Source organism: Heteronotia binoei, chromosome 1 (assembly GCF_032191835.1).
Source record: "Heteronotia binoei isolate CCM8104 ecotype False Entrance Well chromosome 1, APGP_CSIRO_Hbin_v1, whole genome shotgun sequence".
In the NCBI taxonomy this organism is placed as follows: domain Eukaryota; kingdom Metazoa; phylum Chordata; class Lepidosauria; order Squamata; family Gekkonidae; genus Heteronotia; species Heteronotia binoei.
The window spans coordinates 87,571,906-87,643,994 of NC_083223.1; the positions used below are offsets into that span (position 1 = coordinate 87,571,906).

Sequence of the window (72,089 nt, forward strand, 5' to 3'; positions counted from 1 at the left end):
CAATATTTGATTAAAATATATTTTAAAAATTACAAATACTGTATTTCTTTCCAAGCAGCATATACTGAGGCCTAATATGTTCTCAAATTCTGCTCTGTGTTGTTTGCATGGTATGCATATAGAAGTTAAACATATAGTTATTGTTATTTTAGTTTTCTATCCTGCCCTCTCCGCAAGCAGACTCAGGGCAGCTGAGTTGCTTGTTTAAATAAATATGGGACCTACCTTGAGAAGCAATGCCATTCAGTGCATGTGACTTCATTTGAAACTCATATTGTGTTACATTTTGCCATACATTGTGGCTGCATTTAACTAGGGTTGCACCAAATGTTTGTAATGTTTGATTTTTGATGAGAAAGTTCTCCTTTGAGGAAATTTATGCAGAAAATTGGATTATGTGACAATTAGCATGGGCTTCTAGTCAGCATATGTGGTAAATTTACATGGCACACTGCTGGTTCCCATAATGTTGCTGAATTGTCTAGTTTAGTCTGTACAATTCTGTTGGAATTCCACAATATTATGTCTTGCATGACAGCTGTCTGTGAATATACACCTTATTTTAAATTATGCAAACAAGGGTATCTTTTCATATGGGTACATGAAATGTGCCAGTGAGTTTTGTTTTCAGAGAAAATGAGACGAACTTGAACTGATGTATTGCATGTGTTGCTTGGAAAGCAACTGTGCTCAATGGATTATGAAATCTATGTCTTTATTTTTATGGAGCATTCCATAATGTAGTTTTAGATGTCCATGGAAATTCTGCAGAATATTTTTGCATATCCTTGCTGAAAGAAATGGATGGAAGTGAGGTAATGCGTGAACTGTAAAAAAGTTGACATATCTTTATTCTTCCGGGGGGAGGGAGGTTGTTGTTGTTGCTGTTGTTTTTTTTAAAAATACATCCTCCTACCTTTATACACCCAAATGAAAGGCTGGTCGTGGTGTTGCAGAGACTTTGTAACAAGGGAACAGGACAACATAAAGAAAACCACCAAACTGGGCATATGACCTCATCTCTTGGTGATGTAGTAGAGATCATGAATCTCTGCCTGTCCACTGTAGTTAAATGGCTAAGAATGAACGAAATGAAGCTAAATCCTCCTGACATAATGCTCATTGGGAAGGCAGACATCTTGAAGAACATTTATAGTGCAAATGCCTGCAAGACTCTCAAGAAGGTCCAGGAATGGTGTTGTCAAGTGGTGTTGTTCTGGCTCACTAATGCCTTGGGTTGATTAAGCCTACCACATACAGATGTAAGCAGGACTATCTTTCATTATTCTCAGTCTCATACAGTTTCATTGTATCTGAGGAAATGTGCATGCACACAAAACCTCATACCTTGTATAAAAATTATTTGGTCTTAAAGGTGCCACTGGATTCAAACTTTGTTCTACTGCTTCAGATCAACATGGCTGCCCCCACGATGTATGTCTACAAGTAAGTATACAGTAAGCAGAACTGAATGCAAATAATTCTTTTTTATGAAAACTGAAAAATTGCCAGTCTCTGGTTTAACAAAGTGCTGAATCATTTAAAAAAAATAGTTGCCCACCAAGGTCGGAATAAAGAGTCGGACACAATGCATTGGAATAAAATTGGGCCACTTTATTAACTCACAACATGAACAGCAAGGGCACCCCACCAGCGGCCTGGCCAGGCTGCAAGATCAAGAATGTGCTGGAAGTTCAAACTCAGATCATACAGAATTCATCTGTGCATTCCTTTTCTCACCCATGAAGAAAGCTTATTCATACACCTGGATGATCCTTGCTTAACTGAGGTAAATAAGGGTATGATCACATGAGAAACTTGATGTGGCAGTATCCCAGCTCTGAAAAAGCCAGTTCTCTTTGATCCATGCTGCAGCATTCACACAGCCCTCCACCCTGCTGCTGGGAGAGACATGAGCCACACATGTAAAAGAAGAGCATTTAGACTGCTCATGCACATGTGGAGTGGGTGCATCACACACCCTGGCTGTTCAGACAGCTGGGAAATGCACCCTACATGTGAGATTTGCTACTGCGAAGTTCCTGGTAGCTATTCAATCTGGTCCCAGCCCATCCTAAAATGAGGTAGGTGTGGGTGGGACCTAGGAGGCAGATGTGCATGTGTGATCACTCACATTAAATCCAAATGAGAGGTATAGTTCAGTTGGGCCAAATCTCTTGTGTGATTGTACCTTAGGTTAGGTCTCTGATTAAAATCTATGCCTTTGATAAGGACTGATGATTTTTCTTTATTTTAGGCATATCTATAGTATAGCATATTTAATACTATTTAAATCAATAAATATAAAGATTCCATTGACTATTTAGGCTTCATTCACAATTGCAAGTTGGCTTTATTCAGATGAATAGAATTATAAAATTTGGCTGAAAATCTCATCAATAACCATGGATTTAAGCATGCCAAGGTTTCTCTGGGTGGACTGATCAAGAAATATGTTTCAGCTGAGGAAATAACACTAGCCTTAAAGAACAAACTGCTCTGAACATTTCATCTTTCATTTCAGTAGTTTATTTTTTTAAACCAGCTAGGCTGAATTTTGTAAAAAGAGTCAAAATTAAAGGTTGAAGCCAAAAGAGTTTTCACCTACCCTAACAGAAACAAAAATTTAAAGCAGAACTATATTATGGATTGCTTTATTGTATCTATAAAATATAAATTAAAAACAAAATGCTTCCTTTTGTATATGAATACCCATTTGATAAAATTATTTTGATTCTTACCAACTCTGGTATGCTAAACTGTGGCTGTTTCTTTAAATAAACGCAGTTACATTGTGTGTGTTGCTTAAACTGGAAAGTAAGCAAGCTTTTATTAATGAAAAGAGTGGAATTTCATACATAAATTACATTTGGTTGAATTCAGGTTACTATCCTCACCAGTTGCAGATATATGAGACAAGTGTTGTCATGAAAAGTGGATATGAAGTTGATCTTGAATGGAGGAATGTGCAAGCGTATCTTTCCTAGCTTCCCGTTTCACAGCAGCTCAACTAACAAAATGAGAAGTGCTCCCGCTTTTTCCTCTTTTGGATTTTCTTGCTCCAGCTGGACCCTTCTGTGATGGACAGCAAGCAGAGACATGCTTAAAGGCAGGGCTTTTTTTGAGCAGGAATGCACAGGAACACAGTTCCGGCTGGCTTGGTGTCAGGGGATGTGGCCTAATATGCAAATTAGTCCCTGCAGGGCTTTTTCTACAATAAAAGCCCTGCTTAAAGGCAGTGCTGCTTGGAAGAGATTGGGTTAGCTGACCTGATTGACAGTCCATGGAACTCGCTCTAATTGGGGAACTGCAGCTAACTGCTGAGAAGAGTGTGACAGGCAGTTAGAGGCTCATGGGAGAAGTTTGTGTTGGCTTTTGAGAGACTGTCTAGTGTGAGAAGAGTCTAAAATGCAGTCTGTTTCAGATTCAGTGTGGTGTGGCTTTGAAAAAAGAATAGACTCTGGAGGAACTTGTTCCAATAGTATAAACAGTCTCTGTGTGTGAAACAAAGAAACACAACTTGAGATGGAAATTAGTTTTCCAGTTTGAAGCTTACCATCCAGTGGGAAAAGATTGTCAGTCTGGAAGATAAGAATTTGAAGTTGCATTGAGAGGCCCTAAACATGGCAAAAGCCTATGTTATGGACCTTAAAGAAAAGATGACAACAATCTTGCCAGAAAAAAGGTCTAGTTGGAAAAGTGTAGTCTTAGACAAAAAGGAATGAAGTTGAGTACATTTTCAAGTCTGTGTGACCATCAAATATTAGATTCAAAGGGAAAAATGAGGAAACCAAGAACCAGTAAAATTTAAGAAAAAGCATTGTAACATGTTATACCTTCAGTGAAAGCAAAACAGCCCTCAATCTAAAAATATCTCGTGTTTAGTCAGCAACATAAGATGCAGGTCTGGGATTATATGTAACTTTCTGTCCACCAATTACAAATCCCAAACACTGTGTAAATATTAATTCCCTTCCCTGCCAGTGTGTTCAAATAAACTAACAACTGTTTAAATCTTTAAGAGTGCTTAACATGCCATTTCTGAAGGGGAATTTTGATAAATTGTTGCAACATCAGGGTGATCATTTTATAGAGTACTAATAAGGTGGTCCCTTTGTCACACCCTCCTTTGGTGTTGTACTCTCCACTGGACCATATTATTGCTTTCTCTATTCTTTGTTTTTCTCTTCACCTTCTCCCCCACCTTATCTTCTTCCCTGAGTGGTATAATTCGCAGATACCCATACCATACCAAACCTTTAATGGCATAATAGATACCCTTTGTATGCAACATCAGTTTCACAGCCAATGAGCAAAATCTTCCTGATTTCTAAGTGCTGCAGAATTCTTTCATTAATAAATGTTAGTTTAGATTTTGACCTCTAAACTGATACCTGGAGGCACTAAAAGGCTTGATGTGGGCAAACAAATTAAGGCTTAATCTTGATATGATGGAAATAATCATCAAGGATAAAATAAAACCATTTGTAAATATACAGCTTCTTGTGGGTTCTCCTTAAAGCAGATTCACAATTTGGGGTGCTTATGAAACCTGCTCTGATGAATGATAAAAAGAAAATTGAGGTAATATGTCTCAGTTTCTGTAGATCTGATGCCAGCTAGCAGATTTGCTGTCTTACAGTAGAGACTGTTTTCTTCCAGTAATGTTCAAGTTGCACATTTGTAAATAAAGCAAATACTTGTTTTTTTGTTGAACAGTTCTTCAGTGTTCTCATCAAAAGCATGCTAAATTCAGTAGTGCCAATTACTGAACTTCTCATCACTTGAGGAAGGGGGGGGGAGCAGGAGAGAACAGACACATACCAAAGAACTCTGAGTGAACTCTGAAGTTCTGAGTCCGCTCTATTTAGCTGGAACATATCAAATGATTTGGTGAATGACTCAGCAAAAAAGAAAGAGAAAGAGAGAACCTTTCCTGCCAGGATGTGCAGCTTCAAGAAAGAACTCCCTTAGAAGCATAGTCCCACCTTATTAATTTGCTGTAACTGGATGAAAGCTTGTGCTCTGCAGGGGCATTAAACTTGATTATATCTCTGATGCTTTTTTAACCTTGAAAGATCTATGAAAGTTGTTAGAGTGGGAAACAAAACGTTTTATTGGCTATCATATTTGCTAGGTTTTATGATTCACAGGTTTTGGATTGGAGATGAGGGCAAAAAAAATTACAATTACTAGAGGAGCAAGCTATTATTTCATATAAGCAGATCTTTATTCATTGTTATATTATTTCATATAAGCAGATCTTTATTCATTGTTATACTGAGTTAATTTTAATCTTTGAACTCCGGTAATAGAGCTACATGACTTTGTTGTTACATGGTACATTTAGTCTTCCTTTATTTTATAGCTCAGAAAATAAAATTTGGGTTCTCTGAATCAATGCCTATTTAAATATACACTTACTGATAAAAATATTGTCTGCAATTAATTTTAAATGTATGTTTGCTCACATCCAAACACTTGCATATATTCATTGTGTCTTATGTGTACACAGCTCTCTGTGTAAAGTGAGAAAGTTTTATTCACTTTGGTATTGTGAAAGATATGTGTTTGTGTGGTATTGGGTGCATGTAACAACACACAGCACTAAAGAGGAAAGTTCCTGCTTGTATAGATCACTGAGTATGGGTAAAAGAGTTTTGACCTGAGTTGCACTCTTTTCATTACAGCTTGTGAAGATAACTGAGGGAATGCTTGTGTAACACAGGGATTACAGAATGCTCACAGTCAGGCTCTGTTCTTAGCATTCTATTATGGGAGTTTGTTTTCAGAGGTGTATATATACTTAGGGTCAGGCCTCGGATTCAGCAGGAACTCACAGGAGCATAGCTCCTGAACCTTTCTAAGGGTTCCCCCTCCTCCTTCCCACCTTGCCCATTGAATAGTAGGTGCAGCTGCATAACAATTCCTGGATGAGCTCCACTACCTATTTTACTACAAAATGGTTACTAACAGGCCTGTAGAAAAATATCCTGCCTGTTTAATAGAGGCTTAATATGTGGAAATGGGCAGATGAAGTTTTGCATAGAATTGACATAAGTAACATCACATGGTGAATAACAGCATCCCATTGAACTATCAAAGGGACTTTTTTTTTTTAATCTCCAGGCAGTTGGTAGCCTAGAAACACATATGGATCAGGACAAAAATACATTTAACATTAGCTGCAGACATTTAACTATTTATATCATCCAGATATCCGTGATGAAGAAGATTTTATAGCATGCATAACTAGCAGTACAATCCACAAATGCTCCAGATCTAGATTTCTTCTATAATGCAAGAATAACCCAAATCCACTTTTAAAGGCTTCCTATAAAACCCTGTGAACTAAAATATTATATAACAGAATATAGCAACACACATATTAGAAACATCCAAAAAACAAAACAAAAAACACGCAACCCTCTGAATTCTTCATCAACTTTATATGCCAGGTTATATGTCAGAATTTATTTGTCTCAAAGAATAATTTTTTAGCAGCAATTACTTCAGATAAAAGATTGAGCATGTGCAATCACTCTATAGTGTTCCCTCTTTTTATGGGATTTAAAAGGGCTCTTCACACATTTCTTCTGATAGCTGTTTGGAGTTATATCCAGGTGGGCAGCCATGTTGATCTGAAGCAACAGAATAAAGTTGGAGTCCAGTAGCACACAAAAGCTTACATTGTCAATAAAACATTGTTGGTATTAAAAGTGCTGCAGGACTCCAACTTTGTTCTACCACTGTTTGGAGTGCTACACTTGTACCTAATTTTCAAATGCTAGGGGTTTGCTACCCCATTGATAGTAAAATGCAATACTTCTGTACTGTCACCACACTGCTTTAAAGGGAAGCTAATGACTTTTCTTTCTCCAACTCAGATTCCTGTTTTCAAACAATATGTAAAGCCACCTCATATCCCTTTGCTTTGCTTTTGAAAGATAATTGTCCAGCACTGCTTATGAGGATATAACTGATTGCACACCACTCAGAAATTAGTTGTAAAACTATCACTTCTGGAGAGCTCAGAGAAAACCAAACTGAGTAATAGGATATCAAATTAATGTTGCTCAAATGCAAATCCTGCTTGAAGTAATAAGTGGTAAAATACAACTGCAAATATACCCATAAATCTGCAACATCTCCCCTCCCTGTTGTGCTCTGAATTGTGTGTGCACTTTCCTCTCTCTGAATGGAAAAAAAATGAAGTCTGAGGGAACTGCCAACAACCTAATATTTGAATGTAGTGCAAGCTTTATTTAATCACTGGTTAGGCTAGAGTCACACCTCTTGTTTGAAGGGCTTGACTCATGGGGCCCACTCACATGTGTATTAGGCTGGCTGCTTTAGTACCTTCCTACTTTATTTTTTTGAATGTGTGTTCCTCACCTGCCGGGAGAAAGCTTCTTGACCTTTGGTGGGCAAGTGCTTGCCTGTTCTGCAAAATCCATTCAGTCTGAGCTAATTGCTGAATGAGCCATATTACAAAAGGGTATATGAGTGAATTCAGTTCGAACTATCAATACATCTAATTCTCAACATGACCAAATCTATGGCTACTTAAATGCAGAGACTGAAGACATGAACAAACAGGACAGATATTTCTACAAATCTGGAAAATGTGCAAGTTTGCATAACAAAAACAAAACTGAAGTAAAAAAATTGGAGATTAGCCCCTTCAAAAAACTGATAAAAGGAGCACCCGTAGCTTTAAAAAATGAATGTTCTCAGTGGCCATTGCTATGCAACCAGAGCAGTATTGCCAAGCCTTTCAATCTTGATTTCTTTCAGTAAATGCCAGGGGGAGGGGCTAAGGCACTTTCCCGGACTATTTTGATGTTAGAGGGAGGATTCATGAGGCCAGGCAAGGCAGCAACCACTGGCAACTTACTACCACCCACTTTAGGGTTGCCAGACTCCAGGTGGGGCTTTGAGATCTCCCAGAATTATAACTGCTCTCCAGATGACAGAGACTGGGTACAATCATATTAGCAGTTTGGCCCAACATAGCCACCCCTCCTCCAGATCAAATGGGTGTGATCAAATGCACACATCTGGCTCCCATGCCCCATTTGTTCCCACCACTTGCTAAAATGACTCCCATGTGGATTAAATAAAGGTAAAGGTAATCCCGATTAAATAGCCACCTGCAAATTCTGGTGGCTACTGCAGCAAAGTGCTTCAATGGCAGGTTTCTGGGAGTTTGATTGTCTGGGTGTGCCATAGAAATGCATGAGTGATGCAATTGTTCCACTCCGCTTTCAGTGTGTTCCTTCCCAACTCCACTCCAATGTGGATTTAAGCATCCCCCCCCCCCCCCTCGAACATGACCAGGAGTGTGTGTGCTTGTCTGCTTCTGCACACACACAGTGAGATGTAGGGGAAAAATAAACCAACCCAGCTCTGGGTCCACAGTTGTGGTACAATAGTGATGCAAATGACCAACCATGGGCCCACAGCACTATGATGCTGGTTTAGGAGGCACTGTCTGATTGACAGAAACCACTCCAAACTCAATTGGCTTATTTAAAGTTGAGATGCCATGCTGTGTTTCCTCTCCAAACTCAAACCTTCTCAGGCTTCAAGCCTTAAATCTCCAGGAATTTCCCAACCTGGTGTTGGACTTGCATGACTTAACCCAGGAGTGGCTGCCTGATACTGTTCAACAGGAAAGCAGTATGTCATAGTGATTAGAGAGGGATGTCAAACTCATTTGTTATGAAAGCCAGATCTGACATAAAAGAGACCTTGTTGGGCCAGGCCATGTCTGGTTGAGCCAAACCATGTGTGTAGGCTCGCTGGTGGCTGACAAGACCAATGTGGGACAGGCAGATCCGGCCACATATATATATAATTTAAAACATGCTTAAAATGTTAACATTCATTGGTCTTAAAAATGCTTTTTTTTGTATTTCTTCCATGAGAACCAGGGCAAAGGAAGTTCTGGCTCTTTCCTTCCTTCCCCTGGGGACTGGAGGGAGGGGGGAGGAGCCTCAGCCAATAGAAGGAAGAGAGGCTTGGCTCAGTAGCTCTGCTGTGCGATTGAGAGAGCTGGCAAAGCAAGCTTTGCCTATCCCCCTTCCTCCCCAAAGGAGGAACCTCAGCCAAAGGAGAAGATAGAGGTTTTGCTCTGTAGCTCCTATGCAATTGAGCAAGCCTTGCAAAGCAAGCTGTTATGCAGAAGGAAGCAAGACAGGGGGAAAAGGAAGCAGATGACACCAAGTTGCTTGGGGGCCTGATAGGAGACCTCTGGGGGCCTGATTCAGCCCCAAAACTGCATGTTTGACACCCCTGCATTACAGCTTCAAACTAGACCTAGGTTTGAATCACTATTCTGCCATGGAAGCTCACTGGGTGATCTTGGGTCAGGTACACATTCTCTGCCTAACTTACTTGCAGGGTTGTTGTCAGGCCTCTGATTCACTGGGAACTCACAGCTCCTGAACCTTCTGAGAGTTCCACCTCCTCCTTCTGAGAGTTCCACCTATTTGTCCATTGAATATTGTGTGCAGCTGCATAACAATCCCTGGATGAGCTCCACCACCTATTTTTTTGTACAAAATGACCACTGGTTGTTGTGAGGACAAATAGAAGAGAGGAGAATGATGTAAGCTATTAGTTGCCATTGTAGTGGATGACAAGGTATGAATGAAGTAAATAAATAAAAGGTAGATTAGTTTGTGGGTGGGAAAGAAAGAAGTGAGCAGGGAAAGTTGAATATACAGAGACTGCCATGAGTAAATAATCTGGAGAGGAAGATATAGGACAGGGGTGGCCAAACTATAGCTTGGGAGCCATGTGTGGCTCTTTCATACATATTGTGTGGCTCTCAAAGCCTCCACTGCCCTGCCATAAGTATTTGTCTCTTTAAATCACTTCTCCAAGCCAGCCGGTGGCTTAGAGTATGCATTTGAAGTTGCTTTCTTTCCATCCCTCCTTCCTTCCTTCCAACATCTGATCTACATGTCTTGCAGCTCTCAAACATATGACAATTATTCTAAGTAGCTCTTACATTAAGCAAGTTTTGGCCAACCCTGATATAAGATAATATGAAATGTCCCCCCTCTCCTTCCTTCCTTCCTACATCTGGCATTCATGTCTTGCAGCTCTCAAACATATAACAATTATTCTATGTGGCTCTTACATTAAGCAAGTTTGGCCACCCCTGATATAGGAGCATATGAAGTGTCCCACCCCCTCCCCCCCCAAAGGTGGGACACTTCATATGCTCCTATGTAATGCAGGGGTGTCAAACATGCCGTTTTGGGGCTGAATCAGGCCCCCAGAGGTCTCCTATCAGGCCCCCAAGCAACTTGGTGTCATCTGCTTCCTTTTCCCCCTGGGAAGTGTCCCACCCCCTCCCCCCAAGTTGTGGGTTTTCCACCATGCAACTTCATGTGGCCTGGGGACTGCTACTGCACAACTCAGCCAGAGTTTTCCCAAGAAAGGCTTCCAGGGAGGAGGGGAGAAAAGGAAAACTAAATAAGTAGCAGATTATGGAGCACCGTGACACCGTGACACAGTAGATTGAGGAGCACCGTGATACAGAATGGTAAAGCTGCAGTACTGCAGTCTGAGCTCTCTGCTCATGACCTGAGTTCAGTGGAAGCTGGGTTCATGTAGCCGGCTCAAGGTTGACTCAGCCTTCCATCCTTCTGAGGTCGGTAAAATTAGTACCCAGCTTGCTGGGGGGAAGATGACTGGGGAAGGCAATGGCAAACCACCCCCTTTAAAGTCTGTCATGAAACGTCATGATGCGACGTCACCCCAGAGTTGGAAATGACTGGTGCTTGCACAGGGGACTACCTTTACCTTTTTAAATGGTAGATTGGTGGGTGTCCCACAGTTATTAAACAGTGTACCTTTATCTGTGTACCTTTATGAAAGCCTGTTGATATTAGTGATTCCATTAGCTAAGTATTAGATCCAGAGGTCATTTTGTAGAAAAATAGGTGGTGGAGCTCATTAGCATAACTCATTAGCATATTCCATGCCCCCATCAGCCAAAAGCAACCCTGGTCGAGCGAGGCCTGCTTGGGCTGACTAGAGATCCAGCCAGCCCAAGCAGGTATCACTCACCTGGGGCTCTCCTTAGCCACACCTCCCCACAGTCAAAAGGCCAGCAAGCCACCTGGCACCCAAAATCACGTAAGAAGTGGAGAAAGGGTGGCGTGGACTTCTCCAGGGGTTAATAAGGGCTGCTGGGGGTGTAGCAAAGCTCTTGGTGGCTGGCTGGCTGCCTGCTCTCCTAATCCAGTGATTGTTATGCAGCTGCAGCTACTATTCAATGGACAAGGTAGGTGGGGAGGAGGAGGGGGAACTCTCAGAAAGGTTCAGGAGCTGCACTCTTGTGAGCTCCCGATGAATTCAAGGCCTGATTAGATCCATGCACATATAAAGGAATACTTCTTGCTTTTTCTTGACACAAAACTGTGCTTTGTGAGCTTCTCACGGATCTTACTCCCTGTTAGCTTGATTATATGTGCCCCCCCCACTTGTGGCCCAGACACTTGGAAACCTATCTCTCACTTGCCATGTTTTTCCCTCTCTTTCTCAGGCCTCTTTCCTCCCCTCCTCAGCAGATCCTTTTGCTGAGAATTAGACTGATTTCTCACCAGCAGTTGCTCTGCCCCAGGGCTTTTGCTCAAGGTGGCTCAAGCGATCAATTCCCCACCAGTTGCTGCGTAGGCTCCTTTTGATCCACAGATACCTCCCATTCCCCTTGCGGCAACCAAAAAAACCAGATCCAGTCACTGCAAGGGGAATGGGAGGTAGCCACAGATCAAAAGGCACCATTGCAGCAACTGGTGGGGAATCGATCACTTGAGCCGGCTCAAGCAGAAGCCCAAGGGTGGAGCAACTACCAGCGAGGAATAAGTTTTACAGTTTGTTCTTTAAAAGTACATTGCATTGAGTATTGGAAACTTGATATTATTTGACTGTTTTAGACTTGCTACTTCAAATATTTCTGCTATTTCCCTTAGTAACGTTTATAGCTTCCATAGCTGTCAGGGACAATTCACACAACATGAAGTCCTTGTTGCTGCAATGAGAATTTGGATCACATGTGCATTGACAGTTTCATGTTTCCCAAGTACGTGGGGACCCAACTGAGATCAGGACTGTGAAACATATTGAAACATGAAATGACCCTCAGAAACTTCTGGGAATCTTATGTGTAGCAAATGCTAATGCATGTGTGATTCAGAGTCCTGCAGCAGTCACATGGATTTTGTATCACTGAGTGTTCCTTCTAGCACTGAGTGTTCCTTCAAAGCAAGATCCACTATTACCTGAGTATGGGTAATTGCTAGGAGTGTGCATCGAGAAAAAGAATGCATTATATTCTCATATCTGGGGATTCAGGTTGGTGGGTCTGTTATTGTTTGTACTCATATAAGGCACTGGAATTCAAATTCATGTTGTTTTTTGGGGTTACAGTGTTTCAGGACAATTACTTTCAATGGGAACATATTGGAAGGTCTGGGGAGGCTGTTTATAAAAAACAATGGCACCAAATTTGCCCCAATCATTGTATTCCCTTTAATTTAAAGAACTGGATCAAGAGGTTTAGTTTTATAGACCCCTGAAGTAGGTCCTTCTTGGAACATAGATCCCTGTCAAGAGAAAATGGTGTCAACCACTAGCATTTAACAACAACAACAACCTGTATTCACTTCATCTTTCTACTCTTCCAGTGACTGAGTGACAATAAAAAATTATCTTGCACCTTGCTTTTTAAATTCTGTGTTTGCCATCCTTCATTGTCTGTTCTTTGTTTCCTTTCACAAAGTGAGGAAGGAGAGACTTTTGGGGGAGTGGACTATCCATTTTTCAACCACATGACATCAAAATTGTAGCAGAGCTACTGCTGCCTGTTGCATGGTAATTTCTTTCCCAAATACCAACCCAATTCATTTAAAAGAAACAGCAAATCTATACATTCCTTTGTGCAGCCAAATCTCCCTTTCCATTGGAATTCATGGCTCAGATTTTGGCATAAGATCTCCATGCCCTTGTTTGTTGGGGCATATGTGGGGTGACAATACTTAAGATGGTTTCTATTATCGCTCTTAATGAGAAAACTGATATACCATGGGGAGAAAAAGAAATTGGTTGATTTATGTAGAGAGGGAGTTTGCCAATATTGTTTCGTACGGCTGCATGAAACAAGCCTATAAAGTATGTGAAAGCAGGTCTGCAATCCTCCATAGTATTGTAACTGCTCATCCATAATTTCTAATGATTTCTATTGGATTTTTCACAAGGGATCATAAATATGTTTAAAAATGAATTTTAGATCTTCAAGGGCTTTTTGATCTAAAGTAATTCATTATGCATAGCTGACCCTTCCCCTCTTTGTTCTCAATGCAAAAGGACATAAAGGCTGGGATATTTTGTGTGTGTGTGTCAAAATGAGTAAAACTGTCATTCTTCAGTTTAATGAGAGATTCAGCTATTGATTTGATCTTTGCCACATTGTCATCGATTTTTCTACTTTTCTGGTCATTCAGTTCCACATCTGCCAATATGCTATTGATTACAAAACTAAAGTCAATAATTTGTATTTTCCTCTTACAGTATGAAAATTCAATTTATTTTCACAGCCATTGGGTCCTTAAAATGAGGGTTTGGTGGTACTCATAAACTATTTTTTACTGATTCTAGGTTTGAAAAAGTACAGTTTAGAAAGGTAATTTTCACTACTCTTAATATATTGACAGGACATCCTTGAAAGATCAGAAATTTTATCTCCTAAATACTGATACATGGAATTAAATATTAGAATTTCAGAATTACTATTTTGTGATTTTGTATTTTACATCAGCTCACCAGTGACTAAATAATTACCATCCTTAATTTCTTGTCCTTGAGAGAACTGTTACCCAGCAAACACCACCTAAGAATATTGAAAACTTTTGGCAAAGGCTGAAACCTCCATAGAAATAAGGCCATGAAGGAAAGAAACCACACTACAGACGCCTTTGTTATTTATGACCTTTTAAAAAAATCATTGTTAGGTGCAATCCTTCACTGGGATCAGTAGTTGCACGGTCTTTTAAAACCTGCATTCTATGCTGGATGCTTTTAGATTTAGAGGTATTCCTATGTCATTAGTTTTTCAGTAGCAGTTTTCAGGTCACTAACTACTCAGTTTCTTCTTTATGACACAGTCTGCTTGTTACTTCTGTATGAACTGTTAATGGAATCTTCTAGGCAAAGAAACAAAAAAGAATAAATGCCAGGCCAGATAATCTAATCATACAGCATCAGAAAATGTTAAGTTTTTTTTTAAAAAATCAGATTAAAAGATACATAGAAACTTACTTTGGAAAAGATATTCCATGGAAAAGTCTCCTGTGAATAAGTTTGCTTTTTTCTCCTCTTCAACACTTTTGAATTGGGGTTATAAAATCAGGAAAAGGGTAAAAAAATACAACATTATGTGGCTCAAAAATGTTGAAGATATAGCAAAAGGGGGGCTTTTTAAAAGAAGGAATACAATAATAAGTGCACAGATAAACAACAATTTAATGGAACCAGGAATTTAGAACTGTCAAATGAAAAATAAATCATCATATATCCAATGTGAACTTGCCTATTACGATCTTCAGAGAGCCTTCTTTCTCTATTCCCACTTTTGAAATGAGATGAAAAAAATAATAGAGACAGGAATCTATGTTACAAGTTGGGTTGTCAACCACAGCTTGGGAAATTCCTGGAGATTTTGGAGTAAGGCCTGGAGTGGCCTGGGATGGGTAGGATAGGGACTTCAGTGAATGCCATAGAAGCTACCCTCCAAAGCAGCCATTTTTTCCAGGGAAAATGATTTCTGTAGTCCTGAGGGCTGTCCAGGTCCCACCTGGAGGCTTGCCATCCTAGTTGCAGACAGTACCTGATTTTTTGAACTCTTTCTTTATTCCCATATGTGTGATGCTTATTTTGAAGTTCTGGAGCAAACTGGATATGATGGCAGAAGCTATGTAAATGGATTCCCTGCTTTATTTTGAAATTTATATCACAGCTGAATGGAGACCATATTTGAATTAAGGATATTGTATTAAAAGTATTAACTTCTAGTCTTTGTATCATTTTCATGATCTGGGAAAGCATAGGTTCCTAGTTCTGGGTGATTTCCAACATTCATGCTGAGGTTCCATCAGATGCTGTGGTTCTCAGAAATATAGTCTCCCAGATGAAATTTGGGCTGTCTCATTTGCTATGTTGCTAATAAGTAATTTGTTCAGGATGATAGTTTGTAATGGTCAGGAAGAAAGTGATCTGAGGGTGGGAAACATGTTCCTTTGTTTTTAATCTGGGTAAAATGCAGCATCTGTTGGCTGGATCATTCAGATGATCTGAGAAGTAGGATGTAATTGATTCATTAGCTGGTCAGATAAAACATATTATCCTAAAAAATGTCTCTGTGTGGATTGGCTGCTTATCTATTTCTTGACCAATTCAAAGTGCTGTTGTTAACATCTAAATCAAGGGACCATCAAGGAGCAGATTCTCATAGAACATCTACCCAGCCTCTTGAAATCAACATGCCATGCATTCCTTTATCATACAAAGAGCAGTAATTTGGGACACGACAGATCTTTTTGTGTGATGGCACCACATATGTGAAATACCCTGATTGTATGATCATCAACATTGATTTAGACAAGTAGTAAAGAGCTTGCACTTCAGGAGTTTTGAATTCTCTCTTATGAATCTCTCAAATGTCTTTGCTAAACTGCTAGTTTTGTTTTAGCTTGGTTTGCTGCTTTAGATTTTTAAAATTATGTTTCTAGCTGCTTTGGGATTTCCCCCCCCCCACAACTGAAAAGTGGGATAAAATATTTTAATACATTGATAGAATTTAATAGGCCTCATTGAAGCCCTTTTTTCACGTCTCCCATCAAAGCTGGGCTTGGTTTAAGCATGAGCTCAAAGTAATATGCTTCATTTCTGCCTATTAGGAGTGAGCTATCCATACATATCATAGTAGATCTAGCCATGTTGCTTCTGAATGGGACAATATGCACAAGTTACTCATGTTCTAAGTATCAATGAATAATACAACAATGCATCACTGGAATATGCTGTATAATTGGCTCTTTGGCTCTGTTGTCCAGAATGAAGATTTATCTGAGAAGTCAACATGATCTAAATGATAGCTGGAATGACTTTCAATTTATGTCAACAGACCAACAATCATAATATTTTTCCACAGATCATTTATCTCATTTTGCTCTGCAGAGCAACAAAGATATCACATCAACAAAGACATAACTCCAAATAAATCTGGTAACTTCTAAGGTTAAATGATCCTTACTATTGGATGTAATAAGTGCTTCATCTGAAATCAACAAGAATTTCCAAGCACAGACTTGGCAGTAAGTTGTTTGCCTACCCAGTCGGAATAATAAGGCAGACACAGATTTTGGGAGTAAAGAGCCACTTTATTCAGCTTAACATAAATGGCAAGGTCAACAGGTGGACCAGGACAAGCAAGAGGACCTTCGAGTCCGCCTCCTTGACTGGATTTGGGTGAGCACCAAAGTCCCAGGTATGAGCCCGTCATAACAGCTCCCACCCGGCCGGCCAGGCCCATGATCCCCGCTTAACTGGAGCTCCGCCCTCCACCCAAACCGTACAGCCTGGGATGTGGAATACTTCCATTGTGAGGGGATCCCCTGGCAACCTGGATTCAGGCCCTGAGTCATAAAGTTCAATGGTTGATCCAGAGATGCCAATCACCACTAACAGTGTGGTGCCTAAGGTGCTCACCATACCCAACATAACTAACGCCCAACTAACAATGGCCAGTGACCAACCTATTTAAACGGCACTGCCCAGCCAATTGCCAGCACTCCACATGAACAGTGCAAGGTACGCGAAAATGCCCCCAACACAGCCAATTTGTTGGGGGTAAAAAATTCCTATCCAGCCCCTTCAATTGGGTGACCAGCCTGTGCCTGCACTGCTAAGAGGGTGGGTAGGCGGGCCGAGAGAGGCATTGTAACTGCGCCACAGGAGGTGAAGCTAGCCTATTTAAAATCGCGCCTCGCCCCCTGCTCCCCCGGATGGACCAGGAAAGGAAACACCTGCCTCCTCTCCTTCTGGGGAGACAAAGGACGGCCCCCAGCTTTAGCAGCCAATGGCTGTTTGCTGGGAGGGGGCCAGAATTATAGCTATTTGTATATTATAGGTTTAACCACTCAAAAAGTTTTAGTTATTATCAACTGTTGTAGGATATCCAAATATCTTTGCTTAAAATTGTGCATTTCTTATTGTGCTACTGTGGTTATTGCAGGGAAAGAGTAACAACTGGCTATGTTTAAAGAAATACTTCTGATTCTGTAAAACTGCATTTTCATAGCAGCTTTTCACACTTGCCAATCTAAACTGGCAGAGAATTGGTATTGTGCCATCCTGGAGTAATCCAGGACAGGGATGGGAGTTTCAAACTTGTGATTTTCTTTCTGGCAGAGTTCTGTGTCTGAAGCAGCAAGCATTGGTCTGTCAGCTGTTGCTAACCCTTGAACATATGAAGCTGCCTAATACTGAATCAGACCCTTGGTCCATCAAAGTCAGTATTGTCTACTCAGACTGGTAGCGGCTCTCCAGGGTCTCAAGCTGAGGTTTTTCACACCTTTTTGCCTGGACCCTTTTTTGGAGATGTCAGGGATTGAACCTGGGACCTTCTGCTTACCAAGCAGATGCTCTACCACTAAGCCACCGTCCCTCCCCATCCAACATGATATTTCTGCCCTGATCTCTTGCTTGAACTGTGTATCTAACGATGTACTTGTTACCAAGTGTCAACAGCAGTGATCTGAGGATTTTTAGTGGAGCCCAGGCATCCCAATGCTGGTGCTGTTTCACTGTTTTGATACCTCATTATAGTGCTATAGAACTCGTAGCCCAACATCCCCCCCCCCAAAAAAAAATGCAGAGATCAAGCACCAGTCAGCAAAACAGGGCACAAAAACAGTTGGCGCTCCTGGAAGCACTGCGGGACATTTCATACAGTCTGCCATAGCGATTTCAACTTGGAAGGAGCAGTTGAAAACTGGAGGAAGCTGCTGTTTGTCAGTAATGACTCAGGTAAACCTCAGTGCCGGGACAGCTGTGGGACTGTGAGAACAAGTAAAAGTATTCCAGTAGCAGCCAGTTACTGAAACGGGTCTGTCTGAAATGACAGCAGAAACCTGTTACTGTTCAGTAACTGGCCAACTGCTATACTGGAATACTTAGGCTGTGTAAAATTCTTCAGTTTTCTGTTCAGAAAATTAAATTCTCTTCCTAGCTCTTTCCATATACCATTTTCAACCATTATAATGAAAGCTGCATACACTGCTGTTCCACAACTCTCACAAGCATCTTTGATTTTTATCACATTGTTGTTCTGCTCCCATTGTATCCTGAAAATCACCCTGTGAAGTTTGTTAAGCTCAGAGTGACAGACTCAGGTTAGTGCGCAAATCCAGGGTACCCCAGTCCAAGTTCACCCCCTATATACTACACACTTTATCTGTATTTATATGATGTATATATCCTTATTTACACACTTTACCCATTTGATTATGCCCTTTAAGGTCCTTAAATTGCTCCAATTACAACTATTAAATCATCAGTTGGCGAAGCTACATACAACGTTTTCTTGCTGAGGAAAAGGATATTCTCCTCCCCTAGTGAAACTCACTTCCTTGTTTTTTTTCTTGAAATCTCTACTCAGGGACAAAAATACAGTATGAAACTGTTTATCTCTTGAATGTGTAATCCTAACTGAGGGAGGAAAAACACAATATCTGTAGGTGACATTTAATCAGCTTCATTGTTTAAACATTATGCATAGCTGTCAAAGGATAACCAGCAGAAGCTCATAGCTTTTATGATATGACAAAATGCTCTTTTGGGTTTCTGCTCTGCCTGATAGCATAAAGTTCTCTGTGAGTGATAGGTTTTATCTTTCAGGTGTTAATGTTTATATGACAATGAAGGAACCAAGATTTTAACTCACTGGTGCCCTGCTTCAAATCACATTCCAATGAAAGAGCTTTTAATTATTTCAGCTGAGTTTATTTTCAAGCCAATGTGTTTAGGATCAGGGAGAGAACAACTGTGTAGAAATGATGTCAATTTAATAATTGCTGCTTTGATTATGAAACATGATACTGCTTGCAGACTCTTCCCAGTACACATTAAATCCTGACAAATACAAATCTGTATTTGGGCTGCTTTCAAAATTATTCTAAGCAAATCCCATTTCCTAACAAATCGATTCCTGTATGTTGCTTTATATGTAGTTGTCCTATCATTTGTTAGAAGAGATGGAAAAGATCATATGTGAAGAATTAAATGTATATATCTTTATCCATGAATGCTAACAGTGTGAGAGAGACATTAAACATTGGCTTGCAACTATATGGAGGTAGATGGTTGTGTTTGCCCAACTGTGACTGCGTATTAATTGTAGGTCCTGGTTATCTTTACATATTGTTCTGCTCTGGTAGGACTGAAAAGGGATGTGGAATGATACAGTGTACCCTGATGTCATCAGACCTCAGATACTAAGCAGGGTCACTGGAGTCACCATAAGTCAATTGTGATTTGACAGTGCATAAATACATAGGATTGAAAAAAATGCAATACACAACACAGGCCATTCCTTAAGAAATTTCAAGGGGGCTGTAAAATGAATTACTCAAATATTTAATAATGCAGATGACCAGCAATCTTGGGTACTGGACAATGCCTGCCACCCAGGGTTTTGGAGGGGGCTATCACTCTGTGATTATGAGTTTGATGTTTGCCCCAAAGAAGAATGCTTGTTGCTTTTAATTGCTCTCGTGTCCCTCAGACATAGGAATGGGATTGTCATGGGCCAGCCAGCTGTCACCATGACCAGAGAAAGAATTGGAGGAGTTAGGCCCTGCACCAGAGGAATTCCCACCTGAGCAGCTGGGTTTAGAAACAGACTCAGTGAGGGAAGCATCAGAAAGTGAGACCGCTTCCAAGCCACAGCCAGGCTGCCCATTCTGGCGGGAGATAACAGAAAGGATGCATAGGCCAGAGAGTCTCCACTGGGTTCTCTTGAACAAATGGGGCATAGAAAAAGGAAGAAGTGTTTGACAGCTTTGGAGAAAAGATGGAGTGCTCACCTAATGGCTCAGTGTTGGTTTCTGGAGCAGAGTCTTTACAGGATAAGGATTGAGATGCAGATAGAAAGCAGAAAGGTCGTATACCTGGAGAATGTGGAATCCACCGGGAAGAAGAGACACCTGGACTTTGGGGATGAGTCAGCAAAAAGAGGCAGTTAAAAGAAACACTTGGTGAGCAAGACTTGGTGTGGAAGCAGTTTTGCTTGCTACCCTTGTGTAAGTTAATGCACTCAGTGAATGGAGTGCTACCTTGTCCTGTTTGACCTGTGCTTGCTTATTGAGCCATAGCTTTCAAGTCTTGGACCCTGAACTCCAGATTCTCCTTTTCCCCTGACCTTTGGACTGGACCTTCAGCTCCCTGACTCTGGACTGGTTAGATGTACTCTTGCATTCTGTCTTACTTGTTAATGTTGTATTTGTGCATCTCAGAAATCCTGAGTAAAAGTGTCAGGCTCTGCCCTTAATGCAACAGGAATTTGGATTTGGGCAACCTGACTTTTCTCCCCAAAGGGTAGTTTGTCGAAATTCCCCTGATAAAATCCCCTTTGATCCCTGGACTCTCAGTCCTTAGCTGGGAAAGGAATATTCTGTGTGTAAAACAGTTTTCAGGACAAAGGAATGCTATATTTAGCTAATGGCATCTAGTAGCAAGTTGATAGAGTTAAATTAACCTGTGCATGCATATGGTATCAACAGAAGACTTTTTTTTCACTGGTTGCCTTATTTGTAGCTCCAACCTTATGATTCCATGTACCCAATGAGATCAGGATCTACTGTCAGCTCCTTCCCCCTGCTGTTGAGCACATTTATGGAGAAAGAAAAAGAAGAATTGGTTTTTACATCCCTCTTTTCTCTACCCAAAGTGGCTTATGATTCCCTTCCCTTCCTCTCCCCATAACAGGTACCTTGTGAGGTAGGTGGGGCTAAGAGAGTTCTATGACTGGCCCAGGGTCACCCAGCTGGCTTAATGTGGAGGATTGGGGAATCAAATCCAGTTCTCCAGATTAGAGTCCACTGCCTTCAACCGCTATACCATGCTGACACCCTTAAGATAGGCTGGTCTTTGACATTTGAGGTATTTTATGATTTCCATCCATAAAATTGTGCCACTAGGTAGTGAGTCCCACCAGCACTCCCTATGCTATAGCAACTAGCAGGGCTCCTTTTTTTGAGCAGGAACACACAGGAATGCAGCTCCAGCTGGCTTGACACCAGGCGTGTGGCCTAATATGCAAATGAGTTCCTGCTGGGTTTCTTCTACCAAAAAAGCTGTGGTAGCTAGGGTTCAGTTGTATGCTGCCGGCACCAAGGAACTGCTCTCCTGGCCATACAGATAATACATGGCTTGCTTAGGTGAATGCTCTTCATCAGCAGATGCCTCAAGGTACTTGTCAAGTTTTCCTAACCATCTAATATTTTAAAAATTCTATTTATTTAAAACTTTTAAACCCCTAATGAAACAAAGGCACAAGTTTTTATTTATTAAAGTTAAAAACTCTAGCAAGAGTTGACACCAGCAAGGGGCTTACTAAAGGTTGGGGTTACTTACTCACTTTGTCTTGCCACAGTAGGAAAAACAGATTTAAAAACCTCAATACAGAAAAAATCTTGGCAGTATAATGCAATGTTAGTCCTCGTTAGCTGTTGTAGATTTCACAAAATAGCAATTATCAGCAATATATGCCAAGTTTCAGTTAGAAAACTGATGACATGTTGTGAAACCCTCAAGGAAACGAGAAGATTATACCCTTCAACCATCCCATATAACTCAGCCCCTTGTATTACAGTTCAGGTCTTATTGTCATTATGCTGCATTGTAGTTTTGTTCCCTCTTCTTGTGTTTTTTCTTGTAAACCTCTTCTTTTCTTGAAAGCTTCTTCCCGTCTATTTCTATTTCTCTTGCTCTACAACACTTACGGTAATCTTGTTTCCATCTGTAGGGCTGCCAGCTCCAGGTTGGGAAATTTCTGGAAATCTGGAAGGCTAAGCCTGGGGAAGGTGGGGTTTGGGAAGGGGAGGGACTTCAATGGGGTAAAATGTACAAAATCCACCTTCCAAAGCAGTCATTTTCTCCAAGGGAAGTTATCTTTGTCAGCTGAAGATCAGTTTTAATTCCAGAATATCTCCAGCCATCACCTTGAGGTTAGCAACACTACCCAGAAGCCCAATTTTGCTTGCTCACCATGTTTCTGGACCTGTTCAAATGACTTTGTGGAGCACATCTCAACAAGGTTTGCTCTGAATGTGTGCTGATGCATCCTACTCCAATTTAGAAACCTTTTATGTGTGTGTGAGAGAGATTGCCACTCTCCCTGCAGCATATATTATCAGAATGCTCAATTAGCTGCTGGAATGCAGAACAATGGCTTTTGTCTGACCAGCTGCTGTAGCATCCTGTTGCTGAGCATCCTTCATTCCTAATGTGCAGGAGGACACATGCCAATGGCATCATTGTTCGTCTGTTGCTGATGAGATGCTTTCAGTGGCCAGCTGCTGGACACAGAGCTAACAGCTTGCCAAAGCAAAGACTGCAGAAAAACCATGGGGCAGAATCTCATCTGGTGAATATCTGTGGAGCTGCTTGCAGTTAATTGTCATGCCACTCATTTAGGTCAGCTCTGTAGGGTTTTTTCCCCCTTTTTAAAAAAATGCTGAATGTAATGCAAATCTTCTGCAGCATCCTGATTCGGTCCTGGACCTTTCTTATTATTCCTATCTCATAATTAATATGCAGCATAAATGCAACTAGATGTATTTGTTTTATCTCCCCTGCCCAAATAGGGCTCAGTATTTGTGATGAAAATTGGTATTCCCCTCTTTTTGTCTCATTCTGACTCCGCCACTCTCTGTGATTATCAGCTCAAATGTCAGTTATGTCTGTGGAGGAGGTAGAAAATGATGTACTGAGGTTATATGCTCTGAAGTAAAATAGGACAATATGGATTAAGGAAACATCCTCCCCCCACCCCCACCCCATAGAACTGTTAGTAGACATTGCACCAGATGGTCACAGCTATAATTCAGTAAAGATGCATGTGACTGGTGAGGTACAATGTAGGTGGCTGGAGCTGTTTTGCAGCTTTCAGAGATTGGAAGTCTGGTTGATGGGTAAACAGTGCAGACTTGACACAGTAAAAGAAAAGCTTTGTATGTTTGCTGTTTCTGATTAGCTGCCTAGAATGACCTCTTTGCTAACACAGTTAGTCAGTCCGTACTCATGAGCTTTCAGTCCTTGACAGAACAACTGTGGATACTTATTTGTTTTTATTTTAATCCTGCTTGTCAGTGGTAAACTGTCTCCCAAAGGATATCACAAGTATCAGAATCAAACACAGATTAAACTGCAACATAAAATGTTCCTTTGGGAGAGAATTCTCAATTATGCTAGATCTAGGCATAATCAAAAGATGCCTCGCTAGTCCCCCCTCCTCATGGATTTAGCAACAGTACTTGGGTTGGCAGAAAGGGGAAACCTCATCTCCAGAATATGCTTTCAGATCTTGAGACATATACCTTGAGCTGCATCCCCCCAACACACACACACAACTGATAATGTAGTGATTACTAGTCTAGGTGGCAAAATAAACGAGGGGTCCATTAGCACCTTAATGAACAACACAGTTTATTCCAACATATGCTGTCCTGAATTACAACTCACATCAGATGCTGTCTGGGAGCAACTCCTCTTCCTCTGCACTGAGCATGTTACCCTGAAATGATTAAGAGGGAGGCACTGCATCCTGGTGAAGCTCCCAGCCCTTGACAGCTGCCTGATGCAGCTTTGGGCCTTCCCAGGATGCTAGAGATGAGGGCAGAACCACAAAGATGCCACCAGCCTAATAGCAGCTCTGTAAAGAACTAAAGTTCATCCTTCCATTCGAGGTGTGGTTATTCCCAGCTGTCACCATAGATGAGAAGGGGTGGGCAATGGGAGCCAATATGCCCCACCAAAGGTTCTCATGAGGAGTGGCTCTCCTTGCAAACATGTGTAAGCCAAAATGCCCTCAAAACGAGGTTGGGGAATTGTCAGGTGGGCACCTGGCTCACTTAGGATATTTTACCTGTGTATTCAGGATTCCACGTCCAGAAAAGTAATGCTTAAAATATTAGGGACTCTAATTAAATAAAACAATTAAAATTTATTAAGAAAAATATAGACTTCCATACAAGATACAATATTCATAAATCATTCATACAGTCCTAAGATGGACGGATGGATAGACAGACAGACAGACGGATGAACACATAGATAGACAAACAGGGTGATATTTACCGATTGTAGTCTTCAAGGAAGGCTCCAATGGCGACGAGCGAGGAAGTGGGCGAGGGGACCCGAAACTGATCAGGAATCGGGGATGGATCTATGCAGCAGAAATTGGGATACTGATAGAAGCACACCTGTGGGTAGCTAGTCCACAGATTATAAGGACTCTCTTGAGCCCTTAGGGAATGGGAGGTATGAGGGAGGAGGAAAGGGTTCAGCTGATGCATGACCTTCCAAAAAGGGGAGGTTTTGCAGTGACCATAAGGGCTGGACTACTGCGACAACCAATAGAAAGTTCATTGGTGGCACCTAATTGGGTGCTTGCTCTTGACCAATGGACTGTCCTGGATACCTGAGTGAACTTTCAGGTTGAAATGGACCAGGGGGAGGCTCCAAAATGACAGTTGGGAAGAAGAATAGAGAGATTACTGGGTGGGGAGATGCTTATTACTAATGGACTTATCTAAAAGGGTGACAATAGAGAGTCAAATCATGGCCTAGGTAACACCCAGTTTACACAAAGGAACTTGGCTCTGGCTGAAGATGGTCTTCCTCTTCTTCTGTCTTCTCCTTGGCACTAGTCTTTGTCTTGAGTTCTGTTAACAAAGAAAGTGGCGGTTGGACGATTAGACACTCCTGAGGTGGGTAGATTGCTTGCAGGCATAGATGACATCTGGTGTGTACGTGAGCCGTCCACTTCACTGGAATGGAGTCAAGCCTGGTAGAAAGATGGCTGCGTGTGGTGTTAGCCTTCCACGGTGGATTCCATGATCAGAACTTCAAAACCTTTCGCCTGGATAGCTCCTGGCGGTGCAGTCTCTTCGCTCCATGGCTGAGATGGACGTCATACGGAACAACGGGGAGTCTTCTGTTCTCCTGGTGGGCACTCTTGTACCGGTCTTGAGTGCCTTTGTAGCGTTATGGCTGCTTGTACTGCATAAGTCCCTTTTGCCCCTGGATAGGTTTGCTCACACTCTCTGGCCAGACATGTGCGAGTCACTTCTCCAGGTGCTCTGGCAACCGAGCTGGTGATTACGACGTTTTGTAAGGGGGGTTTTCCTCACACAGGGGAGTCATCCTGAATGGGCTTGTTCACACTTAGGAGACTCTGCCTGAGGATGGCATGATGCTGTCTGCATGGATGGCTGGTAGGCTGAGTTGGAGAGGTCTGGTGGATGAATACCAGCCAGTCTGACACAGAGATGGAGGGACTTTATCCACCATGGAAGTGAGTCCAGAAATGCTAAGACTGGGGAAGGAGGAAACCTGACCAAGCTGAATGAACTCAATGAACCCTTGCAATATCTCTGTGCTTTCCCCAGGGATCACCTGCCCACAGGTTGGGAACCACTAGTGTAATGAACATGGTGTTTCTGTAAATGTTCCACACAGAGCTCTTTTTCACTGTTTTCTGGTCAGAACAGCAAAGATTTTGTCTGAGATCACTCTACAATTAGGTAGGGAATGTGGAGTTGTGTCACTTTTAAATTGTACTTATAAAGTGCTGAAACACAGTCAACTGTTCCTGATTTTCCAGTATCCCATAGCTGCTGTTGCTCCACTCTAGTAGTCACTGACTAATTAAGTTGCTTAGTTCTACCTGTCCCTCCATGCACTGTATAGTACTATAACATTTCATCACTACTTTCTGCTTTTTTATTTATAGAAGTAGATGGTTGGGAGAGTAAAATATCCATAGCATAATTTAAATTGCTCTTTTGTGACCTATTCCTGCATTATTTACTCAAAGAGATATTGCTTTATATAATACCACTGTTGCAGTCATACAATATGGAAGATAAAAAAGAGTTCCACTCATATTCTGTTCTTCACCATGCAGAACAGAGCAACAGCTTTTGTACATTCACTTTCCCAAACAGCCTAACTGCATTCTCCCAACTCCCCCCATCCTTGCTGTATAACTACTTCAGTGTTTTAATAAAATCCTGTCCATGATGGTCATTTAAGTAGCCCCTCATGATGCAAATGACTGGTGGTAGGTTTGAATTGGTAGCATTTTTGTGCATAAACAGTGGCAAAAACCTGGTGCAAACCTGTTCTGTGGACATTCCATGCTGTTCCCCACCAACTGGACCACCTGGATGATCAGCTCATATCTGAACATCATAGAATCATAGAGTTGGAAGGTGCCTCCAGGGTCATCTAGTCCAATCCCCTGCACAATTCAGGAAACTCACAAATACCTCCTCCTAACCCCTCACTTTCAAACCTGGTGATTTCAACAGTTGAATACCTTTGTGGTGAAATTCACAGCATCCGTTGGGGCGGGGATCCAGAAAAAAAAATCATTTTAACACAAATCAAAATTATTGTCCTACCTACATACTCTTTACAAATGAATATGCTAACAAACATATTTTTAAGCACACCAGGATACTGTTTCTAGGTAAGAATGGGTCATTGAGGGTTTCCTAATTTTAACTTCTAAGCCAAACCATTGCTATCTATAGCATTGTAAATGATCCAAATTGAACTAAAACTGTTTATACTTGGTAGTTTGAAACCTTATGTCAGTTATTCTAGTGCTTTGTTGTGTAGTTTCAGTTTCTCAGGTAATAGGAGGTGGGAGGTGCAGAAAGGGGAGAGAGGGACTAACAGAGACGTGATTGACTAGGACATCATTCAACCAGAACAATTAGCCATTTGTTCCTCCAAACATAATAGGCCCAAATGGTATTTTTGTGCATAGCATTTCCACTTTCTGTCTATTGCACCTTTTCATCAGCATTGGAAACACTTTCTGATTTTATATGTGTGCATTTAGTTTCTCCATGATCTATTTTGTTGTTTTGTTCTAGCAGGGAACACCTGCTAGGCACAGGCAATGCTTTATTTGAATCATCTGTCAGGAGGACAGGACAAATGCTGTGGAAAGAAGCAGAGGACAGGGCTTCCACCCTAATACAACAGGCAACCATTTTACCTGTCTTGCAGGGGACCCAGACAAATGCTGTGTTTGTGTATGCTAGCACTTAGGGAAGGACCTAAGAGACAGAAAATACAGAATATTTTCCCTTCTCACCTAGTAACTGGACCTGAAGACTGGAAAGGAGGCAGAGGTCTAAACTGAGGGCCTATGCAGTAGTTAGATTAAACACACACACACAGAGATCACTTATTTTTAAAATTCAAATAATATCACTATGGAAGAGAAAACCATTGATTCTGACATCTCCTAGAAAGCATCACAATATTTAAAAGCACTGTGATCTTGGGCATATCAGTTTACATACAAAATGGGAGTGGTCTATTTAAACTGGAGTGCACAGGGGAACCAATTATGATTTACCCACTTTACCTTTCTGAGTCCACTTATCTCAAAGTTGATATTCAAAGTTCAGCTCAAGTGCCATGCCAGGTAGGTTTCTGCCAGCACTAGCCTGGTTTTCTGTGTGGCCAAAACTTGCTTTGCAATTGGAGTGAGAGTGGGAAGTTGCAGTGCAACTTGAGTTTCTTGTTCCCCCCTCATTGGTGCAGGCAGGAAGGTATGGCATAACTTAGATTGATGTGTTCATAGCACATGACAGCAGCCAATTAGTGCCAAGGATGAGCATGAAACAGAAAAATGCATTTTGGTTCATGGAACGTCCTGTTTATGAGCTATGAACCGTCATGAACTTTTAGGTGACAAAAGTACAGGTTCATTTCATGAGGTTTATGATGCAGTATAACACACACACACCAGCATGCTAGAGACACTAAGCTCAAAGGGGACTTTCCTCTACTGGCAGACCGCATTTGGTGAAGATTGGATTTAAGGGGTCCAAGTTATGACTCCCCAAAGAAGATGACCCTAGGAAAGTATTTTCTGGGGAAATGACAGATGCAATTGCACCCCCAAGCGGAATAAAGAGGCAGACAACAGTTGTTGGGAAATGGGCCACTTTATTTAACAGAAAACAACTAGGCAAGGAGAACAACGAGGACGAGCCCTGGGGTCACTCGTGACCCCGCCAAGTCCTGTAAGGGCGAGCCACCCAACCCCCGGTCATAGCCATACCCACATGGCTATAACCGGGCAGCAGACCAAACATGTCATCCCCTGATGCCCACCCCGATCACCAGAAAGGGGCGCCAAAAGGGGATACATGGACCCGATCCGCATTTCAGAACATTGAGCCGTAAAGCCCATCTGCCTTCCATACGGATCGTACGCACAACCACAGGAGCAGAGGCCTGGGTGCTCGCCGGCAAGGTCAGAATCCCTTGGAAATTCCGCAAAGTGGCCGAATTAGCTACCTAACAAAGTCCACACCACTGCTGGCAGTACAAGGTAGGCGAAAAACACAACACCCAGGACCAATTCAGGTGATGCGAAAAAATTCCTACCTGGCCCCTAATAAGGCGACCGGTGAAACCTGTACTACTGCAGGGTGGGCGGGCGGGCCAACGCCTCCACGAAACTGCGTGGAGAGGTCTGGGGCTGAGGCTACTTAAAGCCTCGCCCCCGCCCCCCAGACAATTCCCGGATGCCCGGGAAACTGCCTTTTGATCCTGCCGGGGCCGCAAAAGACGGCCCCACGGCGCACAGCCGCGTTGCGGCGCGGCCAGGGTGGGGCCGGAATTCAGGAGGTTCAGGAGTGTATAGCACAGACCCAGGGTCATCAAATTTGCAGGCAACCTTCCCCTGATGCTCCTCTCCAGGCCCTCCAAAGTGTAAGCAAAGTGGACTTAGAGGGACTGAATTATGGTCTCCCAAAGAAGATGCCCCCTAGGAAAGTGCTTTTGGGGAAAATGTCAGGTACAGGTTCAAAAGTGCAGGCTACATACAGCAAATGTACAGGAAACCTGTTGCTTCATGGGGAGCTGGTGCTGGTTGACCTGTCATGAACTTCACAAACTGTCCAAAATGACAAACTTTACTTAATGAGCTACTTCGTGTGCATCCCTAATAAGAGCACATCTTTGTCATGATGCACAAGGTTATCTAGGGAAGAACAGATATTCCTGTACAAATAACTACAATTTCCTTCAATGATAGAACAGTCATGTGCAGATTTATTAAGAGATTGCTGTGGCAAAATATTATATAATAATTTATCTATTGTGGCTCAGGGCAGTTCACAATATGTATAAAGCAGCAGTTTGAAACATTAATCATTAAAATACTAAATAAGTAAAAACATTAAAACAAAATCACACAATAATCTGGGTTCCCTAATCAACAGTTCAGCAATTGATTACATACTAGGTGTGTTGATCCCATGCTGGAATGGGTGATGAATCAAGATGTAATGAAGTTGGCCACTCCTGGCAACAGTTGATATGAAAATGCCATGGGCAGATGAAATATGCTCAGTTAATTTCTTTCACATTTCCACTGACATCAACCACTTTGCCGAATAATATTCATTTTCCCCATTTCCTTGGGTAAGTCTTTTCTCTTTGTGTTGTCTTTGAAAATTCTGGTTTCATGGAGATTGAATTGTGGGGTAAATGAAACATTTATCCCTTGTATAATTGTCTTCTTCAGCATCCTGTTTTCTCTTCTTTGAGAGAGTAGGTAGAATAAAATACAAAAAAAATATTCTTGTCTACCAGTGGCAACATTCTTTGAACAAGGGAGGATTTAAGGATAATTTTGAATATCTTAGTGATGTTCCTTCAACCCTCAGATTTCCATTTGCTCATCCCTTGTGCAATTCAAATAAATTATTCTTTTTTTCCATATTATTTTATGTTCTCTTTTGCTACAGTTTTCAACATCATTTGTTTATCAATAAATCAGCATTATCCATCTAGATAACCCAAGTTGCAATATGAATGTTGTATAAATTGCATATCATAACCTTATCATATGAGTATGGAATACATATTCATCTACAAATCTAACAGCAAAAAAAGAGAGATATAAAACTGGTAACAGAAATGAAATAGGGGACTTTGCTCCCCCTGCTATTTTTACAAATAGTTTTCATTACTGCCATTGCCCTAAGCATATGTCCCTTCTTTTATGTGCTCTTTCTGCCTCTAGCAAAATTTTGGAGTTGTCCACATACTAATGTGAAATTTCGCCCCTATTCAAGCATTAGTGCTTTGCTTAAAAAAAAAAAAAACACTCTGTGGTTCCTAAACTTCTTTATGTCAGAAGTCCTTTAGCAGATCTGGGATGGGAACTGTTAAGTTAGTTTAGTAGATTTGATGGAGCTGTTTAAAAGCTTTAAGAGTTTTCATCTTGAAAGATCACCGTGGATACTTTCTCATGCTCAGACAGGACTGGCCTTCCCAGCAGATGGCATTTCATAGGGGGCAGTGTTTTGCTAAGACAGCAGTTTTTCCTCTTCATGACGCTGCTTCACTATCATTCAGCCTAACTTACTTTATAGAACTGTGGTGAGGAGAAATAACTAGGAACCTTTTCAGAGAGCAAAAGGTTATTTTATCTGATTTCCAGGTGTATCCAAGTTTCAGAGTTCTATACTGTGATCTTCCAGAGTAGCTGCACTGAGAAATGTGATTCATATTTAAAATATTGTTTATGAACTACAGCCACTGTTAACCCTTTAACTTCTGATTTGATGAATAATTATTAATTGGATAAACTAATTACAATTCCAAATGCTCATTACATGACATTGAGTAGTTTGCTATTGTTCTTAATAGTGCAATGCATTCTTCTGCTTGATTCTTCAGGAAAAAAAATACATTTGGAAGGAAATAAAAAGGTAAAGGTAGTCCCCTGTGCAAGGACCAGGCATTCCCGACTCTGGGAATAGATCCTACAAAAATTTGGTGGAGGTAGGACACATTATTTACCATAGCAGAGAACCACAGGGATTATATTTCAAAGAATAAAGCCTACCTTAAAAATTATATTTTAGTCACACTTATCTTTAAATTTGCAAGCCCTGCACATTTTAAAGAGAACTGGCACTTCTTGATACAAATGAAAAATCCGCAACTTTTTTTTAGCTACAGTAGTTTTTTGGAACAATGTTACTATTCAGTACTTTTTATGTAGAAAAAGACCAGCAGGAGCTCATTTGCATATTAGGTCACACTGCCTGGCCTGGGAGGACGTGTCAGGCCAGTCAGAGTGCTGGCCAGCCCAAGTGGACCTGGAAAGCAGAAAAAAAGTCCTGTTAATATTAATTAAAATCTCCAACCTTAAATGTCATTGATACTTAAATTAGAAATTTAGAGGAAAAAACTGGAAGTGCAGCAAGATCCTTTGCATGTTTACATTGAGTTTAATGGGCCTTACCTTTAAGTAAGTGGATGACATATGATGATTGCACTTTTTTATTCAGATGGAAAAGCCTTCCTAAAGTATGTATTGGTGCTTTTGGCTGCGCATCCCACTATAGGTGTGCATGTATGGAAAACAGAACTGGACTTTTCAGTACTTTAACATCACATTTTTAAACTGATTGATGGCAGACCAGGAAGATTAAACTAAGATTGCATATTCACCTTCCTGCCATTTGTGCGTCACCACTGAATAATGCTTTCTCTCTGGAACACTTTTTAGACATCTTTCAATTTTTTCAATCCAGTTTTATATACCGAGGATGACTTTTTTCCCATTTCATTCTCTTTTCCATGTACGGAAGTATGAGAGGAAACTGCAAGTTTTTAACCAGTAAAGATTTCCTTTTTATTTCACTTTCTTGATTCTCTATTGAAATTGACACTGCTGGGAAAAGCTTACTAATGCCAGTGTTCTTCACTTTCTCTGGCTTCTCTTCCTGCTTTCCAGTTAAGCTGACAAGGCCGTGGAAATTCTTGTCGGTTTCACTGATGTCAGGCAAACTTCACCTGTCCATTCCTTTTCCCTGCCTACATTGCTGGTTCTACTTTAAAAGGGGATTGGGGGTATTTTGCTTTTGGTTTTTTGCAGCGGTCATTTTGTAGAAAAATAGGTGGTGGAGCTCATCCAGGGATTGTTATGCAGCTCCACCTACTATGCAATGTACAAGGAGGTGGAACTCTCAGAAAGGTGCAGGAGCTGTGCTCCTGTAAGCTCCCACTGAATCTGAGGCCTGGTTTTTCATCAGAAAGAACACAGGAGCACCCCAATGCTGATGCACAAAGTAATATCACAATTATCTTTTATTAATAAAAAGAAACTTTTAAGGTATTCATTAAAAACCTTTTCTCTACCCATTCTTTAGTAAGGCTGGAGAATGATGATGGGGTAGGCCAGAAGAATGTCTGTGGAATTTTGTCTGTCTGTAGTTGCAAGCCAGTACTGGGATACATCTGGGTGAACAGACAGGGAAGTATCTTCTTCTGCACTAGCTAGAAAGGCTGTGGTGGCATTTAAATTGGGAGATGGGGGAGAATAACTTGATAAAAGGAAGGCTTTCTGATGTTAGTAGATTAAAATAGCAAATGTAACTGCAGTCAAAGGTTATTACTGGACACCACTTGCCCCTCTGAGAAGTTGGGTATGGACTCTGGCATTATTAGTTGGTGTGCCAGCCCAGGAGCTTTTCCATTATTGACATTAAACAGACACATTGCTCTGTGAGGTCAGAATGGCCAATCAGCATCATCCACAGAATTCAGAAAGAGAAATGTCTAGGCAAGGCTTGAAGCAGAAGCATAATGAGTAGATAGATAGATGTAATTTATTATGTTGTTCTAGCTTCTTTAAGTTCCTTAAGGCAAAACTATAGAACATCTGATTAATAGCTGATAATTAGGAACAATGTGTCAAAGGTTCATTTCAGTGCATGTCAGTCTCTCTGTATCTTTGCATCTATATGTTGAGATGAGGTACCTGGCTGTACTTACCCATTGGATCTACTTCTTTAATGCAATTCTTAATCAGTATTTTTATTTTTCTTCATTAAATGTTTAGTAATAGGTTTTTTACTAAAATTAAGTGATTGGGGGGGTGGAATAGTCAAATCTCTGCATGAAGCCGTGAGTTTTGTACTACCATTTGCTTTCCTGTAAGAATATTTTAATTTAATCCTCAACCGGGGGTCCTATGAAAAGCAGGAGATGCACAAATTATTGTTGTAGGAAGAATACACCTTTTATTATTACTACACAATACAGTGGTGCTATTTTGCATAACACTTGGCATTTATGTTGGGTCACAAATTGCAATATGCTATTGGAATAATTATGTGAAGATAAACTTTGTTTTCAAAATAAGCATTTATTTACACAAAAGAGTGTACTTTATTTTCATGTACAAAAACTGTGGATAATTAAAGATTGGCTAATGCACATTTCTTTTTCTGTTTTCACAGAACTGGATTATATTTATATATCACACTTCTCTCATACCAGGCAGCTCCTAGAAAGATAAGCAATCTTTCTTTCTCTGAGATTAGATATATCGAAGTATCTGTTTTGGCTACTCTGGATAAAATTATAATTTTGTTTGTTTCCTTTTTATTCCACATTCCCTCCAAATAGCTCCAGGCAATAGGATATGTGATTCTATTCAGCTTATTATATTCTCACAACAGCCCATGTTGTAAATTAGACTGAAATATGGTAAGTGCCTTAGGGTTACTTAGTGAGCTTCATGGTAGGATAGTTATCTCCTATATACTTTGACAACTGCACCATCAAATTGTGAAGATTTTAGCCACTGCATCTATTTCACATTACTGTTGTAGTTCCTAAAGAAAACAATGCAAGTTGAATGTGTGATTAGCTCTTTAACTTGCTATGTTATCCTGTTCTAATAAGTGGATGATGAAAATGGCTCTCCTCTAAAACCACTTTTTCCCATCCAATCCTTTCCAATCTATTTGAATACTGAATCTACCCCCCCACCCTGCCTTCAACTTAAAACACATGCTTAGATGCCTGAGGTTGTTATTTTTTTTTACAATCATAGGATGCAACGCAATGTTAATGATTAGCAAGGATACAGAATATAACTGTGTAAAAGGTACCAAAAACTGCTGATAAAATCAATATATTGAAGATGGTATAAGAATGTTTATTACTACTAAGCAATATACAATATATAATCAGTAACCAAAGAATAGTAATACATTGATTATAGAAATTAATAATGTTCTATACAAAGTATACATTTGTTAATTTCACAATTACAAATTTAAAGACACAAATTTAAATACATTGACTAATAGCAGAAAACAGGTGGCTGGTTCCTTCTTGTTTCCATTATAATCTTCTTCAGATTTCACTATAAGTTAGTGCCCAATCTATAATTCACATATAGTATTTCAATATTTTAAAAAGCAAAAATTATATAATATATTAATTATGAAAATTAATACAATCCAATTCACCAGTGCCAAAACAATATGAATATAATCAACCATATGCAATTGTACTGTACTTTCCAGACATCTATAACAAGAAAAGAGTTTACACAACTTTTGTAAAGTTACTCTTAAAGCAGTCTCCAATCATAATACCCATAGTAATCAATAGCATACAGAAGTGTAACTCGCCTAAAATTCAGAATGAAATTCACCACTTCTAAAGCTCCAAGCGAGACAAATATTAATTTTGGTAAATTTAATATTGGTTACTAACACCAAAATGGTATTCCTAAAATAAGTATCCTATCTCATTAATTAGAAATAGTTGTGTACCCTAATAGTCCATTAATGGGACCTGTCATTAAAACATGTAAGAAATTTACAAAAGAACGATTTGCAGCACAAAACTGATTTACAAAAATGAAGAAAACGCCAAAGATTGATTTAGATCCCAATAGGAATAAGTTTACAGTTTAAAAATGAATTGTGCTTCTTGACATGTAAGTTGTACATTCATACAGTTATACAGATGTTGTTTAAACTTATATAACACCAGAAAGTGTAGATCTTCAGGGCAATGCCCATTCCCAGCTTATAGTTATTGACCACTGGAACATCTAATATTTCATGGCAATGTGAGAAAGATTTTCTATAATAAGGACTTAGGTCTGGTACTTATACCTATGTTGCGCAATTTACATAAACATTGAGCTAAATATACCATGTGTCTTGAATTACAATGACTGAGTTGTGTTAGTTTTATAACCACATCTTCTCTAGGATGCTTAAACTCCCTTAGTTCAACAGACATATAATCATAGAGTTGGAAGGTACCCCCCCCAGGTCATCTAGTCCAACCCCCTGCACAATGCAGGAAATTCACAAATAATAATTCACATACAGTTTTTGGTACTTTTTATTAACAGTTTTTGTACTTTTTATGTGATTGTTTCGTGTATCATTGCTAAATGCCTGATGTGACAAAGTTCCCTTTATTAAATTTGCATTTTAACAAAAGCTATACTGATTGAAAACTGGTTCATGTTATTGGTTCATTACCTTTCAAAATCACTGTGGTGGACCTCAGACATAGCCACAAGCATTTTATAGGAGTAAGTCCCAAATATGTAATGCATAGTGGTTGTTCAGCAACAAGCAGTTGACTATAATTGTTTACATAGTCTATCTGTAGTTTAGCTGTTATGTCTATATATGACCTCTTTGGATAGCCACATTTGAACCAGCCAATAAAGAAGTATGATTTTGCCACTTATATTGTGGCCATACCTCCTCCGTGCAGGCTTTTCTGCTGGCTGCTGAGGAGGACAGTTGGTACCTTGTTACTTGGATTGAAATTTTGGAATGAGCAGTCAGGTGACTTTCATTTTCTGCTGGCCAAACAGCAGGCGTGGCTCAAAAGCTTCCAAAACAAGAAGAGCCCTGCTGGATCAGACCAATAGTCTATCTACTCCAGCATCCTGTCTTACACAGTAGACAATCAGTTCCTCTGGATGGCCAACACCAGGTCATAGAGACTGAGGCCTTCCCCTGATGTTGTCTCCTGGCTCTGGAGGTTCTCCTCAGTCACCATGGCTAATAGCCATTCATGGACATATCCACCATGAATCTATCTAATCCCCCTTTAAAGTTGTTTATTCCAGTGGCTATCAATACATCCTCTGGCAGCAAATCCCACATTTTAATCACTCTCTACACAGAATAGTATTTTCTTTTGTCCGTCATGAACCCACTGCTCATCAGCTTCATGGGATGCCCTTGAATTCTAGCATTCTGGGAGAGGGAGGAAAGGTTCTCTTTGTTAACTCTCTCCACCCCATGCATAATTTCATATACCTCTATCATGTCTCTCCTTAGTTGTCTCTTTTTAAAACTGACTCTCCAGCCTTTCCTTATAGGGAAAGTGCCCTAACCCCTTAATTGTCTTGGTTGCCCTCTTCTGTACTTTTTCCAGCTCTGCAATGTCCTTTTTTTGAGATACGGTGATGTGAGGCAAAGCACTCTGATTTCTTCTCAATGAGATTAATGTGATTATTAGCAGGACTTCTCAAGTTCACAGGTATCCATAATTGCACTTTTCTGCTGTCCCCATTCTTATTTATTTATTTATTTTATTGGATTTATATCCTGTCTTTCCTGCTGAAGCAGGCTCAGGGCGGCTCACAGTACACATCTCTTTCAAGTACGTATCTCTTTCAAGGACATGATAATTGGTTAATCATGAAAAACTGTGTTAAGTTGTGTATCTAAATGGGAGAGGAGAATCAGGAGTGGATGTTAACATCTTCTGGAGAGTTCCATCAAGTGAGCTCCCTGATTGGATTTGAGAGACCACCTGGCGCCAAAGGATAAAATACTATAATAAGGCTATAGACAAGAGGAAATACATGCTAACTTTGTGGTATTGTCATGGTAGTACTATTTATTTATTTAACTTTTATACTGCTCTTCCTGCAGGGCAGGGTCAAAACACTGTAAAACATTTTACATCAAAAACATTAAAAACAATTCACTAATCTGCATATAGAGGTAAAATACAAAAATCTCAAACAAACAAATGCACAAGAAAGCATAAATCCATATGGTGTCATAATGCAAATTTGTCACCTGGTGGCAGGGGCAAGAGTGAGAAGGCAACTAATTGGTCAAATTGCAGATAAAAACGTTGCTATCCTCAACTATATGCTTGGCAGAACATCTCTGCTTTGCAGGTCCTGTGGAACTGTAACAAATCCCACAGAGCCCTTATGTCTTTCAGCAGAGAGTTCCACCAAGTTGGAGCCAGAGCCAGACATTCTTTGGGACAGGACTTTTAGTAGATGTTATTTTCCTGAGATTAACATTCTCTGGGTGACATACCAGGAGAGGTGATCACATTGTTGTGTTATTTTACATCATGATGGACAGCTGCATAGAGAATACTTAAAGCTCTAGCTTGAACTCTTATATTCTAAGGACTGCTATCTAATACCAGTTATTGAATGTATTAGATAGAAAGCTTTTTAAATTTGTTTGGAGGTAAGTAGCGGAGATTGTGCTGCAAAGCAATAGTCTGGTTTTTAAAAGTCTATTCAATAAACCTTTATACATTTTTACAAAGGTCTGCTTTATTTGTGTGCACTTAATCTTGAGGACCCATGGGGCTGGGTGCTGCTCACCTGCAAAAGGAGTGGTGACCCGGGGGGACTGTCGGGTTTTTGATGCAATTTCACTTCCTGTTGTCATGAGTTAATTAAGTGTTTGTATATGCATGCTGATGTTTAGCCAGGGAGTAGGTAGAGCCAATGAGAATGTTTGCACGTACTTCCCGCCAAGGCTAGGTGTCAATATGCATAGTGACCATTGAGGGAGAGCCCTAATAGGCTAATCCATATATTTGGGTGGTGGTCTGAGGGAAACCATTTGGTCAGTTTTATTGCCCTTTGTGTTAAGCCTTTAGCTCTCCATGCAGTTGAAGTTAAGACTCAAGAGAGTCAAGATGTAGACTAGAAGCTAGATAGGATAATGAATCCTTCTTTGTTTTCTAGAAATCCAAGTCAAACCTTTTCCTCATTAGTACTTTTATTCTTAAACTAAACCATGTGCCTGGCTGTTATTCGTGGTTCTCTCCACGTTACTCTGCTAGCAGTATGTCTAAACCCCAACAGGGACCCAAGTTTGAGTTCTTGACAGATGACCAGAACTGTACACAGTATTCCAAATGGCCACACCATTGATCTATGATGTGTGGCATTACAATACTGGCCATTTTATTCTCAATCCCTTTCCTAATAATTCCTAATACAGAGTTTGCCTTTGTTCAGTATTCCAGGTGTGTGGTTGAATTTACTTCTCAATTATTCACTACAGTGACTGCATTGCAATCTGACCTGATGGCACTCTTGGTTGGCACTGCAAGATCCAGACACAGTGTCACAGCACTGTCTGGGAAGTTGAGGCCTGGGGCATCTGACTCCAAGGTGGGCATGGCCCAAAGCATACCCAAAGCCCAGACCCCTGTTCATTACCATGAAGACTGGTGTCCCTAGCAGTATAATTGATGCCTTGTGTGGGTGTAGCACACTCACTAGAAAGCTGCCACACCTTAGTGTGGGCATATGGAGATGCACCAGTTTGGTGTAATGGTTAAGTGTGCGGACTCTTATTTGGGAGAACCGGGTTTGATTCCCCACTCCTCCACTTGCACCTGCTAGCATGGCCTTGGGTCCGCCATAGCTCTGGCAGAGGTTGTCCTTGAAAGGACAGCTGCTGTGAGAACCCTCTCCAGCCCCACCCACCTCACAGGGTGTCTGTTGTGGGGGAGGAAGGTAAAGGAGATTGTGAGCCGCTCTGAGACTCTGAGTGGAGGGCGGGATATAAATCCAATATCTTCTTCTTCTTCTTCTTCTTCTTCTTCTTCTTCTTCTTCTTCTTCTTCTTCTTCTTCTTCTTCTTCTTCTTCTTCTTCTTCTTCTTCTTCTTCTTCTTCTTCTTCTTCTTCACCAGGCCCCAACCTCCCAGGGGAGGCTGTTTTGATTTCTTGTCCAGTCTAGTTAAAGGGCCTGCATAAGAAACCTCCCAAAACCAGCTGAATGACCGGGAGGTGCTGTCAGCCACTCAATTGTTTCCCTTTCTTGTGCAATCTTCTCTCCATTTTTATATTAAAAATAAATAAGACTTCTGGAGAAATCAAAGTCTGTTTATTACTTCATGACAATCTAGCTGAACCTAATGGAAAAGTATTACACTGCTACTGTTTTTTGCAGGGCTTGTTTTTGTAGAAAAAGCCCAGCAGGAACTCATTTGCATATTAGGCCACATCCCCTGACACCAAGCCAGCCAGAACTGTGTTCCTGTGTGTTCCTACAAAAAAAGCCGATTTTTTTTACAATATTCATCTATAAACATAGATTCTAAGTAATGACTTGTTCCAATAGATATTGTTCAAATTGTCTTTGTTGAACTGCATTTCACTGTAAAAGTTTGGTTGAAAAGCCAGGCTTCTCCATTAGTTTTCTTGTGAATTTAATTCAGTACAACTACCAATATAAGAATTCAAGCTGTGATACTCATCCCACCATGTTTTAGTAATTGTTATGTGTTTATTCTCCCACCCAAAGCATTATTAATTCAAATCTCTCCCATTTATTACTCATGCTCTTGGACAACAGGAAACCAAAGGCAAGGAAAATCTTCTAGGCTTGAGGATTTAGAACCTAGCAATGGGCTTCCTGCAGTTCTTTATATATTCTCCACATCTAAGTTTTTATTTACAGCAAAAAAAGGAGTTTCTCAAAATTTCACCTTTTAAGGAAGTTCCTTAACAGTTCCAAAAACATGTGTTTCTGATCCTTTTGGAGAGCAAAGCCAGAGCAAGGTAATAGCTATAACAGGAAAAAAAGACTTGGGTTGAATGTTATACTTGCCATGAGACCTTGCATTTCTGTGCCAAGTTTCCCACCACCCATTTCCAGTCATATTATTTAGTAGTACTGATTGTGCATGTCTGGACCTTCACCAAATGTGTTTTTCTGTCCTGGCTTTATTCCACTGATGGCCATCAGGAGGGCAGGAAACCCTCCTTATTTTATCATTTTATTTATTTGAGATACATTTTTGTCCCACCTTTTAGTTACAATTGGATCACAGTGTGATCCACAATAAAAACTACAAAATCAAAGTTCAGATTCTATAAACAATAATAATCACCCACAAGGTCAATCAGATAAAACCCATTAGCAAATCAACAGCAAATTCCAGAACAAAAATAACTCAGAATAGACCATGCTTTTCAACTCAGCCTAATCTAAACAAATCCCAAACAATAATTCTTCAACCAGCCTTCTAAACAATTAGAGGAATTGAGCCTCCAGAAAAGGGAATCCAGAAAATTTGTCCTTCCACTGAAAAGACCCTGCGCCTCAGAACAATCTGCAGTACCTCCAGCAGGAGAGAAACATGGAGCAGGAAATCTGTAGATTACCCAAACAAGGTTAGCCAGATCATATAGTGAAGGCAGGGAGTTCCTGCCATCAGGCCCTGCTTCCCAACTGCTGATCATCTGCCCAGTGGGAAACTTACCAGTAGAAAGAGGAAGGCCTAGGCCATATTGCTGGTGTCACACAGGAAGTGATGTCATCATGCCAATGACTTCCAGGCAATGGTCTGGTATTTGGGGAAACCTCTATGGTAGAAGCCAGTTTTACCACTGAGTTTTTGCCTAATTACCAGAGAATTGCCCAGAAGTCTCTGACTTGATGATGTCACTTCTTGTGTGATACTGGCAATGTGGCCAGTATCCTGCTAAGTCCCTCCCATCTCCTATGGCTGCCAGGACAGCAACCCTACCTAAGCATGTGGGTAAATTTGCTTTGGAGAAAGTAGACTGTAACTCATTTACAGTGCCATGATATCCTATGCAGAGATATAGTTTTTCTAGCCCACTGAAGTCAATTGACTTAGATAGAAGCAGCTCTGCGTAGGATAACACTAGTGTTAAGGTTAAACTCAGTACTTCGTGGCTGTAAATCTACTGGCAGTCAGCACAGTTATATTAACTTTGGGCTCAAACTGACCAAGAGAAATTGGGGGAAGAGTGATAAAATGTTTTCAGTCTCCTGCATCCTGCGCTGCTTGTATTAATTAATGAGTTCAATTGCCTGTGGTGTTTCATGCCTTCTGCTTAGGATTTTTTTAAAATTACTTTGTATAGTATGAAAATTTGGGCCTCACTTTTGTGAGTTGCAAGAACAGGAAGTTCCAGTTGCAAGAACAGGAAGTAAATTAGCATATAGGATGAAACTGACAAAATTATGTCTTTAATTTTTTGTGTATGTTGTAAGAAAGAGCCCCTACTTTTCATACACATGGACATCGTGATCACCAGTATGGTTGCCAGGGTGACTGGAGTTTTAACTCATGCACATCTGCTCTAAGAAGTAGACTTTGCCCATGGTTTCTAAGGCTTATGTGGATACTATAAGCCTCAGCTTTGCAGCAGCCTTCTACATCTCTGGATGGGTGTTAGCCAGAACTACAGACGAGCTTCCAGCTGCTCCTTGTGTACCCAGTCTTGGCCACTGCAGTGGAAGAAGCCATGCCACCATGAACTGTACAGGCAAACATTTTCCAGCCTGTTTCCATGAACCAAAGGCTAATACCACCAGAATCCATCTTGTTTTCCTGACTCCATTACAGCAAAGCAAGAAACTCACGTATCCAACAGCTGCTTCAACTTCTGCATAAGGCAATCAAGCTTTTCTTCAGCGTGGATCCTACCAGACAGCCTAAACCTTTGTCTAACGGAACTCAAGACAAAGACTGGTGCCAAGAAGAAGACTGAACAAGAGGAAGACCATCTTCAGCCAGAGCCAAGTTCCTTTGTGTAAATCGGGTGTTACCTTAGGTAGCAATTTGGCCATCTAGTGTCACCTTTTTAGATAAGTTTAATAGTCTTAAGCACACCTCCACCCAGTAATTTCCCCCATTCTTTTCCCCAACAGTCATCCTGGAGCCTCCCCCTTGGCCCATTGCTACCTGGATAGCCAATCAGGTAACTAAGGCCAAGTCCACTATTAGCGTCCAATCAGGGGTTGCCAATTAACTGGCTATTGGCTACTGCACTAGTCCAGCCCTTATGGTCACTGCAGAGCCTCCCCTTTTCTGAGGTCATGTACCAGCTGATCACCTGTCATCCACCCCTGTACCTCCCATCTGCTGAAGGTCCAAGGTAGTCTATTTAACTTCTGACCCAGCTCCACTCGTGCGCATCTAGCAGTACCCCAGTTCCACTGTCTAGATCCATCCCCGATTCTGGCCACAGTTTTGGGTCCATTTCCCCCATCCTCTTATGTCGCCATTGGAGCCTTCTTGAAGACTACGATTGGTAATTATCACCCTGTTTGTCTACCCATGTGTTATCTCTATCTAACGCTCTATTTTTCCTAGGACTGTATGTATGTTTCATGAGTACATTGTCTTGTATGTATGCCTATATTTTCTAGAATAAATTTTAATTGTTTTTACTTAATTAGTGTCCCTGATAAATTTAAGCATTAATTTCTCGACGTGGAATCCTGTATACACAGGTAAAAGATCCTGATTAAGCCAGGGGCCCACCTGACAATTCCCCAACCTCGTTTTGAGGGCATTTTGGCTTACAATGTGTCCTCCACAGTTCTCTTTCCTGTAGTTATGTTTCTGTACTGCCAAAGAAAAATGCTTAATGTAGTATGTGTGTGTCTTTGTAGCTGGTGTCATGCTCAATGAATCCTCCAAGGATGATGATGATGATTGATGACTATGATTATTTCTATGGTGTTGTATAGGGTCTATTCAACAAGATCAGAAAAGTACATTTGTTGTTTTGGAGAGAATTTTAGATTGGTTTTATAATAATAATAATGGCTAAATAATAAGGAGGCTCCATTCTGGACCTGTTGTAGTTTCTGAGAATTTTTTAGAGATAGCCCCAAGCAGGGCTTTTTTGTATCAGGAACTCCTTTGCATATTAGGCCACACACCCCTCATGTAGCCAATCCTCCAAGAGTTTACAGTAGGTCCTGTAAAAAGAGGCCTGTAAGCTCTTGGAGGATTGCCTACATCAGGCGGGTGTAGCATAATATGCAAAGGAGTTCCTGATACAAAAAACACCCTGGCCCCATGAAATTTGGAAGTGAAACAACTGGGAGATATCACCTATTATCTTGATATTCAAGCAGAAAGAGAAGCTGATGGGACCTATCTCCTTAGTCAGAAACCACAATAACTGAAATGTTGTAACATTTTGGAATGAAAGATGCAAACATGATGAAAACACCTATGGAAGAAGGACATCTGAAAAATGACAGCAGTCAAGAACTATTGTCAAATAATAAACAACATCATGAGGCAATCGGAAAATAATTGTATATAGTCAAAATTTCTAGGCCGGATAGAAGTGCTGCTGTAGGATTTCTGAGCAGGTAAATTTCTGCACCTAGCTGTGACCACCAGCAACTGCAGATCCAAAACAGAAAGCATATGTGGATATGCAGTAAATACCAACCAAAGAAATGACTGCTGCTGTTTTCATGAAACCATTGCATGGAGACCAACATTGGACCCTTCTAGCAAAATTAAACATGGTGGAATAGTACACATGCTGTCAATAAGGGATGTTGGAGAAGCAACAACCTGCTAAGAGTTTAGTTACTATAAATACCCCAGAGGAAGCTGTGGTGCATTCTCTAGTGTTTAAGGTTTATTGCATGTTTTTTTTCCCTTGCAGTTCAGTCTACCTCTTGTTGTTTCTCTCTCTGATCTGTGTTACTATGGGGTAGTGCTCTGAAGGCCTCTCTGTTGTATTAGTGGCCTTCAGTCAGTAGTTGTCTTTTTGCAAAATCATGTTGCAGTAAATTCATTAAAAGCAAACCCAAAGCATGGATAGGATTATTTCCTGAACTCTGCCAACAACCCTCGACTCTCACTCATGTCATCTCTGAGACCTCAGTAGCCACAGCCACTAACTATGCCTGCCTTGCCTTCTCTTGGTGGGCTCTGTCACCTTCAGTGGCTAGTGAAGTCTTTGCTTGCACTTCCCAAGACTTATCTTTTTGCCGCTGCCTTCAGATCTACAGCCTGAAGATGAGAGCTACTTCACCATTCCTACCTGTTTCTCTGTTCTGCCAGCCATGTGAAGGCTCTCAAATGTCTGCTCTTATCTTCTCCTCCCCCCAATTGGCTCATTGCCACCTTTTAAATATGTGGCTCACCCACACAGATTTCAGTCCCCTGCTGGTGTCTTCTCACTATTGACAGCCTGGCCAACTTGTTTTCCAGATGGACTGCTTTAAGTTTCCTGATCCTGCTCAAGTCTGCTCTGACAGCCAAAGATGGTTTAGACAGATGTACAGAGAAGTGGCCATCAATGGCTACTAGCCATGGTGATTGAAGGGAGCTTCCATCTTCAGAGGTAGCAAATCTCTGAATACCAGTTCAGGGAAGCAGCAGCAGGGGAGAGCCTCATTCTCTGTGCTCTGTTTGTGTGATTCTCCAGAGTAACTGGTTGGCACTGTGCAAAACAGACCACTGGGTCTGATCTAGTAAGCTTTTATGTTAAAATGAATTAAATAATGTGTTAGAGATACTGCTGCAAGATGCTGGGCCTATCTATGGGATCTCCAGCTTCCCAACTACTTCTCATCCTTCAGATGACAACTGTAGATGGTCCTAGAAAGAGCTACAAATATACAGTGCAACAGTAAACAACTGCTGTATGAAACACAGTGGGCCAAGATAACAACTTCATGCCTTCTGAAACCAGCATCACACTCAAAAGTTGTTGAATGACATTCTAGTTCAATCTGATGGCTTCAGAAGACAAAATATTACGCAATGCAGGGAAATGCAAGGCCTGATTCAACATGGCTTCTCTTATATAAATATATGCCTTTTGCCTGTTCTGTTCCCTGAATTTTCAATAGCTGCCCAGAATACAATATTCAAATCACTTGTCCAGTGCTGAAAGCCTTCCCTCTAGTCATCACATTAGATGCAGACAATTTTGTGATCCTCTATATGCAGACATGTGGTAAGGGTGATCTCATTAAATATAAAATATTATTGTCTCAAGATGCTATCGTATGTGTCTCAATCTGTTATTTAATTGATTAACCAATTAAAATTTAAGACAGGTAATCAAATATAGTATCCTTAATGAGCTGACTTCTCAAATTGTATGGTGAACAACCAAACAACTAAAGCCTTCTGGCAAAATGCTGAAATAGCTATAGTTAACAGCTGACTAGTCATTCAGATGTGGTCTTTCAACTCACTGAAGTTCTGCAGCAAAGTTCAGTAGCCAGTGAAAGATAGAACTTGAAAAACTGACAAGTAGAGCTATTTCTCTAGTCATCTACAAAGTCTATCTTCTGGCTACAAATTAATTTGCCTGCGGCCTTCTGAATGAAAACGCAAGACTCTAGAATGGATTAACATAGGCCTTTCTGTATTAGTGGATCTGCACAAATGTAAGAAATTGTTTCCTTCCTTTTAGTGCTAGATACCCTATCACTAGTGCTGGTTTCCTGCTATCAGCATTTGGGGCTCTACCACAAACTTCAACACATCTTATTTTTCTTTACCTGAACATGCTGAGAGGTGCTGAACTTCTTTACCATCCTCCTATGGCAATCAGCTTTAAGGTTAAAATTGTGATGCATAGAACAAAACCCCCGGGTGACTAGCTGGCTTAGGTGTTAGCCAAATTGCCCTCAAAAGAGGTTTGGGGAATTAGTTTGGTGGGCATTGATCACTAGTCTCCAACCTTTTTGGCACCAGGGACCAGTTCTGTGGAAGACAATTTTTCCATGGACTGGGGGCGGGGGGGCAATGGTTTAGAGATGATACAACTGTGCACTTTATTTCTATTAGTTTGGTGTGGTGGTTAAGTGTGTGTGGACTCTTATCTGGGAGAACCAGGCTTGATTTCCTCCTCCTCCACTTACAACTGCTGGAATGGCCTTGGATCAGCCATAGCTCTCTCAGAGCTGTCCTTGAAAGAGCAGCTTCTGGGAGAGTCCTCTCAGCCCCACCCACCTCACCTCAGCCTCACCCAGGGTGTCTGTTGTGGGGGAGGAAGGTAAAGGAGATTGTGAGCCACTCTGAAATTTAGAGTAGAGGGCAGGATATAAATAGAATGTCATCATCTTATTATTATGTCACGTTCTCAGGGTGCAGGCAGGCAGGCATCCAAAGCCAGTCCAAGGTCATAGTCTAGGAAGTCAAGCAGGAGCCAAGTCACCAATGCAGAATCACAAACCAGAATCAGAAGTCAATGTCCAAAAGCCAAAAGGTCAGGGTGCCAAGGAAATCAAGCAGGTCAGGATCAGGAATCAGAAAGGAGTGTGGATGCAAGCCAGAGAATAGACTTGTTACTTCCTCAAGGTTACCAGGTCCTGGGTGGGAGCTATATGGGAGTATCAATCAGCCTACTCCCTGGGTGGTAGTGACTCTGCTAGAACTCAGGGCTGAGAGAGCTGAAGCATCGGTGTGCCTCATGTCTTTGCTCTGAAAGTTCTTTCCGGAGCCTGCTTCGAACTCTTGAGATGGGAGGAGAGCTTGGAGGAGATTGTTCGTCAACAGTTGACACTGGTGCCTGGAGAGTGATTGATGGGCCAGCTGCTGTTTGTTCAGCTGAGGAACTGGCTGGCAACTCTTCCAGGTCTGTTAACCCTTCCAGCTCCTCCTTGTCAGGGCTCATGACATATTACTACATTGTAATATATAATGAAATAATTATACAACTCACGGCCTGGTTGCTAACAGGCCATGGACCAGTACTGGTCCACGGCCTGGGGGTTGGGGACCCCTGGCATAGATGACCAACTTAAGTATGATCAAAATCTCTGTACAGTGATTCATGCCATGGTCACCTCGAGGTTGGACTACTGTAATGCCCTCTACATGGGGCTGCCCCTGTGCCGAACCCGGAAGTTGCAGCTAGTGCAGAATGCCGCTGCCCGGCTGTTATTAGGGCTCCCAAGATGGGAGCACATTCGGCCGGGGCTCCGGGATCTGCACTGGCTGCCAATAATATACTGAGTCCGGTACAAGGTGCTGGTTATTACCTTTAAAGCCCTATATGGCCTAGGACCTGCCTACCTTAGGGACCGTCTCTCCCCACATGTTCCCCAGAGAGTACTGAGATCGAGCTCTCAAAACCTGCTTGTAATCCCCGAAGCAAAGGAGGCCCGTCGGAAATCCACCAGGGACAGGGCCTTTTCGGTAATGGCTCCTTGCTGGTGGAACCAGCTGCTGGAAGAGGTGAGAGCCCTGCAGGACCTTGGGCAGTTCCACAGGGCCTGTAAGAGAGCCCTCTTCTGGCTGGCTTACAACTAACTGACAGTGGAAACTCTATGGAAGGTTATAGTGTAGCATTTTGGCAGATTGTTTGCTCTATATATTTTCTATTTTACTGTTTTAAATTGTTGCAAATTGATGTATTTTTAAAACCAAACTCTATATTTGATTTTATATGTTGTGAGCCGCCCTGAGCCGCTTCGTTGGGAAGGGCGGGATATAAATTGAAATAAACTGAAACTGTATACAGGAGTTGGTCTCCCAAACATTTGACAGACCTTTTTGCAGAGCCTATCTGTGAAGACCTGGATATGTGCAGGTTCCTATACACTTGATCTGTATCCTATAAAAAATGAAGCTACATAACATGCATATGGGCAGAGCTTTTTTTTGAGCAGGAATGCACAAGAACAGTTCCAGCTGGCTTGGCATCAGGAGGTGTGGCCTAATATGCAAATGAGTTCCTGCTGGGCTTTTTCTTCCAAAAAAAGCCCTGCATATGGGAATATATGCATTGTAGGCTTTGTGCAAACAGAATTCTTGAACATGTAGAGCCAGCAGATGTGGCCATGATCTCTTCCATTCTCAAATTTCAACATAGCAAAAGCTTGCACATTATTATGCATCATTTGGTTGGTTCTAATAAAAAATTCTATGGAGATGTTGAACATGAACAAGTGCATGGACAGGATTACATATGGAAGAGAGAGGGAGGGAAGCCATTTCCTCCGTACTTTGCTGCTATATATGCTCCTAAGGGGGCAATGAGATATGTGACTGCTATAAGGCAGAGACCATGCACTAAAGGAACACACACTAGTGGGAGTTTAAAAAGTTTAATAAAATATATTTTAACATGCTTGTTATTTGACAACTTTCTTTTGAGGGTGTGGGAGCAAATCTCCCTGCATGAACCTATTAATTAGAGATATTCTATATGAAACATCCCTGGTTGTACTCATGTTGAGTTTCCATTCTTGTCTCCATGCAGAATTCCAGAGCCACTAGAAGACACAACCGGCTTGTCATCAACTTCAACTTGTAATTTACACTGTAGAAGGAAGAGAGGGAAAAGTTTGAGTTGCTGTCTCCCTGCTGATGAAGTAATCAACCTGCACCTGTTTTCTGCTGAGCAAAAATGGTAGTTGTTAATGCCTTGGCCTTTTAATCTTCAAGATGGTAAGAAACAGGCACACTCTAAAGATCTGAATCTGACAAACTTTCTCTCACTGTTTGCAAATTGAAGAGGAACAGCAGGACACTGGCATATGTATCTGTTTCCGTGATGACAGATTATAATGCCATTGCTAAAAATTAGAATCACACATGGAAAAAGAGAGAGAAGCCCAACTGTGAGCAAAGCTTTTGTTTATATCAAGACTGTCAGGGAGTCCAAGGCTGAACCCCGTGGGTCCCCAGGACTGTTGTGCACATGAAACCAAACCTTTTATTTATTTTATACAAATATTATAAAGTTTATTTAAATTCTGTCGAAATAAAGAATTATTCTACCAGCAACACAAAGCTCTAAAATCATACAGCAGAGAAACAAGAAAACTAGCTCAAATATCTAACACTTTTCAGGACTTGCATTAGATGGCACAAACCTTAAGTCCAAAAGTCAAGGCAATGCATTCTCTACGTTGCTATCTATTGCATATAATAGTCAAAGGCCTTCAGTCCATCAGAATTCAAACTACTTAGTTCAATTATAGTTTCTGGCCAAGCAGCAAAAGGTGATGATGACTTCCAATCAGAACACATTCTTGCTGGAACCCTCTAGAAAATTACCTCATCACTTCTGATTCTACCCCTTCCATTCTAGGCTTCAGGTTCTCATGTGAAGCTAAAGATCTCATTTCCAGCCCTGGCCTTGAGGATAATAGGGTCAAGAGACCAATTAGCAACACTTGCAGGATGGAATAAGCCCATAACCATTCAAATTAACCCTTGAGAAGGGGGACCGGGGGGTGCTTTGCCTCACAAAGCCCAACATAAATGGCTCAGAAGCTGCTAAGAACGGGATCACTTCATTTTTTTTAATGGTAGGCAAGAGAGGTGGTAGGCAAGGGAGGATAAAAGAGTGTGCCAATACAGCTTACTCCAGGCTGCAAGGTGGTTGCTTTAGATTTATTTGCATGGTGGTCCCCTTGCTTCTGCTAAGCCATTTATTGAAAGCAGTTGTCATGCACTGAAGCAGAATGTCATGCATTATATGCATGCAGTTCCATGGTTTAAATGACATACAGTAAGGCTGTTTCTTGTATAAAACCCATATCATATCACATGAGGGCTGAGCCACAAACTGCCCCAGGAGTACACTTACAAGTGTGAACTGGGAATTGTCACAGAGGATGCTTTAAAGGTCACTGTCATTCTGCACACACACACACAGTTGTGTCTTGTTTTTCCCACATCGTCTGGATGGGGAATACCAATCAATACTTTTATGCCCAGTTTTGTTGACTCTTGGAGATTTTTTGTCCTTAAAATAGCAGTTGCCAACTTGTTGATAGGTGTGTGACTCTCCTTGCCACTAATTTTGATCACTGATTATGTTAGAAGAGTGTACAGCACCACCTTTCAGCTGGCAAAGAGTTTTTTGGGGAAAGTGTTAATTGCTTTGTCTACAATAAAGATTTTTCCCCCATGGCTTATTTCCCAAAGACATGCTAATCACACCTTCTTTTTTCATTATTTCAGTCATCTCTAATTAACGTGTTTTGATGGTAAATTCTCACAAACAGCTCTAATATTTGCAAGCTATTAGATTTTTTAAAAAGAAGAAGAAGCCTAGTACATATGGCATGATTTGATCCTGAAAGTGTGAAGTGCTGGTTTTCAATAAATATAGACACTAGGAAATAATCTTGAAATGTGCTAACGATTTTTTAAAAACAAATAGAACTAATAAATAATTAATAACACAATAGTAATTACTCATCAAAAGGAATAAAAAAACCCTGGAGATTGATCAACTTTGTGTCTCCGATAAATCAAGCACACATTCCACAATTAGTCTTTGATTTGCTATGTCGCACAATCCCAAACAGTATTGTACATTCTCACTGAGTTTAAGTATACTCTGTTCTGTTACAAATCCTGATCCATATGCCACTGAAGCCGGTAGAAAGAGGATGACACCTTTCAGGGTCTTGGCCCTCAGCTCATTCACTTCACTTCTAAGCTTGAAGAAAGAGTGCATTGATATAATTAGCATCACTTATATTCGCTCTTAGACCTTCCGCATGAAACATGGTTTCTAAAATCATGAATACCAAAGAGCAGAATAAAAAGCTGAACTATATAGGGGGAAAAAACTCACACAAAAATATGAATGATTAACAAACCAAAAGTCTGCATATCCTTGTCAATGTGGCATGAAGCAATCACTCAAAACTGCCTCCTGGGACCTTTCACAATGAAATGAATGAGATGACTTGACAGTAACTCGACCTAACAACTTGGATAACAGACAATAGCTGCCTAATCAAGGCCATCTGGCCTAGAAACCTGACAACACAATTGGCTTGACCCAAGATTACAATACTCTAGGGTAAAATAATAGGCTAGAGTTTCTCTGCCACAGGTATGGAGCAATGTTGAATGCTCTGACAAAACCTAGAGCCCTTTTTGATTGCCAAATAGTCTTTACTGCAAACTAAGGTTTAAGGTACCTTTGTCCTTGAACATATTGCCTATTGTAAGTTCTAAGTAAATATTTTATTAAACTAAGGATTAGGGATGGGCTTTATTTGAACTACAAAGCAAAGTTCTTTGTTAATTTGTCCCTGTTCGTAGTTCTTGAACAGAAGTTCAAAATGGATCTACTATCACAAATTTCCATGTATTTTTAAAGCAGTTTGTGATGGTGGTTCACAGATAGATCAGAAAGCAGGGGCTTAAAGAGACTTTAAACTCATGTTTTCTGTTCCTTGTGAAAGCTATAAAACCAGTTGAACACCAGGAAGATACTCCACACCATTCAGCTGTTTCAGGTTGTCTTGTGCAGTCCCTTTAAACTATAAACAGAAGACAGCCAGAAAAACAATTGCGTGGTGAGGAGGCATCCACCATAGTTTAGCTGTTTTGGAGGCTTTCTGCAAACTCTTTATAAAGGGACTGTGGTCCCTTCAGGGTTCATGGGGCCATGAACCATGAACTAGTTCAGTTCATTAACAAACAGGACTTTTTTTTTTTTTTAGCAGGAACTCCCTTGCATATTAGGCCACACATCCCTGATGTAGCCAATCCTCCTGGTGCTTACAGTAGGCCCTGTACCAAGAACCCTGTAAGCTCTTGAAGGATTGGCTACATCATGGGGTGTGTGGCCTAATATGCAAAGGAGTTTCTGCTACCAAAAAAAGCTCTGCTGACAAACCTCCTGGCTTGGTTTGGTTCATGGTTTAGTTCATGGTTCAGCCACAAACTGAACCACATTTTCCAAATTCATGCCCATTCCTAATAAGGATGGCTTAGGCCATAACTAAAACAAGAGATATGAGAGATCCACTTTCAACTCCTGGAGTCTACAAAATACCCTGCTCCTGTGGTGCAGTCTACATTGGCACTACCCAACGCAGTATCAACACCCACCTCACCGAACACAAGAGACACTGTCTCTTGTTTCAGCCAGAAAAATCAGCTGTAGCTGAACATGCACTTCAAGAAGGAGACCACGCCATCCACTTTGAAGAACTGAAGTCCTTTCTACGGCCTCACATTATCATACCCACCTGAACAGAGAAGCTATTGAGATTTGCAAACACCAGCACCACTTTAATAGAAAGGAAGAAGGCATTTCCATCCACCAATCTTGGTATCCAGCTTTGCAAAACACCCTACAGACTATAAATTGCAGAAATTCACAGAACAACCAGCACATTCCACAGAACAATCAGCACAGTCAACAACCATCTTCCTTTTCTTCACACCCCTTCCAACCCTCCCAGCAATTAACACAGAACAATGGTCACATTCAACAGCCAGTTTCCTTATCACTACCCTTCCAGAAAGCCCCACCAAACAATGGGCACATCCACAAACCTATTGCCCTTTCACCACACCCCCTCCAGCCTAGAAATAGCAGCTCTCCAGCAGCCCTGGCCTCACTCAATGCACAGCAGCCAAGAAGGTCAGAGCGCCTGCTCCAGTTGCAACGCCACTGAGGATGTTCTCCGCAGCCGAGAACAAAACGTCTGGAAGAAAAACTTTCTCCAGTAGAACACGGCACTTGAGCCCGAAAGATTCTACAAACCCTAATAAAACAAGAGTACTAAGTGCACAAAGCAGATCTTATGAGGAGGATTTGGTGATGCTCTATTGAAATGGTTCCAGCAATTTACACAAGCAAGATTGATAGCTGTTGTCCACAGACAGTATGCCAACATTATGAACTGTTATCTATTGCCCCCCCATTCGGAATAAAGAGACATACAACTATATTGGATAAAGGGCCACTTTATTGAACTTGACGGCAAAGGGAAAAAATTGGGGTCAGGTTGAGCCAGGGGTCATACCGCTGACCACCTCCTCAACCTGAGAACTGGGCGAGCCCCAAGGCCCCGAGTCTGAGCCAACCAAACGGCTCAGACCCGGCCAGCCAGGCACGAGATCCCGTTAGCCGAGCTCCACCCCGTCCCAGCCGTGCAGCCTGGGATGTGGAGACTCCCTAGCGGCGGGATCACGAGGCTCCCTGAAGCCAACCTTGTGCCGTGCAGCTTAGGTCACCCCAGGGAAACCGTACACCCAAACGGTGCGTTGCCAAGGGAGCTCACCGAAACCCCAGAAGAACATGTTCCTAACATAACAAACCGCCATAGACAGGGTCAAGCCTCTGCTTAGGCCACTGTCCCCCACTAACCAAGAACATGTTCCAATCCCTGCCGCAAGTCAGCCAAAAAGGTCTCATTGCCCCTTATTGAGAGGTGTACCCCGTCCTGCCTGTACAGCTCTACACAACTGGCTTTTATGGTCGGATGGGGCACGTAAACACCTAAACCGGCCTCTAAGGCCAAAAACAGTGCCCTGTTGGCTTTCCTCCTGGCCCGTTCCAAGCCTGACGGCTCCCAAGCCGCCCGCCAAACGCGGCGCGGCAACATGGCCGACCAAAGGACAAGGACACCCGGCCACCTTCGCTTGATCTTGATGATGTCATCCCGGGCCTGAATCGACAGGGCCTTTCCCTTCATTAGGCCCAAATCGTTCTCCCCCAGGTGAATCACCACAATGTCAGGCGCAGGGCCCCTCCGCTCCCTGAACAAAAGGGAAAGGAGCCCCGCCCACCTCATGCCCCGCCGGCCCTGCCACTCAATCACGGCCCGATCGCTCAGGCCCAACTGGGATCCCACTGGCGTCCGACGGGCATGGTGGGCCGCCCAAAAGACGATACTGTGGCCGCAGATGAGGACTCTCCTCCTTCTCCGACCAGCCACAGCACCTATGGAAGAAAAACAAAGAACTTAGAATGCATAAAAACAGTAACAACCACATGGGGAGGCAGGACGAACCCCTTATTCTGTAAGGGGCCGAATATAGGTCCGAAAAGCCCCGGACCTCCAACGGCCCACGCGGCGAATGGCTTCACTACCATACCCCATTGCCGCCGCAGTGGATGCCGCACCAATGCGAAAGGAATGGGTGCCAAACTTAGCGCCACCCAGACCCAGCTTTTCTAAGGCCCTACAAGTGATGGCCCAGAACTGGTACTTAGACAGAGGAGACGAGTCCTCGTGACAGAAAAATTGGCCCGGAGCCGAACCCCGCACTGTAACGTATCGCGTAAGCGCACGCACAGGACAGAGTTCCGTCTCGGAACAGGGGCCCAAGGTTATTGAGCACCCCCTCTGTCGCTGGTCCGTCTTGGACCGGCGAACATGGATAACTGCCTGGCCCTCCACGAACTTAACATCCCCGACTTGGAGGGCCCTACCAGAAACGTCGCTACGGGACATTGCCACTAACTCAGATACCCGTAGCGCACCAAAAAATGCTGTAAGGGCAGCAGCATGAAACAACTCCTGTTCGTAGCTAGAGGCGCAGACCAAGGCCCAAGTATCAGAAAGTCCCCGTAGAATAACAGGGGAAATGGGGCGCCTAGTATCCACCTGCCTCCCGCTTTCCCGGGACCACCCTTCCAACACCTTGACAATCCTGAAGTCCTTTACTGATTCCGGATGTCCCCGGGCCTTACTGACGAACGCCAGCCCCGCGAGCTGCCCTCTAATGGATTTAACAGAAAGGCCGCGCTCCCTCTGACGCACACAAAACTGTAAAAGGTGCTCAACTGGGAGGGGCCAAATCTCTTCTAGCCCCGCGCCCACCCGAAAACTGTTAAACTGGCTGGCCGCCCGAAGATACGTCCTCCTTGTGCTGGGTGCGATTGCCAGATGAATGGCCCGGCTTACTTCACTCCTCCAATTCTCCAAAGCTCTGCCGGCATGCGCACTGGACAAGGGTCGGCTTCTGGGGCCAGCTGCCGGAAACGCGCCATAAGTTGGCGAGACAAAGCGTCTGCCACTCCATTACTGATACCTGGCACGTGCCGGGCAACAAACAAAACATTCAGCTGAAGGCAACGTAAGGTGAATGCCCTAACCAAACGCATAACAGGGGGGGACTTAGAGGTCAGGTTATTGACAACGTGGACCACGGCCAAGTTGTCGCACCAGAACTGAACCGTATGGTTGGAAAGGGCTTGCCCCCAAAGAAAAACAGCAACTACGATGGGAAAAAACTCCAAAAACGCCAAGTTGCGGATTAAGTCGGAGTTCCTCCATTCCGCAGGCCAAGGTTCAGCACACCACTGGCCCCGGAAATACACCCCAAAGCCAATGGTGCCAGCGGCGTCCGAAACGATCTGCAGCTCCGCCTCTAGCAGCATGACCTCCCGCCAGAAAGAAGCACCGTTGAAGCGCTCCAAAAAGGTCTCCCAAACCTCTAAATCCTTGCGCATACCCATGGTAACGCGGGTAAAATGGTGCGGCAAGCGCAAGGCGGTCATGCCCTCACAAAATCGGCGTAAAAATGCCCTGCCTGGGGCCACAACCTTGCAGGCAAAATTCAAGTGACCAACTAACTGCTGGAGCTCAACGAGCGTGACCTTCCGCTTGCTTTTAACCTCGGCGATCTTCTGCCGTAACAACTGCAACTTATTGAACGGCAGCCGAGATAGCTGTTGAACGGTGTCCAGCTCAATTCCTAGAAATGTCAAAACCGTAGAGGGGCCCTCAGTCTTCTCCGCGGCCAACGGAACCCCCAGCTCGTCAGCTAGGCACTCGAAAGCCCTGAGCAAATGGGCGCACTGCCCCGTGCCTGCCGGGCCTACGAAAAGAAAGTCATCAAGGTAATGCGCGGTATCGCGCATCCCCGTCCGACGCTGCAAGGCCCACTCCAAAAACGTACTGAAGCGCTCAAACGCGGCGCAAGAAACAGAACATCCCATGGGAAGTGCCCGGTCCATATAAAAAGCACCCTCGAAGGAAAAACCCAACAGTTCAAAATCAGCCGGGTGTACCGGCAACAAACGGAATGCTGACTTAATGTCGGCCTTGGCAAGCTCAGCGCCCGGTCCACAACGCCGCACAATTCCAACCGCCTTATCAAAAGATGTGTATCTGACGGAACACAATTCAAAGGGGATGGCATCATTGACAGACCGCCCCCGAGGGTATGATAGGTGGTGAATTAAACGGAACTCGCCCTCCGCCTTTTTGGGCACAACCCCCAAAGGCGAAACACGTAAATTGGGCACTGGAGGTTCCGAAAAAGGACCCAAAACACGACCTTCGGCACATTCTTTCCTGATCTTATCCCTAACAATATGTTCCAACCCTTTTACAGACTTCAGATTGGAACACAAAAATGGGGCCCTCGGTCCCTGGTAAGGGATCCTAAACCCTAACTCGAACCCCTCTAACAGAAACTTTTGGTCCTCGGGACGCGGATAGCCGTGGAGCAACCGCCTAAGAACCGTCACCCTGATGGGGCTGGGACCCTTTACCATGCTGTTGACCAGGACCTCCCGGCCGCTTGGGGCCACCTTTTGGCTTGGACCGGTTGCATGCTGTAAAGGCGTGAGGGCCCCCGCACAACGGACATTCATGTTTGTAACGACATGCTTTCCTGGCGCACACCCCTTGGGAGGTAAACTCCCAGCAAAGCAGCCGAGGTTGAACCGGCTGCCCCGCGGGGGCGCGGGTGGCGGGGGAATGGGTCGACTTCTGAACAATATGACCGCTGTCAGATCGATCGCCAAGATTAGGTTTGGCTGGCGCCATGAGCTGGAGCCAGAGCTGTTGGTTAATTTGGTCCCATGGGAGCCCAGGGTTCACCGCAGCCCGCATCCTAAACGCCTCGTCATACTGCAGCCAGGTCCCGCCAACAAAATCGCTATAAGCGCGATAAATGATGTCACAATATTGAAAGAGTTGTGCGGCACGCCATGGCTGAGCTCGGGCGATTACACCCGCATAGATTAAGAATCCAGGTAACCAATTGGACCATGATCTGTCCACTTTCCGCTTTTTTAGCTTTTCCTTATCTTTTTCGTCCAATTCCTCTTTGGGCTTCTTTTCTAGCTCCCTAAACAATAGGCTGAATACATCCACGTATTCGCCCTTAAGTATCTTCTCCCTCGTGGCTGGAGTAAGATGATCGCCCAAAGGCAAGGCCGAATCCCCAAATGGGATAGCGTGGAATGCGACCGAATCATACGAAGCCGCTGGGGGGGCTGTAAAACCCCACCCGCCCCACTGCTGCAGGGGTCCAGATGCCGGAGTGTGCCCCAGCTGTACGCCCCAAGGGGGAACCATACCCATAAGAGGGTTTGCCACTCCACCCGTGGACCCATGCTGCGTTGCCCCGGACGGGGAGGCCTGCCAGGGGGAACACGACCCAGCCTGCCCTTGAAAAGAGTGGGCAGGGGGTGGCCAACCAAAGAGCGACTGTTGACTAGAGGAGGGGAAGCTACCCGGAAACTGGTGGCCGGCCCAGTGTTGCTGCCCAGACCCACCTAGGCCTGGTCCAATAACTGGGCCCCAAGGGCCCCAAGGCCAGCCGGACCCACGTGGTTGACCCGGCAACCTACCTTCTTGATCGACAGGAACCACTGCAACCTCATCCGGCTGTTGCCCAGGCTCGTCTGGGGGGGTCACCGGAACTGCATCCTTGTCCTCCTCCCGACCCTGCAGAGCAGAAAGGCGTGCAAGTACCTCTTTCTGGAAGGCAATGGTGGCCGCCCTGCCCGAACCCGTGAGCCCTGCAACTCTCCTGGAGGGCCCAGCAATCCCCATCTCGCCCTCCAACGCAGCCAGCCGGTCCAAAATGGCCCGCCTCGTGCCAGCGTCATCAGCCGCCTCAGCCGGTGGCTCAGCAGGAGCGGGCCGCTTAGCCGGCTTCTTGGCAGGCTGCTTGCCTTTTGAAGGGCCCTGTCCCTTCCTAGGCGCCATGGCCCAAAACCTTAACCCTCTGTTTTCAAAGATAAAATTCCCAGAAACCCAACACGAGGTGGGTGGGGCCGGCCCCCAGACAGCACCACAGTTGCAGCCAAAACCGGAAGGCTAGCCACAAATTAATATGGTTACTGGACCCCCTCCTCCAAAGGAGGGGGGGGTTAACCAGAGTGAAGCCTAAAGGCCCGCCCGTCTATGGCTCTCGTGCCAGGCGATTGCAAGGAAAAAACAGGGGAGAGGGGCGCGCCGTAGGCCACAGAAAAGGGGCCTGCCTCCACCCTATACTGCCGTGAACACGAGCGACTGAGCAGAGAAAAAACCCACCCAGGCGATGCGCGGCAAACGCCGGGGTCGATACACACGCGCACGCACTCCCCGCCCGTCCCCGGACCCGCCGACGATCAGCTGGGCTTAAAAGCACTCCCCCGAGTCCGCAACCGCCCGAAGAGGGGGGGGGTGCACCCGCCGGCTCCGGGAACCAGGGCTCCCGACCGGAGAGAAACCTCGTGCTAGGCACACGCCCGCAAAGCGGACGACGGAGTTGGGGGAGTTGGGAGGGCCCGGAGGGCGCCGAACAAACCGCCCGGGAACAAAGCCGCTCGCTTTCCACCGGTCCTCCGACGCTGCCTCGCACGACCGTCAAGCCGCCCGACCAAGGAAGCGTCCCACGTCGGTCGCTTCGCCGCTGCGCTACTCGGCCTGCACGCGAAAGCTCACGCGGCCGAGACCAGCTCCCGACGAACCCTGAAGGCAACTGCGCCACAAGGGGCTGGGCCAGCCTATATAAGGCTGCCCGCCCCCGGCAGTTGCGGATCAAACCATTGTCTCCCTCCTACAGGGGAGGCAATGGACGGCCCCCAGCCTAGGGCGGGCGATTGCCCGCTCGGCTGGGAAGGGCCGAAATGCTTATATAGTGAGATGTGTTGTCAAAGAATGGCATGTGCTCATCCAGAGAACATACAATCTACTTTAAGCAGAATCAGAGTCAAAGGACTGAAAAATGAAAACCAGACTTCACAGACATTCAGAACTCAGAAGGGCAGGGAACTGGCTAGAATGGTCGTCCTAGGTCTATCAGCCAGCTGCATGCTTATAGTATAGAGGTATCAAACTCATTTGCTATGGCCAGATCTGACATAAATGTGGCTTTGTGGTGCCAGGCCATGCATGTCATAAAATTCAATGCCAGGTAGCAGAGATATAAACTTTATAAAGGACACAGACAAACACAATTTTATATATATATATATGTGTGTGTGTGTGTGTGTGTGTGTGTGTGTATGTGTGTGTATTTACTTAAAATATGAACATGCTTAAAACAAGAGGAGGGAGAGGAAACGGTATCTCAGCAATTAGAAGAGAACCCAATACAGGAGGAGGGTTCCTGGAAAAATGTAACCCGAAGGAGAAAGAAAATCAAGAGATGTTCTGAGCCTCTGCTGCTCAGCAATAGGTTCCAGGGTCTTCCCACAGTAACTGATTCTGAACCATTGGAACAAGGGCTACTTCCCCAGCCTCCACGAAGCTTGAACAAAGTTTCTCAGGATCCTGTGGATAAAAAGCCTGGAGCTTCTGCTCCCCAATATAGGAAGAGGAAGGTGGTAGTGATTGGAGACTCCTTGCTCAGAGGGGTTGAGCCCCAAGTGTGCCGACCAGAGGTCTGCTGTCGGCTGGGTGCACACATCCAGCATGTGACAGAAAGGATTGGAAGACTTATCAAGCCCATGGATTACTATCCTTTCTTGCTGATCCACGTGGGAATGAATGATACTGCCCGTCATAGCCCTGAACATATTAGAAAAGACTATGTGGCTCTGGGTCAGAAGGTGAAGGAGCTGGGCGCACAGGTTGAGTTCTCATCAGTTCTTCCTGTTGAAGGTTGTGGCTTAGGATGAGAAAGAATACTTCAAATAAATAACTGGCTACGTCGATAGTGTTTTCAGGAAAGATTCGGATTTCTGGACCATGGCTTACACTTTCGAGATGGTGGTCTTCTATCAGGAGATGGTTTGCTCCTTATGGTAGGAAAAAGGGTGTTTGGTGTGTGTGTATTTGCTAACCTTGCTAACCTAAGAAGGAGGGCTTTAAACTAAATTGTATGGAGGAGCGAGACAATAATTCAAAGCCTCATATGATGCCAGAAACTGAGGATAAGAACATTAAAGATTTGCAGAGAGTGGCATATACATTAGGTAATGTTAACTTGCAGGTTTGTATGGAAACTAAACCCTCAGGATGCATAAAACGTGGATTCGGATGTTTCTACACTAATGCACAGAGTATGGGAAACAAGCAGGAGGAACTGGAAGTCCTAATACAGGAAGGAGACTATGACATAATAGGCCTTACTGAAACTTGGTGGGATGACACTCACAACTGGAATATTAGGATTCAGGGGTACAACTTATTAAAAGGGACAGGCAAATGAGAAAGGGCGGAGGCATAGCAGTTTATGTGAAGGAGGTATATACTTGTGAGGAAATATGTGAATCTGAGCATGGCATGTGAATCTGAGCATGAGTCTCTGGGTAAAAATAAAAGGAGTAAGAAATAACAGTGATATTATGGTGGGGGTCTGCTATAGACCACCAAGCCAGGGAGAGGACATGGATGAGATAATCCTACAACAAATTGCAAAGTTCTCCAAGAGAAGGGATACAGTGATCATGGAAGATTTCAATTACCCGGACATCTGTTGGAAGTCCAACTCTGCTAAAAATGAAAAGTCAAATAGATTCCTGACTTGTCTTGCTGACAACTTCCTTTTCCAGAAAGTGAAAAAGGAAACAAGGGGATCTGCCCTCTTGGATTTTATTCTCACCAACAGGGAAGAATTGATTGAAGAAGTGGAAATAGTGGACATCCTGGGCAGTAGTGACCATGTGATTTTGGAATTTACAGTCTTCGGGAAGGGAAAAGCTATACGTAGTCAGACTTATAAGTTGGACTTCAGAAAGGCAAACTTCAATAAACTTAGAATTAAGCTGGGTAAAATCCCATGGTCAGAAATACTTAGGAAGAAGGGGGTTCAGGAGAGGTGGGAGTTTCTTAAAAGCGAAATACTGAATGCACAATCACAGATGATTCCTATGAGAAGAAACAATGGAAAAAGCCTAAAGAAGCCAACTTGGCTCCATAATCAGCTCTCTAAAGACTCCTTTAGGAATTGAAAGGAGGTCCTTATAACCAACACTTATAAAAAATCACTAGTGCTTGTAGAGAAAAAGTTAGGAAAGCTAAAGCTCAGTATGAGCTCAGGCTGGCCAAAGATGCTAAAACCAACAAAAAAGGATTATTTTCTTATGTTCAGAGTAAGAAAAAAAGCAAGGACATGGTAGGCCCATTGCGAGGGCATGAAAATGAAATTGTAACAGGTAATGAAGAGAGGGCAGAACTGCTCAGTTCTTACTTTTCCTCAGTCTTCTCTTCTGAGGGAAACAGTGCTCAACATGGCAAAAACATATAAGGAGGGTATGAAGTTCCAACCTAGGATCAGCAAAGGGGTAGTACATAAACGCCTAGTTTCTTTAAATGAAACTAAGTCCTCAGGGCCAGATGAATTGCATCCAAGGGTTCTAAAAGAGCTTGCAGATGTAATTTCTGAGCCTCTGGCTATTATTTTTGAGAATTCATGGAGAACAGGAGAGGTACCAGAAGACTGGAGGCGGGCGAATGTTGACCTGATCTCTTTTTTTGAGAAAGTGACTACCTTGCTGAATCAGGGGAATGCTGTAGACATTGTTTATCTTGATTTCAGTAAGGCTTTTGATAAGGTTTCACATACTATCCTTGTTGACAAGTTGGTAAAATGTGTTTTGGATCCTGTAACCGTTAGGTGGATCTGTAACTGGTTGACAGATCCCACCCAAAGAGTGCTTGTGAATGGTTCCTCATCCTCTTGGAGTGGAGGGACAAGTGGAGTGCCTCAAGGATCTGTCCTGGAACCTGTTTTGTTCAACATCTTTATAAATGATTTGGCTGAAGGAATAGAGGGAATGCTTATTAAATTTGCCAATGATAGTAAATTGGGAGGGGTTGCAAATATGGTAGAAGACAGAAACAGGATACGGGAAGACCTTGACAGGCTGGAAAACTGGGCTAAAATCAATAAAATTAATTTTAACAGGGATAAATGTAAAGTTCTGCATTTAGGTAGGAAAAATCCAATGCATGGTTATAGGATGTGGGAGACTTGACTTAGCAGTAGTATGTGCGAAAAGGATCTAGGGGTCTTAGTGGATCATACGCTGAACATGAGTCAACAGTGTGATGTGGTGGCTAAAAATGGAGAAGAGGCGGCTGAGAGGTGATATGATCACCATCTTCAAGTACATGAAGGGCTGTCATATAGAGGATGGTGTGGAATTGTATTCTGTGGCCCCAGAAGGTAGGACCAGAACCAATTGGTTGAAATTAAATCAAAAGAGTTTCCAGCTCAACATTAAGAAGATCTTCCTGACAGTTAGAGCGATTCCTCAGTAGAACAGGCTTCCTTGGGAGGTGGTGGGCTCTTCTTCCTTGGAGGTTTTTAAACAGAGGCTAGATGGCCATCTGACAGCAATGAAGATCCTGTGAATTTAGGGGGAAGTGTTTGTGAGTTTCCTGCATTGTGCAGGGGATTGGACTAGATGACCCTGGAGGTCCCTTCCAACTCTATGATTCTATGGTTTTATGATTCTATTATTCTTGCAATATTTTGTTTAAAAATGGAAAGGTGGGAGAACAGTGGGATTTGGCAATGCAATTTTTAACATAAAACATTGAGGAAAAAGCACAACGATCATATCAGAAACTAAAATTATAAAATGCTCTGAGCCTAAAAACATGAAATGGCTGGGCATTGCAAGCTTTTTCTAACCCCTGGTCTATTCAGATTGTCACTGACTCTCCAATGTAATATCCCCCTTTGGCTGTAGATTCCCAGGTTAAAGCACTCACTAGGCACCAGTTCTCAGGTCCATTCATCAGAGACAAGCTGGCTCAAAACATTTCATCTGCAAGGACACAACTTCAGGAAGCAACAGCTTCAGCTGGCCATAAGATCACTGGAAATGAAACTGAGCTCCACTGCATTGAAACACAAAGTTGCACAGACAAATTTGCAGGGAAAACTTCTATCTGGTTTCAGAGATCTTAATGCAAAATCCATCCCACATTTTCCTTGCAGTTCGGCAAGCTCAGGAGAGCTTCCTGCTGCAGCCATCAAAGACAAACCAGAAGGAGCTGGGAACTTCAGCAGGGAGCTTCAAAGGGTGAGGACAGGAGGGGGAGGACGGGGAGAAAAGGGCCTGATTAAAGCCCTGAGTGGACCGTACATTTGACACTTTTTCTACCATAGAGGGTTTGGTGATTCCTAGAGCAATTTGGTGAAACTTCTGAGTTTTCCCCAGAAGCAATCGCAATATTTTTTTTTTCTCCCGCCAACAACCAGAATGTTAGTGGGGAAAAGGAACCAAGTCAGGAGATGTACTCCCACATTGGAATCTGGTAACCCTGAGTCTGGTCCAGAAGGTTGATGGATCTGTACAGTTTCTTGATATCTCTTGAGGATTTTCTCTTCAGAAAAGCTGGTACTCCTGTCACAAGCCTGGTCAGTTTCTTGAATACAGAGATGATCTGGGCTGTGGACATGATCTCATGCAGAGTCCCGAATGTTTGTCAATTTACTGAGATGCTTGGAGTATTGAAGCAGCAGAGCAGATGGTTGGAGTACAATTGGAAGAAAACTCAAAGTGAATGTGCACCTTATAGTGCTTATTCTGTGGTGTGATAGTGACAAAGTAAGCTCCACTGTCATGGTGTCTGCAAAATGCTGTCCATCAGAGGTTTCTCAGGATGTGAATGAGTTCTTAACCCAAGTTCCTGAAAATGTAGACCTAAACATACAGGTCCACTATTATGTTTTGAAATGAATTTCATGGATAACACTGCTTGAATCTGCCATGACTTAGATTCCACAGTTGGCACAGTTCAGTCTCAGGATGCCATTGGAGGGGCAGTCTGATCCTAGTTATATGGATTACTTTCAATTGGCAAATGCTTCTAAGGTAGACCAAACTGCTCAAAAGTGTTTAGCTCACCACATCCAGGCTGTGTTGGTCAATTGAGTCTAAGAGGTAATAAAAACCTCTTTGTGTCACTCTCATTGCCTTGAAAGAGGTAGTTGTATGATCCCTCCTGAAGAGGGTATCTCTTGAATCCACTGCCTTAAAACAATGACCCACTAGAGATATGCAACCCCCCCCCCCCAAACCCTTGGTATTTTGGGGGGATTCAGGTATACTGAACCCTAAAACTATTGCCATTCTTTTTTTTTCTAATGGCAAACTGGAATTAAGTTTATAATGTCAATGTTAAAAAGTAAATTAGGTAGACAGGAACACCTCTGGGAAAGACATGTTCTCAGTTTAACTCTGACTTGCAAGCAATAGAGCAATTAACAGACAGCATTTATTGCTTCATAGCACTCACTATCATTCTCCCATTCTGACATGTTACTGTTTTATTGGTTTCCCGTGCAAATGCTATCCAGACCAAATGTTCTTTCATGACTGTTAGCCGCCCTGAGTCCACTTGCGGAGTGGGCAAGATATAAATCTAAGGTAAATAAATAAATTCGTTAATTTCACTATTTTGCCATTGGATTCTAACTTTGTACCACTTTGCATTCTTAATCACTGCCCACCAGCTGCATGTAGCTCTGCTCATTGAACCCATTCCATTGTCTGATGAAGTATGCATGCATACGAAAGCTTACATTCCAAATAAAACTTTGTTGGTCTTAAAGGTGCTACTGGACTCCTACTTTGATAGGTGATAAGATAACCATCTTCAAGTAATCAAGCTTGGGTTCCAGTTGATCAGAAATCATGTGTAGCTCATCTCTGCTGAGTTTCTCCCCCTCCCCAGCCCCACATGCTATGTTGAATCAGGAGCGTAAAGATAACACAGGGAAATGGAAACTGAAAGTAGAACATAGTTGCAGATATTTTTACATCACCAGGAAAAAAAGAAGTCCAGAACAGGCCAAGTTGGTTCAGGCTTAAATGCTAGAAGAAATTTGGATCAGTTAATCAGTCTAATGAACAGGGTCTGTACAACTGAAATTCTATTCACATTCACATCTTTAATATATGGAGAATGAGTAATATAATAGAGAAAAAAGGTTAGGTATAGATACAGTTCTATAATACAAAAAGTTTTTTTGGGAAACTGTTCATTCTTCTGGAGAAGTCTTTTTCCCCATTGACAAGGAAGTATGTATATCTGGTAAATGTGAATTTGAGCCCAAATCCTATTCCTTGCGGGGCTTGACCTACAGAGCACAGGGCCATAATTAGGGCTTTTTGTGGTGGCCTAAGGTGCAGTGGATATATTATGCCTTCTGATCCAGCAGTGGCATCTCTACAGCCCCATGAACATTGTGTTCTTGCTCCTAGCAGAAACAGTCTGTGTGAGAAATTACTGCCAGATGGAAGAAACAGCTGCTATTTTTCCCCCCACTATGAACATGAACAATTTTACCAGGACTATTTTAGGAAATAGAAACAATCCCTGTTGTCTGTTCAGTCAATGAAATCTCTAGGTTCTTGGCATCTGTATTTTTATTAATTCCCCTTTGCCATCTTGTATACAACAGATCCAGCCGTTAGTGGGTGAACAACTAATACTTTTCTCCAGTTTATGTGACAAAGTGCTTGCCATTATAATGGACTTTGTATAACTCTCAATCAGAGAGGCTCAGCTCCAGGATACCTGGAGAATCAGGCACTGCTTAATTAGGTTTATAATTGCTAGTGACTGTCTCATTAGAAATAGCTGGGATTGATGTGTCACTAGAACTCCTCTCCCTAGCACAAGTATGTGATGGTAAACATTGGCAATACAGGCTCTGCATCAGTGCTAATGGTGTTTGCTGAAGCACAGAGTAGTTCACAAGTCTCAATGAAGGTAACTGAGCAAAATAAATCTGGAGTTGGCCAAGGTTGTAGGCCAGTCTTGGGTCAATTCATAAAACATGATGGCAATATAGGTTTTCTCCTTGGCACAAAATCAGTATATATATACTGATTTTAAAGCCGCCCAGGAGATGGGAGGCAGGCGGACCAAAAAAGCACATCCACATGCGCACATCTGCCTGCCATCCCCATCCTGCCCTGTTCCCATCCCAGGCTTGCCGGAAGCTGGCTCGAAAAGGCACCACTTTCAAAGTGGTACCTTTTCACTAGGGCACCTCTGAGGTGCCTCCCCGGCCATCTGGAAAGCTGGGAGGTGCCTGGAGAGTGCCCGGGGAGTCACAGATGTGGTGCGAGAACGTTCCAGATGCTCCCTGTGCACCCATGGCCTGCCCCTTGTCTGAGCACCATCTGGAAGCTCCAGGGCACTCGATTTCCAGCCGGCTCTCTTTGGGACGACTTGAAACCGACCCAAACTGGCTGTCTGGTATCAGCCACACATACATACTGATTTTGTGCCAAGGAGAAAACCTATATTCTGCACTGATGCATTTTGCACATAAATAATATGGTCATTTGCTTATTTGGGGGAATTTATTTGATGTGACTGCTATATTCTTCAAGTGGTGCTTCATGGGGAGGCAAAAACCATACAGCTGATATCCTGTGAATTTCTATTTATTTATTTATTTTGGATGAAGGTATGTGAAAATGAAAGAAGCTAGTGGAAAAGTGAGAGCATTAGGCTAGAATACTACCAATGAAGAGACCATGATGAAGTTGATAGACGGAAAGTTCTTGGCAAGCAGAAGAAAACACTTTTTTGCACAACAGCAGTTAGTATATGATATGGAATAAACATATTGCATTCACAATATGTTGCACTAAATGCTACCTCAAGGCCAAACTAGATGAGATGGACATGCTCAGGTTTACTTCAGGGATGCACTGCCATTTTAAAGAGTGAGCTCCCAGCCACAAATCCCTTCAAACTATACTGGGGGGGGGGGGTGATTCTGGTTAGGACCACCATGACACATGGCAAGGACAGAATCTTACCTTCCCCTAATGTTATTTTTCTGAACTAAAACAGTGCCAGAAATCCATGAGAACAAATAATGCCCTCAGCATCATTTGGGGTTAGGAAAATGGTACAGAGGAAGGAAGGCTTCTCCCCATCCCAGCACCAGGTTTGCCCATCCCCAGGTCCCAGTGGCAGTTCCCCTCCAGTTTTGCAGGCTCCTTCCCACCCTCAGTCAGTTGGCCAGCAGGGGGAAACACCGCCCCCACAATGACCATGTGCCTTTCCACTGGGAAGGCCTAGAAGACTTGGGAAAGGCTTGCTTTTTGAAATGTTTGTGTGCCTTTAAATCTCCAGAGTCAGGCAGAATAGGGGCAGAGTGAGCCTGCAAAACAACATGGTTATTGTGAGAAGGGAAGGACAGCAGCCCAATCCATCCATTTGTTTTACAGTCCCTTCAGAAGTCATTTGCACCATAATATAGAGAGAGCCTCTGGTTTCCCTGTGTTAGTCTAAAGAACTTGGTTGAGTATACAGCATTCAACAACTCCCATGGTGAGTAAATTGCCCCAGTGAGACCACAAAGTGTTTATTTTGGCTGGTGTGTGTGTGAGAGAGAGTGAGTGAGTGAGAGAGAGAGAGCAGCCAGCTGCTGGGAGATGAGGGAATGAAGACTATATTCAGGGGAATTGCACTGCTGTATTTTTGTTTATTTTAGGGAATGGAAAGTCCCCTGGCTCCACCCCCAAAGTCTCCCAGCCTCACCCCCAAAGTCCCCAGGCATATTCTGAGTTAGACTTGGAACTATACAGTGTCACAGTTTTGAGGAGTTCCTCGCTGGGAGCTCACTCTTTAAAATGGGACCACATCCCTGGGGCAAACTCAGGGACAGTGCCTGGTCTAGTTTTAAAATGTCTTTTATGAGAAAGTTTAAAATGGGATTGGCTATATCCATGACTATTACTATTATGGCTAAACTAAAACATCCATGTTCAGAGGCAGAGTACCTCCAAATACCAGTTGCTGAAGTACAGCAATGGGCTGGGAGTTTCAGATGCCATTAATTCTTCCTAGGTTTCTTGGAGACTTATGCGAAACAGGATGCTGGGCTGGATGAATTTTGATCTGATCTAACAGGGGTCTTCCTAAGTTCATAGTGCTGGACTAAATGGCCCTTGTCCATATATACTGATTATTCGAAATTATTAGCATTATTCAGTTACTTAGAGTAGTCTCTTAAGTATCACTTAGGAGCCAAAAAAAAGGATAATAGATGTTCTTTCATCCTACAGCAATGTTTAGGGCACCAGGTACAACACAGTACGAAAGACCTGCTGGCAGTGGTTCTGTTGCTTTGGCCTCATTCCACTTAAAATATGAGAAGGTCCATCAAACACATTTTCTCCTAACAAACAACTGTAAAACTTCCATGGCAAGGATCAGAAGCTGGCTCAGTATACAGGGATTTTTTAAAGTTCTAAATAGAGGATAATTACAATATTATTATGCATAGAGGCAGAGAGTTGTTATATGAACTAATGCTCTGCTGCCCACTGTGCTTTATAATGTTCTTCTTTACAGTGGGCTTTAGTTTAAAGTTGGCATAATTTACATGAAAAGTCAGAACAATTTGCCTCTTCTTTTTAATTAGAACATTTTGTAATGGGGGAACAATGATGTCGAGAACATCTTGAAAGCTGAATTGTTTTAAACATAAGATTAGTTTTTGGAGGGGAGGGGATCCCTTGGTATATTTTATTTGCATTTACGTGTATGATCGCCAGACAGGATAGTATAATCACAGCATGACACATAAATCTTAACATAATAGCTTTAATGGATTTTTCAGAGCCACTACAATTTAGCATGCCCAAGCACACTTAAGGAAGCTTTAATTTATATTATTAATCATTGAGCTTGGACGGGAGGGGCAATGAGGCAATTCACTACCTATAAAAATAGCAAGAGCAAACTAGGCAATAGACAGGAGACTAAGGGTATGGTTGGTAAGGGGAAAAGATTGCCAGCAAAAGGACTACAAAACTGAGGTAGAGCCCGTGGTATAGTAACCACATAGCTGCCACTAAAACTGGTGTTGAGAGTGAAGAATCCCTGGTGTTAGTCACAGAACACAAACTGTATATTTAGAAGATCCTACATTCATTTCCTAGCCAAGTTATAGGATCCCAGGAAGGAGGTATTGGGGAATATGCTTCTGTGCCTGAATTCTTCCCAGAGAAGACAGTATTGATCTGGATGGGCCAGTCATTTGAGCCAGCAGAAGGTAGCATCATATGTGTGGGCTGATGGATACATACATACATATATACATACATACATAGTTAGATTCAAAGTTTCGGTTATGACCTTTAATGATGTATCTACGGGCCCGTCTCTTCCACTATGTCCCTGAAAGAGCATTACGCTACAGGTCAAAATCTACTGGTGATCCTCAGCCCTAAAGAAGTCTGGCTATCCTCAACAAGGGCCAGGACTTTTTTGGTCCTGGCCCTGATCTGGTGGAATGCTCTGCCAGAAGATGCCAGGGCCCTGTGGAATCTTCTACAATTCTACAAGGCTTGTAAAGCAGAGATGTTCTGCCAGGTTTTTGCCTGAGGACAGCGACAGTTGCCAGGCTGGCACCCCGCCCCCCTGGTTCTAAGGGGGGATTCCCTGCTTCTCATGCCTAGAAAGCAAAACTGTAACATATTATAAAGGATGTAATTGGGTTGCGATTTGTTTTAATTAACTGGTTTTATTGATTTTATATGTATTTTTGTCATACATCTGTATTTTTGCCATACATCTCCTAAAGCCCAGAATTAAGCAATTCATAAATTTTAATAATAATAATAATAATAATACACACATGCATTCTTCTGACAGTATGGATGTTTGGCAACATGTTATAGGTAAATTTAAATTTCTTACAGTAGCTGTCAGAGATGTGGAGTGGGATTTGGAGAGTCACAACATATTGGAAGAGATCCACATGATAAATAGTTGTATATGTTAAGACAAGGCTCACTTGGTCTCATTCCCTGATTGAATAAGGTGTCTATCATGGATCTGCTTCTCAAGCAGAAGAAGGATAACTCACTGGCAGGTTAGCCTGGTGTTCCAAAAAGTCAAACTTAAATCACATATTCTACCAGTTTTAGTTTTTAATTTTGAACACATTCCTACATAGAAACAAGGCAACTGCTTTTACTGTTTTACTTTGCTGACAAATTGACAATTGGAACATTTGCATCAAACGTAATGAGAGAAACTACATGGTCATGTTTAGAATATTTTATGTTGTTGAGTATTAGGTGTTTATTTAATCTTCATAGCACCTGTAGTTCTTGGTAGCAAACCGCAGTAATCTTTTTTCCCCTGAGTTGTTCTTAAACCATAATCTCAGAGTCCATTCACACAACCAAAGTGTGTTCAAATATGACAAGTAGATATTGAAATGGGAGAAGGCTGAGTATCTCATCCTTGCTTTTTTGTTCTTCGGGCTCCAAAACCTAAGCACGTTCATGCTGAATATTTTAAAATGGATCACAAATACTTTGGACCTGTTCACACAGTGTGTTGAGTCCATGTTAAACTGACCTGGTTCTGTTCCAAATATCTTTGTTCTGAATATTATTGATCAGATTGCCATACTGCAATTTGAATCACTCCGTGGTGAAACTGTCTTCTGCTGTCCACACGATGGCATCATGCAGTTCTTTCTTTGTTTCCCTCACTATTATGCGCATAAGCACATAATGTGCATATGCGCATAGGTCAGAAAACATTATATGGTTATGCGGTTATGCGCATATCACTAAGTTTAAAAATGGCGACTGTAAACCGGATGTCTGAGGCTCATTTTGCTCTGAGACAGCCTTAATTCATCCGGAAGTTGGTTAATATCGCAGCAGGACTATCCAGATGGAGAAAACTATGAGGTGAAACCAGACAACTAAAAAAAACACTGCAAAGGAGTAGGTAACAAAATAATAAGGTTCAGAGAAGGATTGGGGAGGGGTGACAAGAATTGGCTAAGGGGAGGCAGATGTTGCTGTCTGATCAGCCACTTTTAATCCAGTAAGAAACAGCAGTGGCAACTGATTAAACTGTACGTCTGAACAGGCCCATTGTGAGTTCTAGCTCTGCTGACTTGAAAACTAACCTTAACTAGTTTAATTCAGTAGGCTCTATTCATTTGACAGCATGACAAATGCCACTGACAGCTCAGTGCTTCTGACTGAACAGGAAACAAACAGCACATATACTAAGAATGTACATGCTATAAAAGATGGCTGACATGCTCATTCTGGGCCAGCTAATCCAAACAAGGCAGCAAACTGTGAGTAAGAACCAACTGTCACTACTTAATTTACTGCCATGTTGAACAATGTCAAGTCTGCATATGCAAATCTACTGAAAATTCTGTTCACTTTCAATAGTGACTTCTTTTGAAGGTTCTTCAAGCAAGGTAAGGTCAGTTTTCAAGCATCTTGTTTGTAAAAAATTGAATATTCACTAGCATGTGGGACCAGTCTTTTGTTCCTCACTGGAAAAAATGAGGTAATTATGTCTTTCAGTGGAGAAAGCTTGGTCTTTTTTCCCCTTATGACTTCACATCTGCCATGACTACAAATAGCTTCTGAGACTCAATCTTGTGGAAGCCCAGTTCAAATTAAGTGCACTATAAGCATTTCAAATGCATGAGAACCATTAGCTTTAAAAGCCAGTTTCTGCAGTCATATAAGCACTGCAAGGAAAAGGTCAACATTTGGCAGAGAATAACTAGAAATGGTTCATTAGTTCCTTATTGACACTGATAAATCTTTGGTCATGGATTTACCAAGTGAAGTAGCAGGATACTTAATCAGAGATTAATTCATATGGTGTCCATCTTTCCATTAAGAACAATAACTGCACTATAAACCTATTGATTTCCCCCCAAAACAAATGTTTACTAGAGTAAATATACATATTTGTTTTCTTTGCTTGAAAGTATCTTTAAATCATCCCCATTTAATAGTCTATGCAAATACTGGATTGCATTTAAAAAGGCAGAAATTGGCTGAAAACTATCCTTATATATCAGCAAGTATATATATATATTCTTTATTTAGACTATTTAATTAAATCTTGCATGTAGCTCAGAGCCATACAGGCATATTGCATGCTTGATATA

General features: G+C 42.5%; 1 long non-coding RNA gene across 1 annotated transcript; it reads left to right on the forward strand.

The window, feature by feature from the left end:
- Positions 1–20,329: 20,329 nt before the first annotated feature.
- LOC132586457 (uncharacterized) lies at positions 20,330–49,001 on the forward strand. The gene is made up of 2 exons (XR_009556362.1): positions 20,330–20,531; positions 48,475–49,001. It is a non-coding gene; the product is annotated as an uncharacterized LOC132586457 (long non-coding RNA).
- The last annotated feature ends 23,088 nt before the right edge of the window (positions 49,002–72,089 follow it).